The sequence below is a fragment of the Apium graveolens genome, chromosome 6 (genome assembly GCF_009905375.1).
Source record: "Apium graveolens cultivar Ventura chromosome 6, ASM990537v1, whole genome shotgun sequence".
In the NCBI taxonomy this organism is placed as follows: Eukaryota; Viridiplantae; Streptophyta; class Magnoliopsida; order Apiales; family Apiaceae; genus Apium; species Apium graveolens.
In genome coordinates this window covers 165,469,985-165,542,073 of record NC_133652.1, presented here as the reverse complement: position 1 = coordinate 165,542,073, position 72,089 = coordinate 165,469,985, and the positions used below count along the sequence as shown (strand labels likewise).

Here is a 72,089-nt window from a genome sequence, read left to right as displayed (position 1 = left end):
CAGGAGAAGGAATTACTGAAGTGTTTGAGAGGTACAATGCGTTGATCAACAATCTGAACATCAATGGAAAGTATTATTCAATCAGGGAGGTCAACAAAAAGTTCCTTTTAACACTGCCAGCTCATCTTGAACATAGAATCACTGCCATTAGAGAAGCTAGAGATCTGAGTGAGATTTCTTTGGACAGGCTCTATGGAGTGTTAAAAACCTATGAGTTGGAGCAGATTCAACAGAAGGAAGTCTACGGGAAGGATAGAATGGTCAGCACATCTAATGCACTTGTAGCTGAAGGTCAACAACAACAACAATCTCAACAGTTAGAAAGAATGGTACAGTTTTCCAAGGGTGAGGAAAATGAGTTAGTAGCAGAATATGATCCTCCTACTACAAATCAATCAAGTGATGATTTTTATTCCTTGGAAGAGCTGGAGCAATTGGAAGATGAATCAATGGCCCAAATTTTCAAGAGATTCTCCCATGTCAGATTCAGGAGGAATCCCAAGCTTAAGTACAAGTCCAACTACAACAAATTCCAGAAAGGTGGATCTTCATCCTCTAACACCAGCAGTGGTGGGTACAAAATAGGAATGGTTGATCGGAGCACCATTAGATGCTATAACTGCAATGAGTTGGGACACTTTGCCACAGAATGTAGGAAGCCAAAACAAGTAAGAAAGAACTCTGAAAGGGCTTATCTGGCAAAGGGAAGAAGCTGGGATGATACTGATAGTGAAGATGAAGAAGAAGGAAATCTTGCTCTTATGGCTATTGATGGAAAAGCTTCATCGTCAAGAATAGAGGTAAAACTTTCTGATGCTGAAATGGTTTATCATCTAAGAGGTAACTTAGATTGTGCACGTCGTGATAATGAACTGTTAAGTTTACAGATCACAGACCTTGAGAAAGAGGTCAATGAATTAAGACTTGTGCACATTAATCAAGACAAATTAAAAGAACAGGTATCTTTTCTAGAGAATAGAGTTGACTGTTATAGAAAACTCGAAACTATTCTCAAAGACAAGATCACCGGTCTTGAGACTAAGGTTAGAGCCTACTTCAATTCTTGTTCGAATGCTAAAGAGTTCTACAGTAAGCAAGCCGTTAATCAAACATCTGGAATAGGTTATGATTACAATGTTGCTATTGGAGAATTAGGCATAAACTCTCCTCCTCATGTTTGTGCTAAAGGGAGGGAAGTACCACATGTGCTTAAGGGTGTTGATGAACCCCTCTATAAAGCATCAATTGCTGAACTATTTGATGCGACCTCTTCTGTTATTCAAGAAGAAATACGTGCTGAAGATCTTGCTAATGAGAAGGTTGTTTCCAAGTCAAGTATGTCGAAAGTTCCAGTCAAAGTTGTGAAAGCAACTGAGACTAACTCAGACACACATGAGTTGGATAACAAAAATGCCATGTCTACCATGCATAAATTGCCTGCTGTTAATCACTCTCATAAAGCATGTGGTGTTTCTAATTGTATGTCTTGTGCTTTTAATATGATGTATGCTTATTTTAATGGTAAGCATGTGTCTAATGATAAGACTACTCCTCGCCAGCATGTGAATAACAAGAAACATGATAGGTGTAAGACTGCTAGTCCTTCTAAGGCTAGAAAGGAGACATTTGTGCCTAAGCTTAAACAGAAATTTGTTAAGGCTGTTTACAAGGTCAAATGTTCAGTCATTGAGGATGTTGAGACCATTAAAATTAAAAATGTTGTTTTGCCTGACAAAGGACAGTTCTACAAGTATGTCGGGCCCAACCAAGTTTGGGTTCCGAAGAAGGTCTAATCCATTTGTAGTGCAGGGCATTAAACAAGTATAACCGGTAGTGTGGATTCTTGACAGTGGATCATCAAGACATATGACCGGAGATAGAGCCCTGCTATCAAATGAGGATTGAGAAAGCTGGCCCCCTGGTTACCTTTGGAGATAACAGCAAAGGTTTATCTGAGGGATATGGCTGTTTGCAAGCTGGGAATGTTATCATTGTAATTTTGTATATTGTGCTAGGTTATTATCAGGAAGCAGTATCCAACATATAGCACCAGTGACGAGACTTGAGAATATTACGACATATCAGGCACCTGCTGCACATTACACTTGGAATTGTACTCTAGTAAGATGTGTACAAGTGTACTCCTGATTGGTGAGTTAAAAGAGGAAGTCAGTGCATCACAGTTCATGGACTTTGCAGCTGCAGATCTATTGGACTATGCAATCTCTTCTTCACAATCTTACTTCAGGTTGGTATGAACTAGTATACTGCTCAAGCAATCGTCAAGGACATGGTATGGCACTCTAACAGAAGTTATAATTTTATATGAATAAGTAGAGTCGTCATATTAATAACTATCTTATCACTAAGCACAATCATATTGTTTTATATGTGCAGTGGTATATTGACTATGCAACATAACAATTAGTATCTAAAGTACTTAACAAGTATCGGTCAATGATATGTTGTTAACATTATGTTGCAGATATTTGTAAGCTTTTGACATGAATGAGAATTACTTAGACTTTACCCTAAGTGATCAATGTTTTATCAAAAAAAAAAACTCATTCATATTCAAAAACAAAATCAAACTTCTTTTTACATTTTCTCTCTATTACCATATGTTCTATGATACAGGTTCAGTCTCCAATGACTTTCTTTCATTGACAGTCATGAGGTTGAAAACCCACAACGTCTATCCCAGACTGTAAAGACAAACACAAAAACAGAACCAACCAACACTCTTTTACCACTAAAAGTAGTATGAATGAGCGTGAGGGAGATAGTGCCTAGTGCACCACATAAGGAAGGTTCTGTAGTCAACCCAGTAGCTCTGTCTCCTACATAGATGAGTAGTATTTAAACCGAGACAACTGCTAGCCCCCATACATCTTCTCAAAAAGATGTAATGGCTGAAAAGGCACAAAAACAGTTACTATATTCATTCTCTCAACAGGGTGAGTCTATTGAATTTTGCCTGTCGGCCAAGGTATCCGATGTAGTGTCACCACTTCAAACATAAACAATTCTTGATGCACAAGGAGAGGTTACACACACAAAGGATGAGTTGACGGAAACAAGAGTTTCGACCATTTTAAGGTCAGATTCGATTGTTCAAGGTTCGTTAGTGGACCAATTGCCTTTACAGGTGTTAGGAGAGGATACTGATCCAAAAGCCATATGTCAGTGGTCAGTGTCTACCTCCCCAGGCTTAAATCCCCTGGATGCATCTGCGGATAGTGGATCTGACATAGGTGCAGATCGGCAACTTGTTGACAATGATTCAGATATAACCTGATGAGTCACAAGGAAATGTCTTCACAGACATTAGAAGGGAACTTTGATCTTTATGCTAAATTCTTTGGATCATTGTTTACCTTCCCAGAATTCAAATCTGGAACCCTAAAAGGGAAACTAGTAACTTGTAGATTATAACTCAGATTTATCTGACGAATTTAACAAGGATGGGGATTTGTGAACTCCCATTGCACCACCTGTGACCTCCTTTAAGGATGGCTAAGGTGATTTTCCTTGCAGGTACAGCTGGATTATGGAGCTATGAGAGAAGAGTGATACACTTATGAGAATGAGTGTAAACACTAGTGGAGAGAAGAGTGAAACACATGTGAGGTACACTAAACAGAATCACACACTCACAGTGAGGTAGAAAGAGAAACTACTTGTTATTTCTTTTCCAACCAAGTAAAATATGAGAACTCCTTCAGACGACGGCATACATTCCTTCTTTAAGGGGGAGATAAAATCTTAAGAAATAGTTTGGAGGATTCCTCAACTAAGGGGGAAAAATAGCAGGGAGGAAGAAAAAGATCCTAAAAATGTACACTACATCACACCATTGTTGTTTCTAACTACGGATCCTATTGTACGGGAGAGGTGGTAGACACAAGGTGATTTCCTAGTAAGGGAAGAAGCAGTTAGGGGAGTACCATTGGTTTTTATCTGCGGATCCTATTGTACGGGAGAGGTGGTAAAACGAAGGTGATCTTCTTTAATCAGTTGATTCTCATAGGGGGAGAAGCAAGAGATATGGGCTTCTCAACAGGAAATGTGGTTGTACAAATGAAGATGCAACTACTTGAAGATATGTTCAGTCTAGAGGAACATCTACTTGGAATCTGGAAAATGTTAAATCTCATCCAGAACTTTTCTGCTATTTACTTTGCATGTATGTTTATATCTTTTTCTTATTTGTTAGTTGAGTTATATTCTAGGTATTTATGTGTTATTGTCTAACAAACAAATAGGGGGAGATTGTAAGTCATATGTCATAGCCTATTTGTATATACGAGGATTCAACTCAACTCAAATAAGAATGTAATAAGTAAATAGTGGATTGACCGTCAAAGAGATCTCGCAAAGTAATATCTGTCAAAGGATTCAGAAACAAGGTTCATCTACAGACTTGAGGAGTTATTTCACTGGAAGAAGTTCAAGAAGTTGATCATGCCTCAGTGATATAAATCAAGATCGTGGATTTAATCAAGTGACAGAGATCTCGTCAGGGTATCAATTAATTACAAGGATTTAATCTGAAGAAAATCAGAGCGTCAAAGTCAAGACATGAAGAAACGTCACGGAAGTTAGTCACTCATGAACCAGACAGTACATCGAGTGTCAACGTTGAAGTGGCGGAATTGATTCATAATTCTCAGTGATTTTCAGAAGATATTCAGAAGATTGGTTGCTGCTCAGGGTTAGTATTAATTCTCTATTAATTAATTAAGTCATATAATTTAATTAAGAAAATAAATTAAATCTGCAAAGATTAATTTATTTGATTAATTAAATTAATTGATTAATTAACTCAGAATTAATATTAAGATTTTTCAGAATTTTTAATTGGTTAAAATCTGTTTTAATTCCAAAAAGACAACTGATTGTATTAGTATGACAATCGGTATGACAATCAATAGTCATACCGAAAGTCATGCTAATTCAGTTGATTGTCTTACCAGAATTATTATTAGAATAAAATCACTTATTAATTCAGCAAAAACAATCTGTTTGAACTACTATGACAATCGGTATGACAATTGATTGTCATACCGAAAGTCTTGCTAGTTCATTCTGATTATCTTGCTAGCTCTAAGGATAGTCCTACCGATTGTCTTGCTGAGCTCAGGATTGTCTTGCCAGGTCAATTCTATTATGTTGATTAAAAAGAAGCAGACAAGCAGCAGTTAACTACAACTCAATCATCCATCCAATACACAAGTAAAAAAACAAGAACACAGCAGCCGCAGCAAATATTTCATTTTTCATCTGCTTATTTCAAAGATCAATTTCTAGATTGCAAAGTTAAATCCAATCAACTAGAAATCTTTATCTTGTTCTTGTGTAACAATCTAGCGGATCAAAATCCCTAGAACTTAATCTCAAATCGCGTTTAGCATTTGATTCTAATTATTGCAAAAATAGAAAAAGTTCATGTCGAATTTATTCTAGATTTGTGATAATTGATTTGAGATTAATACCTTGTAATCGATACAGTTGTTGTAACACCTTTCAAGTTTAATAATATTTTTATTTAACTTGAATTTTGTTTCACATTTTTTATTCCGCATTTAATTCGATTATTCGGTACTGTTTGTATTCAACCCCCCCTTCTACAAACACATTAGGACCTAACACTACGGATTACAGCCGGTGATCAGCCGCGAAGTAATCCCGAACCTCGCTGGGTTCTTCAACATTAATGGGAATACCTAGGCAACTTTTAAGCCTAATATAAGTGTGGAAAGGACTCGCGTCTCAGTCCAGATCCACTATTCAAGAAAACGTTTATCCCCCTTTGGGACTAAAAACCCACGTTTTATTTATTTCAAAAACTGATGCCAAAATATAACAAAATCTCTTTTAACAGAAACATTTTATCAAGGAATTATAGATCTACTCGAAACACGGGAAATATGGTACTAAATTTCAGGGCCATGATCCACAAAACTATACTCTATTATGGTAACTGAACGGTTTTTATATATCAAAGTTTGGAAAAGAGAATTTAGCGAGGCTATTGGATATTATGAAGGGTAATGCCAAACTGGGCTTAAAGCAATGGTTTCTCATCAAGGTTCAAGTGCTGGATCATCAAGAAGGTAAGCTTCATGAATACTAAGGGTGTTAAGGTATGAAGAAATGATCTTTAGCTCAGAATTTATCAGAATTGTCAAGCTTTAAGATAATAAAGAGGGGTAATCAATGAGGAATTACTTTGATAAATATCTGGCTTTCAGGGTTCAAGGTAAGGTTCTATAGGGTTCAAGTATCAGGATGAGATATCAATACTTAGGAATCATTAGCATGTTAATCAAGAGAATCAACCAAGAGTTGTAACTACACTTCTTTTATCATGGCATTCAAATTACTTTAAATTACTATCATGATAAGACTTTTGAACTACTTGCAATACGTACTCAAGGGTTCATGGCATTTCAAGGATAAACATAAGATACGCTTGACTTAAATATATATATCAAAATGACTCAGGATAGTTGCATCGATATAAATGAACTATTTACAGTGAATACGAAAGACAGGTTGAATCACTTGCCTTGAGAAAGGCTGGTCTGGTCTGACTGGTAGGAGCAACTGGAAGCTTCACTCGACCTTTATGGCAAGTTTTCCCTCGTCTCGAGATCCTACATAAATAATAATAATCCTCATTATAATATATCATCACCAACTTAACCTATTTACAACCCGAATTTAAACACGGATGGCACTTAGGCCTATATGCACTTAATTTATATTCACCTTTAAATTATAATTACACACACATAGCCACATAATCACATATCATATATTAATACCAAATAACATCATATACACCATAATGCAACACTTGGCTTGGATGATCTCGACTCACAACTTAAGTCACTTGGTCGCTAAACTAGACAAAGTCTTCTAATTCTTGGCTTCCTAACTCGATGTGCCTTTACTAAACTATCCAGGACCTATTGACCCTCACTTGGGCCTTTTGCTCTACTGACCTTATACTATCTTACAACTATGGTGGTCAACCTAAATCTCACTCCTAAGTGTTCTAAAACTATGTGATAAGTGTAAGTGCTCACTGGTGCAAATTTCAGAATGATATCTATGATTTCTTGAGTGTATTAGACACTCTTAAACTATAAGTTTTCCTTCAAAACTTTTACACAAGACTCTCCTGACCTAAGGGCATCTCCCAAACTTAATGTGGCTCAAGGGCCTGGCTTGGGCCTTCTTGGGCCTAAGCTCAAAGTCCATGGTTCCCCTGTTTTTCTGGGCAGAAAATGCCCTGACTTGAATTAACTTGTGACACATGGTTCTAACTCATATCCTATGATCTATAATTGGAAAAACTTCTATGACACTCCCTCTAACTAAGGCCCAACAGGGCCTAATGAGGGCCTACCCATGACATGGTCAAATCTCCCTATTTCTAAGTTGCAACAAAACTGTCCCCTGCTGGACAGATTTTGTTATTCTACTTGTGCACCTAACCAAATGACATGCAAACCTCCAACCAACACCTAAAACCTTTTATATACTCCCAATACTAACTTCTGGTGGCTTGGGCCTCAAAGTACACATCAATGACATGGTCAAAACTCACTCTAAACCTCAGGGTACTAAACTGATTTTCTGCAGAAACTATGACTCCCCTTTCTCTAAGATTTTTACTTGACAAACTCGACCACCAACAACCCAATACCCAAACTAAGACTTAGACATGGTGATCTACTGAACTAACTCCCTTATACTCAAAATAATCTTGGTGGAGATCATCCTTACCTAAGGTGCAATCATGGCAAAACAAAAGAAACCACATTTCACAACTCACAAATCATCAAGTTTTTGAAACAACAAGTTATGCATTTTTATAAAAGATATACACGAATTATTACCATGCATCAAGAAGCATTAATCAATATTAACTCTTTATTCCTACTGAAATTAAAGCTTACTAATAAAATCCTTCCTAATGATCAAAATCTTCCAACATTTCAAGAGAAATCCATATGCATGCATAACTTCTAGTTTTGCAAACCAAAACAACATATTTTCTAAATATGTACTATCATAAAATTAACATGAAAGCCTAGCATAAGCTATACCTAGATGATCACTTAGCATGCAAAGAGTTTTATCAAATTTTCTTTACAAGTTTCATGCCATTATCACATAAACATACAAAAATTGAACCAAGCAACAAGAATGATCTCTAGGACCATTCATTCGGCTCCCTTAAGGTCATGGCCGAATTAAATGGAAGGGAATGGCCATTTAATATCAAGAGTTTCTTTCTAAAGACTTGGCACTTCACCATTCCTTGTAGTCCTCTCAAAAACAACCTTAAATCCATAAAAATCAAGGCTGTACTTTGAGTTTCAACTAAAACCTTAACATGCAACTTTAAAACTTAAACTTTTTACTCAAAACTCCTTGGAATATATGTGATCATGGTATGGGAAGTAACATTTACTTGTGTAGAAGGTGGAAACTTGGTGGAGGAATGAAGAAAATGGGGAGGGGGTTGGTTTCGGCTGAAAAACCGAGAGAAGGAGGGGGAGGGCCGAGAGTGAGGGAGTGAGGAGGGTGGGAGGAGAAAGTGTGATGGTGAGTGGAGTGGATGATCATATCAATTGCTTGCTTTATGGTTTTTGATTTGGCAAATATGAGTGGGAATGAGAATTGACAAGACTATCCCTCCACTTATACTTGGTTCATTTTGAATGCAAGGGTAAAGAAGGAATTTGGCTAAAAAAATAAGAGTTAGTGGGGTTGGAATTGTCTCTTTAGCCCTTTGAATTGAATAGAGAAGAATTTGCATGCAAGGACAACCATGTAATTTGCTAATTATGACAACTAACATTTATAAAGATTTATTTTTATAAAATAAAATACAAGTTTAAAAATTATAAAATTTATACCATAAAATAACTTGGATTTTTAGAAATTTTATAAAACCACTTTTGAATTTTGTGAACAAAATAACTTTTAAAATGATATTTATTCAAGGTTTAAAATATTCCTTATAAATTAAAAATAAAAGAAATAAATAAACTTTTGCTTTGAAAAAAATCATATAGCACATAACGAAAATTTAAGACACAGAAATTCTCATTTACACAAACATACAATAGTTGAATATATAGGCATTCAGCTTTAAAAATTACACCAAATTTATAATTAATATTACACGAAAATGCCGGTTGTAACACATCACACAACAACAGATAGAAAAGATGAACAAGACCAAGCTTCCAATTCGCAAGCGGTTAGAAAACGTTCCGCAGTATTCTGGAAGCGTTGATGCCGCCGTAGCTGAGATAGGAGCTACCAATAGGCTAGGTTTTCAACTATTGATGAACCAGACTTATGTATAATATGATTTGTAATAATGGCAAGGAATATGTAAATTATTCAGAAACCCTTTTAAGGTGTAACGGTTTATAATTGTGGAATAAAATGACTTGTGTTATTTTTGGTATTCAACTCTGAGGCTATAACTTGTGGTGTGTGTGTGTATATTGTGGGGTCACAGTACTCAGTAATTGGTTGACTGTTAAGATTAAGTATTGATAAGGGAAATGGAACTCGTGACAACCCGAATCCCCGACCCCGGATTTGGGGGGTGTTACAATCCATCTTAAAATCATCACTTACTTGAGTGAGGGCAAAAGCCTTTTCCATTTCCTTAAGCCAATTTCTGGCAGCAATAGGGTCCACTTCACCCTTAAACTCTAGGGCTTAACAAACTGAAAGGACTTAAAACTAGTAGTTTGGTTTGGCTCTCGTTGCTGATGTTGTTGCTGCTGAATCTGTTGGATTAACTGCAGCTGTTGTTGTTGCTGCTGGCGCAACAAATCTAGAATTTCATTTATAGTTGGACCCTCACCAAAGCTACTACTATTTCCTTTAGACTGGGTAGCTTTCTTGGGTGGCATTTTCCTGAAATATAACATTGGATTTATTCAAAAATATAACAAGAATGTATTACAAAAAATATCTTCGTTCTGACTGTGCACCTATATCAGGAAAATGCTGCCTAATCAAAATACCAACGTCTTTAATATCAGGGTCCATTTATAAAAGAGATCTAGATTAACAATACTAGAAACAATAGCAACAATGATAGTAGCAGAATCAACAATAGTACAGGTAAACTGAAATATGAAGACACTAAACATCGTATCATGACTCCTCAATACGACAACAACTGACTAACTTCCCACCACCACTCAAATACAACAGGTAAACTAATCTGATATACAACAAAACTTGGCTGGCTATATTAGCCACAAACTATATAGAGCAAACTAGTAAACCAAATCAAACTTAAGGAATGCTGGACTCTACTAGGCACCTTAGTCCATGATTCAACCAACCATTCCTCTAAAGATGATTTCCTATCACCTACAAGTGATTCGCCGACCACTGAATTACTTTTCCGAGGCTGCAACTTGCATCATTGGATCCTAAATCCTCTCTACTGCCATTATTTTGAAATAGCGGCCTGATATAGAACCTTTATTCCACCTCACAATCAACTTTCATTTACTTTCAATAACTAAAATCGTCTAAAGGCAGAGGTTATTGAAGAAATTCATTGTCATAAAATACCAAATGAAAGTTTGAAATCAAGGTCATCCATTATGAAAGAAAAGTGAAGAAGGTGTGGATATGACTGAGAGCAACCATAAAAGTACATAAGATGGTCAATCTTAGTACCGCATAGTGGTGTCCCACCAGACCCTTTGTCACACAGACAAATAGTCAAATCATGTGCATTGTCAGACCCAATCCACCGATAGAATTACTGAGGTAAGAAATAATGTTTAAATAGAAAATTAATGGATAGGGAGGGGAATTCTGATTTATGATGAAATCAACAAAACCTTAAGTTACTTACTTCGAGCTTTGAATTTCTTACGGGAAAACAAGAAACTTATTAAATGGTAAACAATTACTTTGGAAACAAAATATGTTTCAAGAAAAGCGTGTGAGGGTTCAAGATATAAACAACAGTACTGATCCCCATATACTATGAGACTTGGCTGTCATAGCAACCACTGAATACTGTCATCATATATTACCTGAATTCACCGAGGTCACACACTCGGTCGAGCAACATTACTTAATATAAAAGATGCGATAATTAGGAATAATATTGGTGTTTCTTCAACCGATACATCAAGGGTTCGCTCAGAAGCTGAACTTTCACGATCTAACTTGTTTTCTCGAGAGGGGAACTAGAAACCTCCATTGACATAACCAGTAATACATATATAGGAGAGAGACATACTAAAAGCTAGGGTTGTTCCAGCCAATCCTCAATAGATGCCAGGGTTACGTCTTTGAAACCCTCGACTAAACTCTTAGACTCGCTCCTCTATTTGAGTTGCCGACTCATACCTTTATATAATTTTTCCACACTCTTTCGACTCTACTTCTAACCTAAATCAGGGACTTAAACCTATAGCTCTGATACCAACTGTGACGGCCTCAACCTCGGGGTCAGGAGTTGACGTCACTAACAATAATATCAACAAGCATAATATAATCAAACTCACTCCTAATACATAAACACGACCTCTTTCTTTCCAAAATCTTTTCCAGGTTTACGTATGATTTAGGCTACAACTTATTACAAACAAACTTATTTCAAATAATCCTGATACAACTAACTTAATACAGCAACTCAACAGACCATATTTGGTCTGACACAACAACCTCAGAGGAGCCTGGCATGGAAGGAACTGGAACTTTTCCCTGAATATGACGGAAGAGTCTCCTAGGCATCTACAATATATATATATACAAAACATTCTGCAAAGGTGAGCAATTAATTGCTCAGCACCACCACTATATGAATAACAAGTAAAATAATTTATGGTAAAATAGTTATTGGAACAGAAATCATAACTTGTTACAAAATAAGTAAAACATGTATAAACTGGATATTCAAAACTAGCATGCTCTGTAAAATAATACATCGGTCGTGTGTTGTGTGCAAATACCTGAGTCCAATTTTAGCATGCTATTTTTCATTTCCAACACCTCCATTCCATTACTGGAACCACCATTCATTTGTTCTGTTACGGGAACCACAAAACCAAAATCAGATATATATTGGATGTTATCTAGGAACGGCTAATCAGGCCTCCATACAAGTTATCTAGGATAGTTGGCCGAGCTATTACACAAATTCTCTAGGAAAGCTGATCGGGCTTTCACACAAATTAATCAGATCCGGAGAGACTAGCTAGGTCTCTGATTAACTATCCTGGACTAATTGGTGAAGATAGGGCGCGCAACCAAATTAGCCTCTTAGGCAACATTATCCAATATTTGATTCATTTATCCAGTTTTCAAATCACTTTTACCTACCTCTTATTAAAAACAATTCTATCACAACACACTATTCAAAACCCCTTTTTCATTTTAATCACATTTTAGAGATAGGTACTTTCAGAAGTTACTTCTCCCCAAAACATATTTTAAATAACATTTTCAAATACAGAGGATATGTAACGTAAAATGTTTTTGTTCCTGTTCGAAAATAAAATAACAGTTCATGCATATGTACTTAACCATAAAAGTATAGTCACGGGTACTTGCCTTGCAGAGCTTTACCGCTATTACTGATTGACCTTGGACCGACTTGGACGCTCGGGCTTTATCACCTAACTATTAGACTATCCTGGATCCGACTTCAACACTCAGGCCCTTCAATTTGGAACCTTGCTGAGCTTGTCGACTGATCACTAGGCTATCTTTAGTCTGACATCAACTTTCGGGTCTTCCGACTAGAACCTGCAGAGTCGAACTACCCTATATTAGACAACCAGTTATGCTTGACATATCCTCGCTATCAATTCTACCCAAACGATATCAAAACCCGACTCGTAGTTATATGTATTATTACATTGCATAAAACAGCTAGGGTCCACGTACTTAAAACTCGGTTCAGTATCTAATTCCGTAAAATACGTATAAGCATCATTTCGATAAATCAGGGTCCTTGATTATTTTGTAAAATATTTCACCACGACACATAATTATGATTCATAAAATATTTATAATTATGTAGCTATGCCTTCGATTGGTATTCCCGATAATATACTGGATACGTTCCCGTATTCTCGAAATCCATTTCTCGAAAATTGGACAGCGTCTCCTCTGTTTATCGGACTACCCGTCGAAACATAACGGATGTCCACAACACAACAATTACAAATTCAATTTTGAATCCCAATACGGCTTTTAAACTAAATTATTATTTACGTTTCGAAAACTAATTTTATGAACTAGTGTATTTGTTTTATAAATTTAGGACTCAAAATAATTCATCACAATCCACCGTCGACTCGCCGAAGCTCATTGTCGACGGCGGTAAAATTTGCGGGTACCCGATTAATTTCGGGTTTCCAACACAAATCCCACTGATTGATAAAATTTTCGCACAAAATTCATTTGTACATCACGAATATTAATCAAATACAATCTGTAAAATAAATAAAAATGAATTCATAATTAACAGAAATAAAACAATGACAGCAGCCATCATGGAACATCACCACCACGCACGCGCCACCGTGCGCACACACACACACCACTCACAAACTTGCACAATACACACACACACTCACACAACAAAACAATTTTAGAGACAATTAAAATATTTATGAAATTATAAAACCATAAAAAATAATTTTAGAGATAATTAAAATATTTATGAAAATAAATCTTCAATCGAATCACCTTTAAAAGTGATAACAAAACAATACTGCTCAGCGATTAATTGTACAAATAATTCCTCGAGCACCACAGAGCCACACAGACAATTAATAATAAATATCACACACTGCTGACAGAATCATAACATACTTTATTCATTTATTTATTCAATAAACATACTTTTAATAATACATAAATATGAGTCATTATATTTAACTCTCATGGAGAAGCCAAAATCTATAGCAAGTGAGCATCATCTTCTAGATGATTTGTTGGCTCACTTGCCATTTCTTTCTGATTTTACTGAGAAATCTGTGCCAAATCTCAAATTAATCACCACAGATTCTATAGTAGTTTCTACTCCAAACTCTGTCATTTCTACTATCTCGACGGATATTGTTCATCCATTGACTAGTGATTTTATCTCGATGGATATGCTTAACAGCAGTCATCCGTTGAAACTCTCAACTACTACCTTGACAGATGTTTCTCATCCGTTGACTATCACTGCACCACTTGAAATCTCAACTATTGTTAGAAATGTAGATGATTTAGTAGTTGTATAATCACTCCTAAGATTGAGGGAAGGGAGTGAACAGAGTGAGAGGCTGAGTTGCTGTCAGGCAAAAGGAGAGGAAATGAGTGAAAATATACAAGCTATTTCTTCCAGCTTGGTAAAAGTGAGTGAGTGGAGTCCCACCTTAGTAGGTGAAGGTGAGGGTGTGAGGGTGGAAAGCCAAGGGGAGACCTTGATGCAAGAAAAGAGAGATCATGAGAGAAAAGCAGGTACTGAAGAATGGGAAGAGCCCATTGTTAGTGAGTTAGGGGATGTCAATGAGGCTGAAAAGAAACAGCTATTTCAGCAAGATTACCAAGCTGTTTTAGACTCTGTTTCCTATGAAGCTGAGGCATTTACTCACCCTGTTCCAGCTTATCAAGTTTTGGCTGAACAGGACAATATGGCTACTGAGAGAATTCTTAACTTGGTGCACACAACTGCCTTAATGCAAAGGGCCAAGGATGCAATCATTGTCATGCCTACCGCAACTGGTGATGATTTTGAATATGTTGATGAATCATTTAAGGATGATGGTGGGGATGATGAAGAAGAAGGCATAAATATAGGGGGAGATGCAGATATTCCATCATGGATGATGCACAAGGAATGCTCTTACCCACATCTCCAATCCACACTATTCAAGCTCATTCATGACACCCAAACAGCAATTCAAGCATCCACAAGTGCCTGTACCAAAAGTTTACTTAAAGCTCACCTGAAATCTCTTCAACTACACAAGATACAGGCTCTCAAACAAAGTCAGGATTTGGATGCTCTAAAGCAAGAAATTTCTGAAGTAAAATAAAACTTTGTAGCAAAGTTGGATGCTAGGATCCCTAACACCATAATGACAGAAATAACTCAAAAGTTAAGGAAGCTGATTTGAACAGGAAAGTTGAGGCCATGGATTCAAGACTGACAAATATGGAGAAATCAATGGCCAAGATACTCACAAATTAGGAAACTCGAACAAGTCTTCTACAACAGTTGGTGGCTGCATAGACCTCAAACTCTACTCAACCTGATGCTAACAAAAAGGGGGAGACAGTTTATATCATTCATGTTAGTCAAGGGGAGTCAGTTAGTGAGGGGGAGAAAATGCTCAACATAAATGTTAGCAAGGTAATAGTTCCAGAAATTTCATTCACAAAGCCACCAATGCTTGACATCATTGATTTAATCAATATAGCAGTAGCTGAATTGGAGTTGAATGAAAAATGGAAGAAGTTTGATGAGAATATCAAGAAAAAATTTGGTCCAATTGAGAAACAAGACAAAGTCTTTTGTCATTTCTCTCAATTGAGACCAATTTCAGCAAATGACATGAGCTTAGGGAACATGGAAAGGGGACAACCCTCATCAATTAAATCTCTAAAGGCCAATGTGATTTTTCAGCCAAAGAGAAATTATCCAAAGAACTCAAACAAAAATCCATTAGACCTGGCCTATGAAACTCCCGAGCCTAATGAGAAGAAGCTGCTTAGAAGGTCTATTGATTTCCTCAAAGATCCCAGAGATTCAGTGCTAAAGAAAAGAATTGCTAAAATCTACAGGAATGGCAAATTAATCTGTGTGGTGGCTGAACATCCACAGTTTGCAGATGCTAAGAAAGAAGAAAAGGTGAGGCTCAAAAAACAATAAAAGCAAGATGCTTTAGATGCCTAGAACCAAGCCAAGAAGCCTGTAATGCCCACTGTGACAATTGAGACTCATATTGAAGAAAAGCAAGTAGAACCAAAGCAGATTAAGAAAATGAGATACAAGCTCAAACCAAAGAGAAAGCTGGATTTTGATGAAGATAAGGATGAATATATGCCAACCCAATCTACTACCTCAAGTCAACCAGCCAAACCTACATTGAAGGAGGCTGAATTCAAGGTTAATCCTGATTTGAATTTCCATGGTGAACCCATAACTCCCAAGGATGAACCTATAGATTGGGATAGCCTGCCACTTCCTGATCTAAACATTCCAATCCAAACCAAGCCAAAGAAGACAAAGACAAGAGCAATCAAGAAGGCCAATCCTGTCAGACTCAATCCAGATCATTGGCCAAACCCAAACCAACTGTCAACAAGGGAGATCAACCCTTCATTTGTGACATTAAAGAATTCTCAGACATAAATCTCTATCTAGATGAGCTAGAAGAAGTTAGAGCTATTTATGCTTACAAACATCTCCCAGAAATATTAGTCTTCAGGTACAAGGGTGGAAAAGAGATGACTTGGCCTCTTCACAGGATTCTCAGTGAAGGCTATTCTGTTTTAGTAAAGATTTTCTCCTCACTAAAGAAGAATTTTGGATTCAATATTGTTGCCAAGAAGATGGTACTAAACAAAATTGAGGAGATAAGGAATAGCTGGAGAGGACCAAATGCACTCCCAAGGTTCCTAACAATTCCATACACAGGAAGTAGAGTACATTTGAGGCCTTACTGTTTGATGGAGTTCAAAGATGAAAAATACACCAAAAGATTCTTCAGGCTGGAAGATCAGCTAAAAATTTCAAGCAATGAAACTCTCATGGAGATGCAAGAAATGCTGGATCAGACAAATGAAGATGAATCTGAATTCTACAAGCAACTCCAACACCAGATTGAAGAAAACAATGTGAAATTGGGAAAGATGTTCATATAGTCAAGGAAATAAGCTAAATTTGCTCAGTCTAGAGGAGCACCTTGAAAATGACTTGTGATTCTCTATAAACCTTCATCTATAAGATTTTCAATAAATTACAGCACTTGTTGATTTTATCTACTTTAATTCAGTCTGTATTCATAGGGTGTTTTGTTATCATCAAGTTTCTCTTAATTTATGCCTACAATTCCAGTAGACATAAATTGGGGGAGATTGTTAGGAATATGTTGTGTACTTGATGATAAGTTAAACAAAACACTTATTAGATTTAACTTAGTGAATTTATAGCTTTCAACGGATGATCACATCAATATCCGTTGAAACGGTAGCTTATGTATTAATAAGTTTAGTATCACATTTATGCATATTGTAATGCCTTAGAGAACTAGATGTTGTAGAATGTTTTAATTCATGTTGACTACTAGATTGATATACAAGATAGGTTGGCTAATTGTAAATATTAGATACCTTATAATCTTTTATAAATGAAATGGAGTCAAGTACTATGAAGATAGTCTCAACAGATGTTCCACAAGGCTTCAATGGATGATCAACTAAAGTCTCAACGGATGATCAACCAGACTCTCAACGGATGACACAACAAAGTCTCAACGGATGATCCCACAGAGTTTCAACGGATGATCTAACTGAGTTTCAACGGATGAACAAATTCAAAAGAGCAGTTGATAGTGACTTGACAGTCACATGCGTTGATTGTATGCAAATGGAATGTGGCATCCTATTTACAGGTTTTAGAGAACAAATAAGCATTTCCATTTCCATGCTAAACTGAAGATATTCAAAATGCTGGATTGAGAAATGAAGGAGCATGAAATTAGACTTATTTGTTTATCTTGTTATCATGTAACTTGGTGATATATATAAACTAAGTGTAGCAAGTAGAACTTAAGGAATCCAGGTTAGTAAGCAATTACCAGAGAAATAGATAAAGCCATATCTGTAAAGAATTTCTTTGTTCTTATAAGTTCAACTTGTAAATGTGTACCTAGCTCATTTCAACTCATCAAATGCAGAATCAGTAACTTGTCTTCTCAGTAAAGCAAGTCAAGATGAAAGTTGGCTATGGCACAAGAAGCTATCCCATCTAAACTTCAAGACCATGAATGAGCTAGTGAAGAAAGAATTGGTTAGAGTTATTCCTCAAGTGTAGTTTACTAAGGATGGATTGTGTGATGCCTGCCCAAAAGGAAAGCAGATTAAAGAATCATTCAGAAAGAAGCTTGATTCAACAATTAAAGAACCTTTGCAACTGTTGCACATGGATTTATTTAGACCAGTCAATGTGCTGTCCATCTCAAGGAAAAGATATTGCCTAGTAATTCTAGATGATTTCTCAAAGTTCTCTTGGACATATTTCCTAAAGTCCAAAGATGAATCTAATGAAATCATCATCAATCACATAAGGCAAGTCAACAATCATCCTGACTTCAAAGTAAGAAGAATCAGGAGTGACAATGGAACTGAGTTCAAGAATTCTGTGATGAGATCATTTTGTGAAGAGAATGGGATTATGCATGAGTTCTCTGCAGCTAGAACTCCACAACAAAATGGAGTGGTGGAAAGGAAAAATAGATCTCTCATTGAAGCTTCAAGAATAATGCTAGAAGAATCAAAGTTACCAACATATTTTTGGGATGAAGCTGTGAATACTGCATGCTACACTCAAAATATTTTTTTGGTTAATCAAGCAAAATGCATGAAACCCTACCAATTGTTCAAGAATAGGAAGCCAACTTTTAATTTCTTACATGTTTTTGGCTGCAAATGCTATATCTTAAGGAATCAAACTAATCAATATGGAAAGTTTGATGCCAAAGCAGATGAAGGAATTTTGTTGGATATGCTGTGGGAAAAGCGTATGGAATCTACAATCTTAGAACCAACATTGTTATGGAATCTGTACATGTTGTGTTTGATGATAAAAAGATTGAAGGACTGCAAGATGGAGATTTCCATGAAAGCCTCAAATTCAATAATGTTGAGATGGTTAGTGATGATGAAAGCGATCAAGAAATAGTGGCTAAGGACAATACAGAAAAATCTACAGCTAATGAAGCACATAAATCAACATCCGTCGAGTTATATAATGCTTTATCCGTCAGTAGACAATCAGCTTCATCCGTCGAGATACAAAGTGCATCATCCGTCGAAACAATAAGAGAAGCTGAGAGTCAAAACAGATCACTTACAGAAAGAACCCCATCTGTAAGTCAAAGATCCACAAACTCAGGGGGAGTTTCTTGTAATTAAAACTCAGTCACACATCAAGACAACAATGAGGCCTCTTCATCTAGAGCTAATCTACCACAACAAAGAAAATGGACTAGAGATCACCCTTTTGAGCTTATTATTGGTGATGCAACCTCTAGAGTTCAAACAAAGAAAGCAACTCAAGAAGAATGTCGATATAGTAGCTTTCTTTCTAAGGAAGAACCAAAGAAGGTAGAAGAAGCTCTGTTGGATACTGATTGGGTTTTAGCTATGCAGGAAGAGCTAAACCAATTTGAAAGGAACAAGGTATGGAAGCTGGTACCCAAACCCAAAGGAAAGAATTCAGTTGACACCAAGTGGGTATTCAGAAAAAAGATGGATGAAAATGGCATAGTTGTCAGGAACAAAGCTAGATTAGTTACTAAAGGCTATTGTCAACAAGAAGGAATAGATTTTGATGAAATTTTTGCTCCTGTTGCAAGACTTGAAGCCATCGGAATTTTTTTAGCCTATGCAGCACATGCCAATTTCAAAGTCTATCAAATGGTTGTCAAAAGTGCCTTTCTGAATCGAGATTTGGAGGAGGAAGTCTATGTCAGTCAGCCTCCTGGTTTTGAAGATCCAAATTTTCCAGAATATGTCTACTATCTTTTAAAAGCACTTTATGGATTGAAGCAAGCACCTAGAGCCTGGTATGATACTTTGTCAAAGTTTCTCTTAAAAATCACTTCACAAGAGGTACTGTTGACAAAAATTTATTCTTTAGAAATGTTAATGGCTCTAGTATACTTATTCAAATTTATGTTGATGATATTATATTTGGCTCTACAGATGACAAACTTTGCAAAAAGTTTGTCAAGTTGATGCAAAGTAAGTATGAAATGAGCATGATGAGAGAACTAACTTACTTTCTTGGTTTACAAGTTAAGCAAGTTAGTGATGGAATATTTATTATTCAAACCAAATATATTTATGATCTTTTAAAGAAGTTTGATCTAATGGATTGCACATCTGCAAAAACTCCCATGGCCACTGCAACTAAGCTTGAATTAAACACTACTGAAAAGTCTGTGGATATTTTAAGCTATAAAGGCTTGGTTGGCTCACTTTTGTACTTAACAGCTATTAGGCCATATATAATGTTTGCTACTTATTTTTATGCTAGATTTCAGGCTGATCCTAGAGATTCTGGTTTTGATCTAACTGGTTATTCATATTCATATGCAGATTATGCAGGTTGTAAAATAGATAGAAAAAGTAAAATAGGAACCTGTCAATTTCTAGAAAACAAGCTTGTATCCGGGTTTAGTAAAAAGCAAAATTCAGTTTCTACTTCTATAGCTGAAGCTGAATATATTGCTGCTGGTAGTTGTTGTGTACAGATTTTATGGATGAAAAACCAATTGTTGGACTATGGTCTACAAGTGGACAGAATTCCAATTTTCTGTGATAACACAAGTACAATTGCCATCACTGAAAATCCAGTACAACATTCAAGAAAAAAGCACATAGACATCAAGTACCACTTCATTAGGGAACATGTGATGAATGGTACTGTGGAACTTTATTTTGTTCCAAGTGAAAAGCAGCTTGCAGATATATTTACCAAGCCACTTGATGAATCCACCTTTTCTAGGTTGGTAAGTGAGTTAGGTATGCTTAATTATTCTTGAATCCTTTCTGATAATTTTGCAAGCTATGATGCAGCCAGAAACTTAATTGATTTTTCCGTTTTAGATAAAATTTTGCCTAAGTCAAAATTTACATCTTGACGGATGCTCATTATCCATCGAGTTTGATCATCCGTCGAAATAGAAATCTTAATAAAAATCAATTACTTTTCTGGATTATTTTATATCTGACGGATAACTATTTTATCCTCATCCGTCAAATTGTCTACATCTTAGCCATTAAAAGTACTGAACACTATCCATCGGATATACTTATAGTCTGTAAGCATATCACGACGGATAATTGACAGAATTTTGACAGTTTATTTTATTTTAAACAGCTATTTTAGGCAATTTTGATTGCTTAATTTATTTTACTTTATTACTTTTGACAGTTTATTTCTGAGATAGTATAAAAGCTAATTTCATTTTCATTCCTTTCTTTTATCTTTTTCTACTGCAATTAACTACTATCTTCTTCTTCAAAGCAAAACCCTCTCTCTTTCCGCAACTTATCTTGCTCTAACAATGGCACCAGTAGTCAAAATCATATCTCAGTCAGGATATATCTATGAGAAGAACAATTTTGTGGCACTTGTGAACAAAGGGATTCTAGCATCTGAAGATTATCACAAAATGATGGATTTTGTGAAGGGATGTAAGGTTAATTATGCCATGCTGGAATCACCCACAATCTACTACGAAGTTGTGGAGGAGATGTGGACAACTGCTATTTACCAGGCTAGTGACAAAACCATCACGCTCTCTATCAAAGGTAAGGAACACTGCATTAACTGTGACATTATCAAAGCATGCTTTAAGATTCCAGATAATGCCACTACTAATCCATACACAGATGCTGATATAGTTAATTTGCTTAACTCCATGGGCTATGTACTCCCTACTACTAAATTAAGTGATATTAGGAGGCTAGGTCTTAGAAAAGAGCGGAGTTTCTTGTGTGATGTAGTTACCAAAGTGTTTTCTGGTAAGATAAGTAACTTTGATTCTATCAATACTACTATGCTTAACATGCTTTACATGCTTCTTACTGATAATTACTTCAATTTCAGTGATGTTGTTATGTTTGAGTTAGGATATAAGTTAGGAGAGGTTAATAAGAGATCTAAACATATCTATTATGCTATATTCCTTATTTTTTTATTGCTAACCATATTTGTGAAGATCTTGTAATTGAGAACCCAACCAACAAATTAGATTGTTGGGTTCAAGAAAAAAGGGTAATTGCAGACTTGAATAGAGCTGATCACCACAAGGAGGTGCCCTTGGTTTATTTTCCAATCATGGGGGGCCCTCAGGTAAGTGAGGTAAGCACCATTGTCCCTACTATTCCAACCTCTCAAATTTCTTTACCTTTGAGTGTGGCCAAAGCATCTGTGTCAATAACCAAACTGATGCCTACCCAAGTCACCAAAACAAAAATTTCAAAAACCAAATCAAAGAAAACTTCCTCTGGTCTCTCTCAAAAGAAACCAGTTACAAAATCTACCAAACACCAAGAGGGGAGTGTGAAGGTGAGTGAGTTAGGTGAGGGACAGGGTGAACATCAAAGAAGCCCTAAGGATAAGGTTGGAGAGGTGAGTGTTTCCCATCCTAGCCAAACTACAGTTTCCTAACAAACTGTAGTGCTTAAAAAGGACTTAAGCTCATTACTAGTTACATCATTCCAAAAGGATGTAGCTAATGAATAAAGCTCTCAGCCAAGAGCACATGCCAAGAGGGTAAGGGACACTAGCTCACCCCAATCATATGCCAGAAAGAAGAAATCCAAAGAAATTGGGGATACACAGGGTGTACACACAGTGCCTACTGCAGTCAAAGACTCAGTACATGCACCATCACAAATTCAGTTTGATGTGACTCCAATAAATGTGGAGTCACAGCCAAAATCCTTAATCAAAGAAGCACCACAAACACCAAACTATCCCACAAATTCTCTGGATGTGGATATGATCAACACATCAATTCCTGATTCCCCTTCTTTAACTCTGTTGGGGAAGCCAAAATCTAGTGCAAGTGAGCATTATCTTTTGGATGATTTGTTGGATCACTTGCCAATTCTTTCAGGAACTATTGAGACATCCGTGCCCAAATTTTCATCAATCTACACAGAGTCTACAATAGACTCCACTCCAAACTCATTCATTTCTTCTATTCCGGTGGTTATTGTTCATCCGTCGGTTAGTGATTGTCTCCTGACGGATGTGCCTAACAGTAGTCATCCGTCGGCTAGCCTAACTACTACCCCGATGGATGTTCCTCATCCGTCGATACTCACTACACACACTGAAATTTTAACAATTATTACAAGTGTAGATGAGTTGGTAGTTGTACAATCACTCTTAGGACTGAGGGAAGGGAGTGAATTGAGTGAGAGGCTGAGTTGCTCTCAGGCAAAAGGAGAGGAAAGGAGTGAACAAATGCAGGCTATTTCTTCTAGCCTGGCAAAAGAGAGTGAGAGGAGTTCCACTTTAGTAGGTGAAGGTGAGGGTGGTGAACCAAGGGGAGCCCTTGATGCAACAAAAGAGAGAAAATGAGAGAAATGCAGGTACAAGAGTTATAAGGGTGGAAACCATTGATAGTGAGTTAATGGATGTCAGTGAAGCAGAAAAAGAGAGACTATTTCAGCAAGAATATCAAGTTGTTATAGATTATATCTCTTTGGATATTGAGACATTTACTCAACTTGTTCCAGCTTATCAAACTCTAGCTGGACAGGGCAATGAGGATGCTGAGGCTGAACCTGGTGCATACAACTGCCTCAATGCAAAGGGCAAAGGATGTCATCACTGCTATACCATCCACAACTGGTAGTGAGTTTGAATTGGCTGAAGACTCTTTTGGGGATGATGGTGAGGATGATGAGATTGACAGCATGAGCATAGGGGGAGATGCATATGTTCCTTCTTGGATGCTAACCAAAGAATGTTCATATTCATAACTCCAATCCACTCCATTCAAGCTTATTCATGACACCCAAACAGCCATTCAAGCATCCACAAGTTCCAGCACAAGAAGGTTACTCACAGCACATCTTGAAGTTCTACAACTACACAAAATTAAGGCTCTCCAACACAGTCAGAATGTGGATGAACTTAAGCAAGAAATTTTAGATGTCAAACAGGATTTTATTGCAAGGTTGGATGCTAGACTACCTAGAACCACCATGACTGAGATAGCTCAGAAATTGAGAAAAGAAGCTGATTTGAACAGAAAAGTTGAGGCCATGGACTCTAGACTGACAAATGTGAAGAAGTCAGTGGCCAAAATACTTGCCAATCAGGAAGCTCAGACTGCTTTGCTTCAACAGTTGGTGGCTGCACAACTCCCTCCTTCTCATCAACTTGATGCTAACAAAAAGGGGGAGAAAGACTCACTCATCCCAGTTAGTCAAGGGGACTCATCAAGTGAGGGGGAGAAACTGCTCAACATTCAAGTCAGTAAAATAATTATGCCAGCAATTACTTTCACTAAGCCACCAGCTATGGATAGCATTGATCTCATCAATCTAGCAGCGGAAAAATTGACAAAGATTGATGTAGCAGCTGAGAATGAACTAGATGATAAATGGAAGAAGATTGATGCAGATATTCAGAAGAAATTTGGTCAGATACAGAAACCAGACAAGACTTTTCATCACCACTCAAAAGTCAAACAAATATCAGTGAATGAAATGAGTCTAGGTAGCTTGGAAAAAGGCCAAACTTCATGCATCAAATCTCCAAAAGCCAGTCTAATTCTGAAGCCTAAAAGGAACTATTCAAATTTCTCAGACAAAGATCTTGTGGACTTTGTGTTTGAGACTCCTAGGCCAGATGAAAAGAAGCTGTTGGCAAGATCAATTACATTCTTCAAAGATCCAACTAATTCAGTACTTAAAAGAAGAATTGCCAAGATCTACAGGAATGATAAGGAAATCTGTGTGGTGGCTGGACATCCTCATTTGTGGAAGCTAAGAAGGAAGAAAAAGAAAGGATCAAGCAAGAAAAGAAGCAGGTTGCTTTAGATGCTAAGAAGCTCAAACAAAAGAAGAAGTAAGCTGCTATCTTGGCCAAACTTCAAGCTAATCAAATCTATAACTGATATTTCTGAAAAACCACCTGTGATTACTGAAGCTCAAGATCAAAAAATGCAAAATGAACCTCAACAAAAAAGGAAATTCAGATACAAGCTTCACTCTAAAAGAAAATTGGACTTCAGTGAGGAAATGAAAGAATACATTCCCAAACAGTCTACAACTTCAACTGAAACATCCAAGCCCTCAGTGGTACATGAGGAATTCAAGGTGGATCCAACAAAGAACTTTTATGGTGAGCCTATAATTCCCAAGGATGAGCCAATAGACTGGGAAAGTTTGCCAATTCCTGAACTCAATTTACCAATCTTTAACAAGCCAAAGATGACAAAGATAAGAGCAACCAAGAAGGTCAAGCCTGTGACTCTCAGAACCAAAACCTTAGCCAAAACTCAACCAACAGCCAAAAAGGGAGATCTTTTATATATCTGTGACATCAAGGAGTTTTCAGATTTAGACCTCTACTTGGATGAATTGGAAGAAGTAAGAGGGATTGATGCTCACAGACATCTTCCTGAAAGACTAGTGTTTAAGTACAAGGGAGGGAGAGAAATCACATGGCCTCTTCACAGGATTCTTCAAGAAAGCCAATTTGTACTTAAAGGTCTTCTCATCCTTCAAGAAAAACTTTGGTTTCAATATAACTGCAAGAAAATTGGTTCTAAAGAAGATAGAAGATCAAAGGAGTGATAAAGCCAAGAATGCACTTCCAAGAACTCTAACAATTCCCTTTACAGGAAGTAGAGTGCATTTGAGGCCTTATTGGCTGATGGAATTCATGGATGATAAGGGAGTTAGAAGATTCTTCAGACTGGATGACCAATTGAGTATCTCTAGCAATGAGACTCTATTAGAAATGCAAGAAAAGTTGGATATATCTGAAGCTGATGAACTTAAATTCCACAGACAACTCCATAATCAAATAGAAGAAAACAACAGGAAGCTTGGGAAGAAATCCAGACAATCAAGGAAATAGAATCATCTGCTCAGTCTAGAGGAGCACCTTGATAATGATTGTGAGAACTCTTTGAAAACTTTATTTTGTTCAATTTTTAATAAATTTATAGCACTTATCAATTTTATCTACTATATTTTAATCTGCAATTTTGGGGTGTTTCATTATCATCATGTTTCTCTTAATTTATGGCTATAATTCCAGTAAACATAAATTGGGGGAGATTGTTAGGAATATGTTGTGAACTTGATGATAAGTTAAACAAAACACCTTAGTAGATTTAACTTAGTGAATTTTGTAGATCTTGACGGATGTTCTTATGTAGTCCCGACGGATGAACTTTATAGTCCCGACGGATGACAATTTGACATCCATCGAGAGTGTAGCTTATGTATCAAATAAGTCTGTAGTACATTCCTGCAAACAACATGTTTTAGTCTAGTAGATTCTGTAGGATTCTCTAAATCATGTTGACTATTAGATAGATATGCAGAATAGGTTGGCTAATTGTAAATATGGGATGTCTTGTAATTTTGTATAAGTGAAATAGAGTCAAGTGACCGATAGACTCCCGACGGATGATCATATTCAAAATAGTTGTTAATAGTGACAACATAGTCATATGCGTAGGCTGTTTGCAAAAAGAATGTGGTAGCCTGTTAAGCAGGATTTTTAGAACAAAGAAGCATTACCATTTTCATGCAACTAAGAAGATGTTCAAAGATGCTGGAATAAAGTAATGAGATAGCATGGAGTTAGAATAGATATAGTTTTGTTTTATTATCTTGTCTTACTGTCATGTAAACTTGATGATAAATAAACCAAGTGTAGCAAGTAGAACAATAACTAAGCAAGCTTATTTTCAGAGAAATATATCAAGCTGTATTATGTAAGAATTTATCTGTAGTTTTGTTTGTTCAACTTGTAAAGTAATTGTGAGCTATTCAAAGCTTCACAGAGTTCTCAATCTGATATATATATATATATATATATATATATATATATATATATATATATATATATATCTGGTGGAAACTTTCAAATCCACCAGCAAGTTTTAAAGCTTGTGTTTTATTACTTAGTGTTTTGATTTCTATTACTATTCCATTCCGCACTATTACAAATCAAACACTGTTATATATATTAAGTTAGAACAATTTTAAAATCTCAAAAAGTAGCCAAAATTACATTCAACCCCCCCCCCACTTCTGTAATTCTTGTTGTATTGTTTAGGGAGTAACACAGAGTTCTCAAATTAATATATATCTCTGGTGGAAAAGTTTAATCCACCAGAAAGTTTTTAAATACTTGTGTTTGATTACTTTGTGTTTGATTTCTTCAATACTTTCATTACGCACTTTATCTAAATCAAACATTATTATGTATTCATAGTAGAACAATTCTTAAAATTAAAAAAGTAGCCATAATTAAATTCAACCCCCATATGTAATTCTTTGTTAGATTGTTTGGGAATAACAGTTTTCAGTTATTTTTAGTCTGGCTTATTTACCAATATGACTTATGTAAGATAATAAATAAGAAACGTATATTTGGCCGCTGGTCTAACCTTACTTAAAGGATACTTCTACGGTAAGACTTAATAACTTTGGGATTGTAATAGTTATCATTTTATGGATTGATACACTCTAGTAATGCATGGTTCATTTCCAAGACAATAACCTGTAAGTGTGTGTATGTGTTGATAAGTGTGGGGTCATAAAGGTGCGAGTATTACATTGTTGTATGAGATAAGTGTTATACAGGATTCAAGATGGCATGGCCTCCTAGATCCCTGACCCCGGATTTTGGGGCGCCAAAACCCTGGCCGCATCCAGGCCTTTTTGTGTCCATCCCTCTCAGGTACACACTTCATGTATATCCCACTCAATACACGATTTTGCGTCCATCCCTCTTAGGTACGCATACTCCACATGTTCATCGGTATATAAGGTACCTTCTCATACAGTAGTAAATTGGTAATCCCCCCAGTCCACGAAATACTGGAGTCTACCCCTCCTTGTCCTAAGAATCCCATCATATATCTGGAACTTATTTTGTTCCCCAAGTATATTGTTTGTTGATAGGTACACATTGATATATATATATATACACTTCCGAGAATTTTCGAAGGAAGTATTATGATAGTGTGAGCTGACCGTTGTCAACGGATAAATAATTAAGGGGTGTTTCCTTTGACATTATAATCAATATATTTAAAATATATCGAGATAACATTTTCGATGATCCGAAAGGATTAGAATGATTTTTAAAAACTTAAAAAATATTTTAAAATAGGTTTTATGATTTTTAAAATTATATTAAATCATTTAGTAAATGTTTCATAATTAAATAATTATTAAATATTTAAATCTCTAATAATTTTATTGTAAAAAACATTTGAAATAATATTCCTCTACTAATTTATGTTTAACTAATTAAATGAATCTTTAATATATATAAAATAATTGGTTTTAAAATAAAATAACCGTTGGAGAATACTTCTCCCTTTTTAAATGAATATTTGAAATAATATTCATTGCTCGGGTAATTAAATAGAGTTGAGGGAATACGATCTTTAGAAATCATCTTTAAACATAATTCGAGGTAATTAATAAATCGTAAGAGGACATCGAGTCCCTTGAAATAAAATAGATATGGACTTTACTCGTCCAAAACATCTCCTGAATGCTTCCGAGTTTTTAAATAAATTATACCGACCGACTCTCGGTCCATAATATATAATACCACGCTACTCGCTAACGTAAATATTCTCAAATATAAACAACTTTGGAATACTTCCTAGTTTTTATAAATTTACGCCGACTGACTCTCGGTCTAAATATATATATATATATATATATATATATATATATATCATTTCAAATCTGGTGTTTTATTATATAAATATTATTAACAATTTCTCGCAACGATGTATCTTGTTCGGTAAAACAGATTAAACAGTATCATGCATATATTACAGTTATTCGAAAACAAACACAACATAACAGTTTTGAAAGTTTAGTGTTTGTTAACTGTCCTGGAGTTCAAGATACGTTTTTTGACTTCCTCTCGTTCCGGGTTTCCTAATCAACAAATATCATAATCATAATCAGTATTCCTAATATGACGCCCTCAAATCTGGGGTCTAGATTTGGGAGTTACTGACCGGTAAACCATAATATAATAGGCACAACGGAATAAAATAATAAATATGACCCCTTGCATGCAACTGGATCGATCACAGGTTATAGTATGAAACATGCACTACTACAAACCAAATGTTATTACAACCCATAAGTCTATTTAGTTTTACAAACTATTCAGATTTTATAACAAACCTATAGACTAGTCAAGTGTCCCAAAATAGTCTACCTGGAAGACATACCAAACTATTTACAAGAACAAGACTCCTGATTAAACCGGGAACTCAGACCGGCTCTAGCATACTAAAAGATCATAATAATAAACAAGTATGAGCGAAAGAGATGCTCAGCAAGCAGTATATAGCTTATGATTGAAACAACAACAATAATATATCCCAAGAATAAAACTTAACAACAATATCCAAACAAAATCAAAAGCTAATATAAGCTTTGATGATAAACAACACTTTTATATATTTTGGATTGGAATCCTCGAACGACGGTGTGTTGCGGCCGGTGATCAGCCGCGGAGCAACACCGGTATGCGGAAGCAAATCCAACTAAACAAAGGGGTACTGTGACGCCCTCCAAACCCGGGGTCTAGATTTGGGGGTCACTAGCCAATAAAATAAATTAAAAAAATCACAGCAGAATTATATAATAAATATGACCCCTTGCACGCAACTGGATCGATCACAGGTTATAGTATGAAACAGACACTAATACAAACCAACTGTTATTACAAACCATAAGTCTAATTAGTTTTACAATTTATTCAAATTTTATTACAATCCTCTAGACTATTCAAGCGTCCCAAACTGCCTACTTGGAAACACACCAAACTATTTACATGCACTCGAATTCTGATCAACTTGGAACTCAAGCCTGCTCTGGCTTAGTTAAAAGATTAGAATAATAAACAAGTATAAGTGAAGAGATGCTCAGCTAATGATATAAAGTTTGTAAGTGAACAACAATAACAATATCTGAGTAAAATCAAAAGTTGATATAAACTTTAAAGTTTAAGCGACATTTTAATCAAACACAATTATGCACTATGTTGTTCCTGATGATTAGTCATGAAACAGCCCCGGTATCCCGCAGCCATACCGTAAATATAGGTATCGATATCCCGCATCCATATCGTACCTATTGGATATCCATGAAAAGGCATATACTCGCCTAGAAAGATATTACACTTTCGTTTAATAACTCACGTGGACTGGTGCCTCGGCCTCTTACGCTAACCAATAATCAATTCACAAAACAATTTTTGATCAAAGGAGTCGGATCAATGACATCCTTATCTATTCAACTCCCCATGTCACATGGTCCGGAGTTATCTCAACAATTGATGGAGAAATAGCCAGAACAATTAGTTATTCGCTAATCTCAATTCAATGTTCCACTGTATAGAGTAACTTATAGCGAAATATAAAACCTTTAACTCTTCTGAACTTAGAATAGTATGGAAATTGAAAGAATAAAGTTCAGAGTCAACATCACTTGAATGATAAATGAAGATATAAATACTTGCATAATATGATTCAAAATAGACGTCACTTGAACGATAAGTGAAGTTAGGGGTACTTGCCTGGTATGCTCAATAACCTCTTACTATAACTCTGCTTATAGCTGCTGGCTACAATCTCCGTCTAACACTTGACCACACTCCTTGCTACTCGATTCTATAAACAAAACGACTATCTTAACTAACAAAACCAAACTCAATCGACGTAACTATACGTCTTGACATCTACCCGATCATTTATAACTAATCATGGAATTTTAAAACTGTAAACAGATAGCATGCATATCACGTAACACGTAATTATGTTATTTATATATCACGTAATCACATATTTCATGTAACATATAAGTCAGGTTGTCAAAACATAGGTTTCTGTACGTTCAGAATCAAAATCAGGTCAATAATAATGTTTACCGATCAGATACTAACTCAAAAGGACTAACAATTCAATTGACATTGCAATACAAAAGAAATTAGGTGTCAAAAGTATTTTTATTGAAAGCATAATGTTTTTCTGAGTCTATACGCGTTCGTTTCGTATTAAACGGACGAACGATTTAATTATTATGAATAAAATAAGAATTAAATAGAATTAAATCAATTAATAATAATATTAATTGATTTATAAATACCAAAATATAATTTTTTAAAATCTTAAAAATAATTTTTTTAGGAATTATTTGAATTAATTATAAATAATTTACATTTATTTAACTATTTATAAATAAAATTAATTGATTAAATGATTTAATCAATTAATTAAATTCATAAATAATTAACTAAAATAAATTATAAATAATTAAATCAAATTGGATTTTTGAAAATAATAAAAGAAAATAAATTTTGGAATTTTAAAAAATAATTAAGAAAATAATTTTTAGAATTTAAAATAATTTGTAAATGATTTTTGAAAATAAACTAAATAATTTTTAGAATTTAAAAAAAGCATTTAAACATAAAAGTAAAAAGAAATTACTACAAACAGATTTTTGTGTATCAGTTTCTCCGGATGAGGATCAAACAGTGGCGTGGCTGGTGGCATGTGGCCTGGACCTGAAGAACAGGCTGCCGGATTCTGGGTTTCCCAGAATACGGCCAGCTCCGTTCGTCGGTCCGGCGAACCATTACGGCCCCAAAACCCCGCCAACCCACCCGTTTTCGAAGCTGCAACATCCCTTGTAACTCACAGAACCCGAAATCAACAACACTACCACCATAATCCCTCCTAAACCGCATCTCCGTCCAAACTCCATTAAAACCGGCCACTTAGCTCAAGAACCCCGGCGAACAACCCAAAACATTCAATCCTCGGCCAAAAATAACGATTTACATCACAAATCAAAGCTAGGAATCATACGAATACAGTTATATGCTCAAAATCAACAACAAAACACGAATCATTCCCCAAAATCGAAATATAAAAACCGAAAACCCAAATACTCGGGTTCGACAATCCGGGACTAAAATGACGCAACCAAATACATGAATCGATCCTAAATATCATTCTAAAGCTATTGGTAACATCAAAATCAACCAAAAATCATCACGAATTAAAAACGATTTCAAGAACAAAAGCTTAAAAATCGATTTTAATCATCAGCTCACCTCAGTTTGTGATTTTGGTACCCAAAGATCCGTCTCTTCGAGAGGATTGTATTGATTACAAGAGCGTTAACAGAGGTTCAGTAAATCTCTCAAAATCACAGGATTTGTGTCAAGAACGAAATTACACTGCCAAAGTTTGTTCTTAGTTTTGTGAATTTTCTGAAAAAATGAATAAAACAACTAATTGGCTGGTATTTATATTTTTACAAAAATTATACCCCAAAATAAATTAAGGGTGTTTTATCCCCTAATTATAATAATTAGATCCAAAATTAATAATTACGAGGAATAATTTTATACCGATAAAATATAAAATTAATGTCAAAATTCCCCAAAAATTGCGAACAATCCAAAATATGGAAACACGAGGTATTTGAAATACAAATTTTTTTATAAAGATAAAAATATATGTTTTGTGGGGTTTGATGTCCCGGTGGGGTCCCGGTCTGTTCATTTTCGAAAAACAAAATGATACTTAAATTAACTAAAAAACCCGAATACGCTTAAAATACATTCAATTGCACATAAACGAGATAAAACAGGTACATTGATAAAGACGTAATTAAATACGAGTCCAAATTACATATCGTTTCATATAATTGCAGTTTAACACATAATAATTTATCGAAAAATTTTCTAGTTCGCACGGAAACACAAATAACATTTTAAAACACGTAATATCATGACAGTAAACATTTTAACTTATATGAACATATAATATTTATTTATTTAACATAAAATATTCACGAAATTTTCCCAGATATTACATCCTTCCTACCTTAACAGGATTCTGTCCTCAGAATCAGCCTAAGAAAACAAGTGAGGATACTTGGATCGCATTTCGCTTTCCAATTCCCAGGTTGACTCCTCTACCTTAGGATTCCTCCAAAAGACTCGCACTAGAGATACAGACTTATTCCTAAGCACTCTTTCTTTCTTATCTAAAATCTGCGCTGGTCGCTCTACAATAGACAAATCTGGCTGAATCTCGATTGGCTCATATTCTATCACATGATTCGAATCAGGCAAATAACGCTTGAACATCGACACATGGAACACATTGTGAATATGCTGTATGTGAGGTGGTAACACTAACTCGTAAGCAACCTTTCCCACACGCTTCAAAATCTCAAAAGGGCCAACATAATGTGGACTCAGCTTTCCTTTCTTCCCAAATCTTGATAAACCTTTCCAAGGTGAAACCTTCAATAACACTGCTTCACCAACTTCAAATTCCATATCCTTTCTGGTAGGATCAGCATATTTACGTTGCCGATCTTGTGTTGCCACTAATCGTTTCCGAATGGGTTCTATTTCTCTTTCGTCTGCTAGATAAATTTTGGACCCAAAATATTTCTCTCACCAACTTCTTCCCAACATATTGGAGATCTGCATCTTCTCCCGTACAAAGCTTCATAAGGCGGCATTCCAATACTGGCATGATAACTATTATTGTAGGAGAATTCAACCAATGGCAAATGTTCATCCCAACTTCCTTCAAAATCTAACGCACATACCCTTAGCATATCTTCGATAGTCTGAATCGTCCTTTCACTTTGACCGTCTGTCTGCGGATGATACACGGTACTCATGTTCAGCTTCGTTCCGAGACAATCTTGAAAACTTCTCCAAAATCTTGAATTAAATCGAGGATCTCTGTCTGAAACTATTGATATTGGAACTCCAGATCGAACCACAATTTCCTTCAAATATAGCTGAACCAATTTATCCAATGAGAATTTCTCGTTGATTGGAAGAAAATGCGCTGACTTCATCAATCTGTCAATAATAACCCAAATAACGTCATGGTTTGTTCTGGTTCTCAGTAATCTAACTAAAAAATCCATCGCAATATGTTCCCACTTCCATTCTGGAATGTCCAATGGCTGTATCAATCCACTGGGCCTTTGAAGTTCCGTTTTGACTCGCTGGCAAGTGTAATACTTACTTACCCATTCTGCAATTTCCTTCATCATACTTGGCCACCAAAAGTTTTCTCTTAAGTCTCTGTACATTTTCGTACTCCCGGGATGAATTGAATATATGGAGTTGTGAGCGTCTCGAAGAATTTCATCTTTCAGCTCGGCTACATTGGGTATCCATATTCTGGAAGAAAATCTTAAGATTCCTTTGTCATCCTTTTGACTCCCTATCTCTTCTCCTGTCAAACTGTCTCGTTCATGGCTCATGACTTCTTCCTGACATCTTCTTATCTTCTCTAATAATTCTGGTTGAAAAGATATTGCACACAATACCTCTGTAGACATACTTGGGATACCGACCTCTACTTCAAGCTTTTTAAATTCCTTGATCAATTCCTCGGATGAAGTGATCATATTTAACCTTTCTTTTCTGCTCAGAGCGTCGGCCACCATATTTGCTTTGCCTGGATGATAGTTGATGGTACAGTCGTAGTCCTTGATCGGTTCTAGCCATCTTCTTTGCCTCATATTCAATTCCTTCTGGGTAAAGATATACTTCAAACTCTTGTGGTTCGTGTATATCTTGCACTTTTCTCCGTAAAGGTAGTGCCTCCATATCTTTAATGCAAATATTATAGCTGCCAATTCAAGATCATGCGTCGGATACTTCTCTTCATGTGGTTTCAGTTGTCTTGAAGCGTAGGCTATCACCTTGTCGTGCTGCATCAAAACACATCCCAATCCTTTGTAAGAAGCGTCACTATAGATTACGAAATGTCCTTGATCATCTGGCAAGACTAATATTGGTGAAGATACTAATCTATTCTTTAATTCTTGGAAACTCTCCTCACACTTCTCATCCCATTCAAACTTCTGGTTCTTTCTGGTAAGCTTTGTCAATGGCGTAGCTATCTTTGCAAAATCTTGCACGAATCTTCTATAGTAACCTGCCAATCCCATGAAACTTCTTACTTCCGTTGGTGTTTTTGGCCTCTCCCAGTTGATTATGGCTTCAATCTTTGCTGGATCCACTTCCACTCCTTTATTGCTAATCACGTGCCCCAAAAATCATACTTCTTTTAACCAAAATTCACACTTGGAAAATTTTGCGTACAATTTCTTCTGTCGCGGTATCTCCAGAACTATCCTCAAATGCTCTGCATGCTCTTCTTCTGTCTTGGAAATATCAAAATGTCATTTATGAACACGATCACGAATTTATCCAAATACTTTTTGAATACTCGATTCATCAGATCCATGAAAGCTGCTGGTGCATTGGTTAATCCAAATGCCATCACTAGAAACTCATAATGCCCATATCTGGTTCTGAATGCGATCTTGGGAATGTCTTATGGCTTGATCTTCAATTGATGAGATCCGGATCTCAAATCAATCTTAGAAAACCATACAACACCTCTTAGTTGATCAAATAAATCATCGATCCTTGGCAATGGATACTTGTTCTTAATGGTCAGATTATTCAGTTCTCGATAGTCAATACACAGTCGCATACTCCCATCTTTCTTCTTAAAAAACAGCACTGGTGCGCCTCATGGGGATACACTGGGTCTTATAACTCCTTTCTCCAGAAGATCTTGCAGTTGAGTTGCCAATTCTTTCATCTCCACTGGTTTCATCTCGTACGGAGCTTTAGAAACTGGTTCTGTTCCAGGTGATAAGTCAATCACAAATTCAATTTCTCTGTCGGGAGGTAATCCTGGAAGATCGTCTGGAAAGACATTTGGAAACTCATTGACAACTGGAATTGCTTCTAGTGCTGGAACTTCCTTGCTAGTGTCTATCACATGGGCCAAATACGCCTCGCAATTCTGACGCGATAACTTCTTCGCTTGAGCTATCGTTAAGAACTTCTTCTCTTGCTTACTCCCTCGAAATATTATCTTTTTCTTGCTATCCAAAGTCTGAAGTCTCACTTCCATATTCATACAATTAATCTGAGCATTATTCTCTAACAACCAATCCATTCCTAAGATAACATCAAATTCTCCCAACATAAAAGGTATTAAGTTGGCATAGAAATGATGTCTCGCTATCTCAATATCACACCTCGGAAACACTCAGTCGACGAGCACTTGGTCCTTATTAGCTAGCTCTATCATTAATTCTTGTTCTAACAACTTAACTTCGCAATACAGCTTATCGACAAAAATTTGAGAAATAAATGACCTTGTAGCTCCAGAATCAAATAAAACTTTAGCATCTACGGAGTTGACTGGAAGCATACCTGCAACCACGTCAGAACTCTGAACAGCATCCCGCATAGTCATATTGAATGTTCTGGGTTTTGGTTCGTTCTTGACTGGTGCCCCCTCAATCCTTGGCACACCCTAAGAGGATGGTCATGTGATCTGTGGTACATTTGCACCTTGAGCTTGCTATTTACAGTTGTTGGCGTAATGTCCTGTCTTCCCGCATCGGAAACATGTAACTTCTAGAATCTGATTGCAGCACTCATATGCATGATGTCCCTTCATATTGCACTTGTAGCACACAGAATTAGCTTTGCAAACCCCAAAGTGTTTTCTGCCAAAAAACTTATAATCTAGCATTGGTGGACGATTAGGCCTCTACTGAATTAAATTCTGAAAATGGCTGCCTTGTCCTCCATTTCCTGGTTATGGTCTTCTGAATCCCACATTCCTATTACCTTGAAACTCTGGCCTATAATTAAAACGGCCCTGGAAATTACCTTGCTGTTGGCCTCCCCCTGAGGTTTCTATTTTCCTTGTCCTCCCATTCTTTCCCTTCTGAGACATATCACTTCGACTTTCAATCACCATCGCTTTCTAAACCACTGCCACATATAAAGTCAACTCAAACATGGCTACTCTATTCTGAATCCAAAACTTTAATCCTTGCTCAAATCTTCTTACTTTCTTTTCATCTGTATTAACCTGGTCTGGCACAAACCTTGCTAACTCATTAAACTTAGCTTCATACTCAGCGATAATAAGATCTCCCTGAGTAAGGTTCAAGAACTTGATCTCCATTTGATTCTTCATATACCTCGGGAAATACTTCTCCAAAAATAGTTCAGTAAACCTCTCCCAAGTTATAAACTCACCTCCTTCCAATGCTCGCGTGGATTCCCACCAATAATTCGCCTCGCCCTTCAGGAAGTAGCTTGCAAACTTGGTTTTCTGTTCAGCTCGTGCTCCGACTAAGTCAAAAGCCTTCTCAATCTCTTTGAGCCATACATTGGCTTCCACAGGGTCAGCACTTCCCTTGAACTCAGGTGGCTTCATAGCCTGAACTGCTTAAAAGTCACTGCGAGTGGTGCTGCTGCTGTTGCTTTTGCTGCTGTTGCTTTTGCTGCTGTGTAAGATGCAATACCTGTTGCTGCATTAGTCCCAACATTTAAACAATCGTTGGATCCGTCCGACTCTCGGTACGATCCTCTCCTGAATTATTTCTTCTCTTTGGTGCCATTATTCAGATAAGAAAACAAGCAACATATATAATAGTCTGTCAAGCATTGTGTCAAATATATAGCAATTCTTTAGCATATCAAAATTCTCAAGCATTATCTCTTCTTAAAATATCATAAACTTGCTACCATATTAACACAAGCGACATGATTATCACATAATCCTGCTTATTATCTCGAGAATAATAACACAAAGAAAATTGACAAAAAATTATCCAAACCTTTTAAACCCTTGCTCAAAATCTCAAATAAACCAACAACAGTGGATAGGGTTGCAACACAACCTTCCAATCTCTTTTTCAACACTTCTTACCATCCTCAAAACCAACAAAATAGCAAAGCAATAGCACAAAGGCCTAAGGCTAAACGCAAAACAGGGAACCTAAACAACTTAACTATAACCCAGCCCAATAACCTAAATTTAACCCTATAAGAGCTAGACTACACGCGCCTATCTTATGTGATCTTCTTATGACTCATCTATGACAATCCTAAGCCTGTTTCAGTGACCATAACATGTTGCTCTGATACCAACCTGTGACGCCCTCCAAACCCGGGGTCTAGATTTGGGGGTCACTAGCCAATAAAATAAATTAAAATAATCACAGTGGAATTATATAATAAATATGACCCCTTACATGCAACTGGATCGATTACATGTTATAGTATGAAACAAACACTAATACAAATCAACTGTTATTACAAACCAAAAGTCTAATTAGTTTTACAATTTATTCAAATTTTATTACAATCCTTTAGACTATTTAAGCGTCCCAAACTGCCTACCTGGAGAACACACCAAACTATTTCGAGCACTCGAATTCTGATCAACTTGGAACTCAAGCCTGCTCTGGCTTAGCTGAAAGATTAGAATAATAAATAAGTATGAGCGAAGAGATTCTTAACAAGTGATATGAAGTTTGTAAGTGAACAACAATAACAATATCTAAGTAAAATCAAGAGCTGATATAAACTTTAAAGTTTAAGCGACATTTTAATCAAACACAAATATGCACTATGATGTTCCTGATGATCAGTCATGAAACAACACCGGTATCCCGCAGCCATACCGTAAATATAGGTATCGATATCCTACAGCCATATCGTACCTATTGGATATCCATGAAAAGGCATATACTTGCCTAGCAAGATATTACACTTTCGTATAATAACTCACGTGGACCGGTGCATCGGCCTCTTACGCTAACTAATAATTAATTCACAAAACATTTTTTTATCAAAGAAGTCGGATCAATGACATCCTTATCTATTCAACTCCCCATGTCACATGGTCCGGAGTTATCTCAATAATTGATGGCGAAATAGCCAGAACAATTAGTTATTCACTAATCTCAATTCAATGTTCCACTGTATAGAGTAACTTATAGCGAAATATAAAACCTTTAACTCTTCTGAACTTAGAATAGTATGGAAATTGAAAGAATAAAGTTCAGAGTCAATATCACTTGAATGATAAATGAAGATATAAATACTTGCATAATATGATTCGAAATAGACGTCACTTGAACGATAAGTGAAGTTAGGGGTACTTGCCTGGTATGCTCAATAACCTCTTATTATAACTCTGCTTATAGCTGCTGGCTACTATCTCCGTCTAACACTTGACTGCACTCCATGCTACTCGATTCTATAAACAAAAGGACTATCATAACTGACAGAACCAAACTCCATCGACGTAACTATACGTCTTGACATCTACCCGATCGTTTATAACTAATCATGGCATTTTAAAACTGTAAACAGATAGCATGCATATCACGTAACACGTAATTATGTTATTTATATATCACATAATCACATATTTCTTGTAACATATAAGTCAGGTTGTCAAAACATATGTTTCAGTACGTTCAGAATCAAAATCAGGTCAATAATAATGTTTACCGATCAGATACTAACTCAAAAGGACTAACAATTCAATTGGCATTGCAATACAAAAGAAATTAGGTCTTAAAAGTATTTTTATTGAAAGCATAATGTTTTTCTGAGTCTAAACGCGTTCGTTTCGTATTAAACGGACGAACGGTTTAATTATTATTAATAAAATAAGAATTAAATAGAATTAAATCAATTAATAATAATATTAATTGATTTATAAATACCAAAATATAATTTTTAAAAGCTTAAAAATAATTTTTTTAGGAATTATTTGAATTATTTATAAATAATTTACATTTATTTAACTATTTATAAATAAAATTAATTGATTAAATGATTTAATCAATTAATTAAATTCATAAATAGTTAAATCAAATAAATTATAAATAATTAAATCAAATTGGATTTTTGAAAATAATAAAAGAAAATAAATTTTGGAATTTTAAAAAAATAATTAGGAAAATAATTTTTAGAATTTAAAATAATTAGTAAATGATTTTTGAAAATAAACTAAATGATTTTTAGAATTTAGAAAAAGAATTTAAACATAAAAGTAAAAAGAAATTACTACAAACAGATTTTTGTGTATCAGTTTCTCCGGATGGGGATCAAACGGTGGCGTGGCTGGTGGCATGTGGCCTGGACCTGAAGAATAGGCCGCCGGATTCTGGGTTTCCCAGAATACGGCCGGCTCCGTTCGTCGGTCCGGCGAACCATTACGGCCCCAAAACCCTCCAACCCACCCGTTTTCGAAGATGTAACATTTCTTGAAACTCACAGAACCCGAAATCAACAACACCACCACCATAATCCCTCCTAAACCGCATCTCCGTCCAAACTCCATTAAAAGTGGGCACTTAGCTCAAGAACTCCGGCGAACAACCCAAAACATTTAATCCTCAACCAAAAATAACGATTTACATCACAAATCAAAGCTAAGAATCATACGAATACAGTTATATGCTCAAAATCAACAGCAAAACACGAATCAATCCCCAAAATCGAAATATAAAAACCGAAAACCCAAAAACTCGGGTTCGACAATCCGGGACTAAAACGACGCAACCTAATACATGAATCGATCCTAAATATCATTCTAAAGCTATTGGTAACATCAAAATCAACCAAAAATCATCACAAATCAAAAACGATTTAAAGAACAAAAGCTTAAAAATCGATTTTAATCATCAGCTCACCTCAGTTTGTGATTTTGGTACTAAAAGTCCGTCTCCTCGAGAGGATTGTAATGATTACAAGAGCGTTAACAGAGGTTCAGTAAATCTCTCAAAATCACAGGATTTGTGTCAAGAACGAAATTACACCCCCAAAGTTTGTTCTTAGTTTTATGAATTTTCTGAAAAAATGAATAAAACAACTAATTGGCTGGTATTTATATTTTTACAAAAATTATACCCCAAAATAAATTAAGGGTGTTTTTATAATTAGATCCAAAATTAATAATTACGGGGAATAATTTTAAACCGATAAAATATAAAATTAATATCAAAATTCCTCAAAAATTGCGAATAATCCAAAAATGTGGAAACACGAGGTATTTGGAATACGAATTTTTTTATAAAAATAAAAACACAGGTTTTGTGGGGTTTGATGTCCCGGTGGGGTCTCGGTTTGTTCGTTTTTTGAAAAATAAAACGATACTTAAATTAACAAAAAAACCTGAATACACTTAAAATACATTCAATTGCACATAAAAGAGATAAAGCAGGTACATTGATAAAAACATAATTAAATACGAGTCCAAATTACATATCGTTTCATATAATTGCAGTTTAACACATAATAATTAATTGAAAAATTTTCTAGTTCGCACGGAAACACAAATAGTATTTTAAAACACGTAATATCATGACAGTAAACATTTTAACTTATATAAACACATAATATTTATTTATTTAACATAAAATATTCTCGAAATTTTCCCGGATATTACAGGTACCCAAGGCACACATTGGCCTAGCAAGGTATTATATCCAAGTATAATAAATAACTCACACTGGACCGCCGTCACGGCCACTTACGCAACCATCTAATCCATAAAAACATTTTTAATCAAAGGAGTCGAATCAAATGACATCATTAACAATATAACTCCCCGTTTCACATGGTCTGGAGTAATCTCAACAACTGATGGCAAAATAACTAGAACAATTAGTTATTCACTAATCTCATCTCAACGTTTCACTGTATAGAGTATATCTGGATAATATAGTTATTCACTATTTATCAATTTGAAGATTATTTTAGCAAAATATAAAACGTTTAACTATTCTGAACTTAGAATAGGGAAGAAATACTTGCAATATATCACAAGGAGGTTCGAGAATACTTGCATCTGGTATAAGAATAAATAAAGTAATTCACTATTCTGAATTTAGAATAGGGGAGAAAACTTGCCCGATATGCTCAATACTCTTCACTATAACCTCAGCTTATAACTGATGGCTACCAACTCAGTCTATCCTTGACTGTGATCCTTGCTACTTGATTCTATAAACAAAAGTACTATTTTAATTAACAAAACCAAATTCAATCGACGTAACTTTACGTCTCGACGTCTACTCGATTATTTATAACTAATCATGGCATTGAAAACTATAAACAGATAGCATGCGGTTCACATAGCTCGTAATCATATTATTCCTGTAACACATAAACACATAAGTCAAATCGTTAAAAGATAGGACTCGGTACTTTTTGAATTGAAATCGGGTTAAAAATAGTATTTATCGATCAATAATCGACTCAGAACGTCTCGCAAAACAAATGACCTTTCGGTACAAAAGAATTTAGGTCTCGAAAGTATTTTTCTTGGAATCGGAATATTTTTCTGAGTCTAGACGCGTTCGTTTCGTATTAAACGGATGAACGGTCTATTTATTATGAAAAAAATATGTATAAATCAATTAATAATGATATTAATTGATTATCAATTACTTAAATATAATTTTTAAAATCTAAAAATAATTTTAGGAATTATTTGAATTAATTATAAATAGTTATATTTTATTTAACTATTTATAAATAAAATTAATTGATTAAATGAATTAATCAATCAATTAAATCCATAAATAAATAATTAAAATAAATTATAAATAATTGAATCATATTTTTATTTTTGAAAATAATAAAAGAAAATAATTTTTAGAATTTAAGATAATTTAGTTAATTATTTTAAATAATTAACTAAATTAATTTTGGAATTAAAAAAATGAATTTTGAAAATAAAAATGAATTTTGAATTAATAAATGATTAAAGTTTCAGAAACATTTTTTCACGATGAGTTCATCTCCCTCGGCGGATCAAACGGAAGTTGCAGATGGAGGAGGCTCGCCGGAAAAAGAAGGAGACGACCGGCGACTCGCCGGTTTCTGGAAATCGTCCAGTTTCCGGTCGAGTTGCAGTTAAACTCCGACAAGCCCAATAACATACCAAATCGCAACTGTTTTTTCTAATTTTTACACCAAAATGTTCCTTTTATCCCTACAATCCAAAACTATCAATAACACCATCATAACCCCACCTGAACTCCATTTCTGGCCAAAAGTAGAGCTAAAATCTGGTGACTCGACTTCACTAATTTTCCAACCAAATTCAAAGTTTTTATTTCAAAACGAAGCTCTAATCCTATACAATCTAAACCCAGCATCCATAACATCAATAAATCAAAAACAAGAAGGAATAATTAATTCGAAAAACATGTCAAAATCGAGGGTTATAAAAATGTGACCAAAATCTAACAAATCACATATCAAATTGATCCTCATACTTCCTATAATCTAATACAATCGATTATATTAACAAACGATGAACCAGGATTTCTGAAATCAAAGAACAAACAAAGAACACATAAGTCGAACTCGACCTATTGCTCCTGGTGCTCTATTAATAAAAATAGGTACACAAAATCGTTCTAAATTAAACAAGAAAGCCCATGAAATCATCAAAATACTCAAACAATAACGAAATTAGAAGTCCCGATTTTCGTCGATTCCGACGAACACGGAATGAGCAAATATCGAACCTTAGTTCGTGATCTTGGTGTCAAAATGATTGGAGAATCGAAAGCTAACTATTGAGATCAAAATCAGTAAAAACAGGTGGCTGGTTCGCCTGCTAGGATTAATTCCTTGAAACGAAGCTTCGAAATTTTCAAGACAAGAAGAAAGCTGATTGATTCTTATTTGATATATTTTGATTATTTTATAAAATGTACAGATAAACATGGAGAGTATTTATACTCTTAAGAATATTCCCGATAAATCTCAATTGAGTACCTTCTCTACGCATAATTAAAATTATGAGCCCGAAAATAATAATTTACGGGGAAACGCTATTACTATAAAATTTATAAATAATTACAATATTTATGTCAAAATTTTCCCGAAAATATGTATATCTCAAAAATACGAAAAAATGAACTATTTGAAAAGTCTTTGATTTTATAAAAATGTAAGTACAAATTTTGTGGGCTTTTACGTTCCGGTGAGGTCCTGGTCCATTGATTTTTGAGAAACCGAGATATTTCCTAAATTAACAGAAAACCCCGAAAACACATATAATGCATGCAAACACACATAAAACGAGATAACACAAGTACCTCGATAAAAATTTTTGGTCCTTAAGAAACCACAGATAACAACTACTGCATGTCATATCATGGCAATAAACATTTTAAACTTATATAAACACATAATATTTATTTATTTATCACAAAATATTCATATAATTTTCCCGGATATTACACCTAATCCCATCACCAACTTATTTTCTAATAAGTACAATACTTCATAATTTTCAATATTCGACCGACTCGAAATAAGTATCAATCTTTGGTCGAAATGGATAGTCAAAATGGTCTTCTAGAGTTAACTTTACTGAATGTTACTATTACGCGATTCACACTCTAACATTTTAAATAAATCGAAATATTAAAATTTTAATACGAAAATACCTCAAGGAGCTTTTTGAGTGTTGTTAATATTTATCATAATAGTTTCACTTTGAAAAAATGAATTTACATAGGTAAAAAATATTTTAAAAGTTCGGTCAACTACGGAGTGTTACTATTCATATAGCTTTCACTAAAATATCGATTTCTATCAAACCGTTAACTTAATTAACGCACCATTTTCGCGTGCGCGATCTAGAAAAAATTTGGAAAAGATTATTTGAAAATGATTATCTGGGCAGAGGGTTAAAATCCCGAAGCAGCAGTTTTTACTAGTGGGTTATGTTTGATATTCTTACTCCGCGTGACCTCGGCTCTGACATTTTTATAAAATTCAAAATTCAATTTTTTCACTTGAAATTTTTATGGCAGTTTATATACTCCATCTAGTACTTACTATAAAATTTTCATGATTTTAGAATAATCTTAAGTCGATCATTTATACTTCTAAAGTTCGTAATTCATAGCAGTTTTTGTCGTGTAAATCATTTTCACTAAAACATACCTAATTTTTGAACAGTAAATCAAAATAAAATTATTCAAGCGCCTAAACGATCCTTACAATAAGATCTATCATTATAAAGTCTTATTTATCAAGAAAACACAGTTTACACTTTCTGTATCTTTGCAGAAAATTAAATGTCGTGATTTGATCGTTTTATCGTCGTCACGTTTACGATCTGTGTTTCGTTTTCACTCTAAACTCCTAATTACCAACCAAAAATCATCATAACAACATCTAACTACTTAATCATCTCAAGGAAATCAATTTTTTGAGGCCACAACATCAACCTTAGCATTTAACTAACTAATATTCAAGAAATCAATAAAACAACCATCAAAACCATACTTACATCCAAGATCCTTACTTTTCTTGAAACTTAAAGCTTAAACAAAGTTTGGATGAAGGTTTATACCTTTCTTGGTAGCTTGGGAGGTTCTCTTCTTAGTGGATGATGCTTAGTGAGTCCTTGGGGTGCTTAAGAAGCCTATATCTTTCCCAGAAAATCAAGAAAATTCTTGAAGTTACTATTTATCACTATTCATCATCATCTTTACCAATTTATTAACCTAGGAAGAACTCAAGATAATTGGATTAAAATTTAGCTTACCTTGGTTTGATGATGAGGAAGCTTGGGAATTAATTTGAGAATTGTTCGATGAGCCAAGCTTGAGATTTTGATTTCCATTTCCTTAGCTTCTTGAAAAAGCCGAGTGGGAATGAAAATGGGGTGGGGGGAGAAGTTTCTCTTGGCTTCCTTTGGAAGTGTGGTGGAATTTGTGTGCATTTTGTATATTTCTAAGGTGTATAGAACAAGCTTCTCTTTTTCCAAGTCTAGGCCTAGCTTGCACACCAATTGTCAAGCTTTATCATGATTAAAAATAAGAACACTTATTTTAAGGAAAGTTGTTTTCTACTAGCTTTTAATTTAATTAGCTAGCTTGGATAATTTGTTTCTAATTAGTTTGCATTGTATTTGCATGGAATTTGCATGGTCTTGATTCATTTATTCATTCACTTACGTAATTACTTAATCATTTCCTCATAATCTCAATCAATCCTCATAAGTGATTTGCGGGGTAAATCCTTTAATCATAATCCTTATATTTTTAAATCCTGTACTTGCACTACACCATATTTGACCTGTACCAACACTTTTTTTGGTGTTACAAGCAAAAATGTTGCCTTAAAGCACTAAAATTTGATCTGAGATAACATTTTATTTTTATGTTGCAGCAGAGGATAAGAAATGTTACCATAGACATTATAACACCGATATTGTAACACAAAATAGAGTGTTAGTATTGATATTGCAGTTAGTGTTACCAAAGGACTAATGTTTTGGGTCCATTATATTGGCGGGCCAAATTTTGGCAAAATTTCAACCAAATTTTAAGCGGCCCAAGACCTGCTCATTTTATTTTGCATAATAAAATATACAGACACTCTTACTTCTGCAAAAACACTCGGAGAACAAAAATGTAACCCTAAAAAACCGATTACTCAATCGGAGAACGACACTGCCGCCACCGCCACTAACGGAAGCTTCTCGAAGCCTCTTTCTCCTGTTCACTCCATGTCAGTTCGTTTTATTTTTATTATATTTAATATTGCTTGTATTTGTATATATGTTTGTTTAATTTTAATTATTGTGTTTTAGTTTAGTTTAATTGAATTAGTTATTAGTTTAATTAGTGGATAGAGTTTTAATTGTTATGAATTGTTTTGGTGTTTTTGTGTTGGTAGTGAGAGGACCATGAAGAAACTGAGATTATCGAAGGCTCTTACGATTCCAGAGGGGACTACGGTCTATGATGCTTATCGGAGGATGGCTGCTAGGCGGATTGACGCTTTACTTTTGACTGATGCTAATGCCTTGCTTTCCGGAATTATTACTGACAAGGTCTGGTTTTACTAATCCGAGGATAGATATTTTGTTTTGTTTCATTTACTAACTTTTTTAAAGAATCAATATTTAGTTCTGCTTACGAACTTGAGGAATTAGCTTTTAGTTTCATTTATTAACTTGAGAAACTAGTTTTTAGTTTCGTTTACTATCTTGAGATATAGATTTTTTGATTTTGTTACTAACTTGAGGAATTAATATTCAGGTCGTTAAAAATCCGTTAGTAGGAAGGAGAAATGAGAAGCCGATAGAAAATCAGAGTTTGATAAACATGTTGATGAGCTCTTCAAAGAGATGAACATGTGCTTCGCTTTTGACGAGATTGGTTCCACGCCACTGGTACGTATTCACTCGAGTAACATACACAATTAACAATTGAAGATAACAAGAGTTTCTGTAGTGTAGCTCGAGAGTGTATGAATTATGATGTTGTTATTGTGGGAGCAGGACCTGCTGGACTTTCTGCTACGATTCCACTTAAGCAGTTGTATAGTGAGAATGATGTTGATTACTCTGTTTGTGTTGTTGAGAAAGGCACTCAACTTGGTACCTATGTATCTGAAACTAAAGTAGTTTTTATTGCGTGTTATGTGTTTGTTGTATTGTCTTTTAATGATCATGGACTAGAATGTAACGTATTACGAAGTTTGGAGATTGGTTGTATTTTGAAATCAAGATTACCTAGTATCAACTTATTAAAAATCGAAGAAATGGAAATTAGTTTGGAGCGAATTAGTGTTGTTATGTGAAATTGCGGAGTTTAGAGATTGATTGTATGTTTTAATTTAGATTACATTGTATTAACTTATTGTGAGTTAAAATAAACACTAAAGAAATGAAAAAAATTTGGGAGCGAATTTATGCAATAAGGTTGTTAAGCTTTTGTAATCATGCTAGTGGAAACCAAGAGAAGGTGGATTTAGAGCCACCCTTTTCGTCTTTGGTATGTAAACAAATTGCACCTTGCACTTGTAATTAATGGCTTAAAAACTTATTTCTATTAATATCAGAACATTAAATAGAGCTTCATTGCTAATACTTTATGTATGTTACAGGACTGATGGGGTTCAATAATATAGGCTTTATGGCTAACATGGTGAGCCTGGTGTTGTATTTCATGAATTTCATGCACTTAAGTATATCTGGCTCTGCAAACACCAGTACCAACTTTTTGGGCACTGTTTTGCTTAGATTACGAGGAAAATATTAGCCATTTGATGAAAATATTAGCCATTGCAGATTTGCTTGCCCTTCCAGAAAGAGAAACATAAGAATATGCGTGCAATTACAAGCCCCGCTCAAGAAACGGCTCTGGGGATTGATTTCACATAAATGTACAGAAATTCTGATTTGTACAGGTAGGCTCATTAGCAGCATATGACTGCATATATCACAATTCACAGGCACATTAATTTATTGTTCTTTAATTATAGAAGGGAGCTTCATTGTACCACTCTAGCTTTTTTTGCATGTTCTCTGGAATTTTTTGCATTGGAATATGTCCAGCCCCTTCATTCATCACCTGAAGTAGTAACATAGTCTTCCCAATTACTTAGATAAAATGATAAATTAACAACAAATATAGCCTTAACCCATTTCCTTGTTGAAAAATTAATAATAATGAGTAATGTGACAACAAAATTGGAGTTTCACAAGGTGTCAGGTCTATACATTTCTATACATCAAATTGACCAAATTCTGCAACAGTTTTAAAACCATTCTTAAACATAAGACCAAACAGAGCAGTTATCAGTTTTTTGACATTTTAACAAGTGCATCCCCACCATACTGTGTTCTAGTTTAGTCTTTGTTGCTTTTAATATCGAAAAGTGAAAAAGCACTTGTGAAGCTTTTTTGTTGACAAATATTGTCAAGGCATTGCTTTGAAATGAAATAATTCAAGATTGGTATCTTTTATTTTATTTTTTTCTAAATTACTGCAGCAGTTGGCTAATAGTAATATAGTATTAATCATTGCTCTGATTGTAGTGTGGTGATGGAGGTCCACTTATCAACCATTCTGGAGAAATTATTGGCATTGCATATAAAGGTGATTACTACGATGTCAGTTCACTACCTTTTATGCCGATAAACATAGCTTACAAATAGTGGGAGCACTACAAGAAATATAGGTAGGTAATGATTATGATTTGATATTCTTTGTCAATGCTTTAACCCTGGCCAGATTACGAGGAAAATATAACCACCGCCAACTACTTGGGCACTTTAGTATACTGTTTTGGTGTTGTATTTCAGATTTTTTTACTATTTAAGAGTAACATTTTCCTCCTTTTCTATTGTAATTAGTTTTTGCTTTTTTTTTCAGGTATATTAATCTTGGGTTGTTTGACAGTGAGATAGAAGCAGCAATGTTCAGATTTTCATAACCTTTACTAGTTTACCTTTATATTCACTTGCATTTATACACTGATATATCCATATAGACCTTCTGGCCTAATTCTGTTTTGGTCATTTTAATCAGAGCTTATGACAAAGCGACAATAAAATGTAATGGCAGGGATGCAGTAACCGATTTCGAACCAAGTACATATGAGAGCGATTTATGTTCTGAAGCTGAACCTGAAGGTAAAACTTCCTTGGCACTATGTTTTATTAGTAACTAGTGTGTGTAGTTCATGCTTGACAGATCTAACATTTTCTTTTTTATGATCATGTGCTTATGTTTATCATGTAATTTTGGTCTGATTTTTTTTCTACAGGAATTTCCCAAGAGCAGTAGTATTTTTGTGGTGTTTTCTTTTCTTCTGTTCAAATTTGAGTGGATCAGGGAAGGCTTTTTCTTTTGGTTGTTGTTGGGCCATATGGGACAAGGATGTCTTTGGGCTCTCTTTTTTGGAGATGGTGTGCTGGTGTTTGTTTTTAGATTGCTAGTGGGCTTTTTGGTTAAGTCTTTTAGCTTTACCTTCCTTATTTTAAGTTAGGTTTGATTTTTGATGTAATTTATTTTTGTTTTTTCTTCTTGTTTTTCTTAGAGCCTGTTCTAAGAGAAATTTTGAGAAGTGACTCGTGTAAATTCTTTCTCTTTTATATATTTTACGAGGCTTAGACCTCATTTACCTAAAAAAAATACCAGATTGTTAAAAAAAATGTTACAATAAGATATAAAATGTTACCAAAAGATTGAATTGAGTGTTACAATAACAAATATGGTGTTACAAAAGAGTCTATTCCAACATATTTTTGATGTTACTAAAGGGTAAGATGTGTTGCAACAGACCTGTGGTTACACCTTCAACTTGTTACCATAGAATTAGAAAATGTAACTATAGGTACTCTATTGTAACACATTGAGAGGTGTTACCAAAATTTCAAAAAGTGTAACCGTAGACATCTATTGTAGCAGGGGCAAATCCAACACCCCCAAATTTAAAAAAAATGTAACCATAACCCATTTTTTTCTTTAGGTAACACTTTTTGGCCATTTTAACACTTTTTTTTGGTGTTGCTACAGGTCAAATATGGTGTAGTGTTGAGTTTTTATTTGTAGGATTTTAAATCTTTGGCCGTAATGAAATTCTCGTATTTCTCGATAGCTCGTAAAATAGGGTCATTTTGAAATATTGGTTTTCTCCGAATACTAACGACTTTTATATACACTCATTTATCACGTATAATCATAATATCAAATCGGAAACTTAAATTAAATACTCGTATATGGTATGGTCGCAAATTTTTTATTAAACCGCAAGATTACTATTCATAAAAGTCTTTTACCGATGTCAAAAATTTTGGTTTTTACAACAGATTTACAAAGGGGGTTATAAAAATCCTGAAGGTCAGTTTAATAAACTCACTTAAAAGGGGAAGGTGGATGATTATATAACACATTTAAAGAGTTGAAAAAGCATATACTTATGTAGAACCCCAATTTAAGTGAGCTATACTTTGTCAATAGCTTTCTGAGTGGACTGAAAGATGAAACTGCTAGTACCTTGTATTTGCATAAGCTAGTTAATTTGAAGGATGCAAGAGACAAGGGTAGGGCTCAAAAGTCTGTCATTGAAGCAATAGAAAAAGGAGAAGGGTTAGTCAAATGGTGGTGACTAGTAACAATACCTTCAGTAATTTCAGTAAGGGAAATAGTAGTGATGTCACTGAGAATAAGAGTAGTTTCAACAACACTGACGGAACCAGAAATAACCCTGTGAAAAGTTGTCTTATAGTGACTTTAGGGAGAGAATGAACAGAGGATTATTCATACATTATGATGAGAAATTTGTGCATAGCCACAAATGCAAGAACAAACAATTGTCTATTGATGATAGAGGAACTAGAGAAGGAAAATAGTGATAAAAGGGAGTTAATTGTAATTTGGGAAGTAGTGAAGGCATCAGTGATGAAGAGGTTGGGGACTTTGAGGTTTCAATTCATGCAATCGCAGGAACCCAATGCATTCATACATTGGATGTTGATGGCAAGAAAGGCACATGTTCCTTAAGAATATTGGTAAACAGTGGTTCTACCCACAACTTTATGTCTCTAGTGGTGGTGAAAAGTTTAAGACTGAAAATAAGTCAATGGTCTTTTGTTAATGGTGCTCAACTGATTTGTAATCAGCAAGTCAAGGATTTCTCATGGCAAATGTCAGGAAAGGAATTTATAGCTGATATGTTGGTATTACCCATTGAGGGATATGAAGAGGGCTAGTGGGCCAGTCCAGTTGTTTTTTTACTTCAACAACAACATTAGTGTCTTTTAGCAAGGGCACATGACTGAACTCACCAGCAAGCAAGCACCAACCACAACGAAGGTTATTCCTGAAGCTCAGGAATATAGTGGTATATTACACGTGACAATTGTTTTATTTTTTTGAAATAAACTATTTTTTAAACCTATTTACAGCTAAACTATTTCATTTATGACTTTTACAAAAATAATGATTTGATTATATCTAAATATATACATTTTTATACGATTTTGTTATATATTTTGATTTGTGATTAATATTTTAATATAAATATTAAGAACATATTGTGTTCTAAAATTTATAATATAAAAATTTAATGTCTAATCTTCATACTGTAATAAATTTAATTTCATATTAATAATTAATACATTGTAAAATAAATATTAACATGTCATGCAATATGTAATGACGCGTATGTATGTAAATAATATAAAACTTTGATATATTTATTTTTTATTTATTTATTTGGTGCTATAGCTTTTTGATATTTGCGTAAGTTTTTTATGTAAAACAATTAAATATTATAAATGATTAGAATGAGTTTAATTTAACAAACTATATTTTTATTATATGAGTTCATTACGAAAACTATTTAAAAAAATTTGAGTAATTTTGTACTTTGAAAACCCAAGTTTGGGTGAAATGGATAAGTAACTTTAGACTTTACCATTTTAAGTGCCTTGCACTATATATATATGATACAATTATATATATCAGTTCTTTTAATAATTTTTTTAATAAATAATTTTTAAATTTCGTGTGATACTAATTTTAAAATTATGAATTTATAATTTTGCTTTATTTCTCAATATTATATGTGGTATGAACAACAATATATATTTTAAATTAAAATATTTTAAAAATAAATTTTTATATAACAATTATAAAATAGCTCAGGATACCTTGAACTAATCTCGTTTTAAAAGTTTTAAACTAATAATCTCGCGTAAATCCCAGTTACAACTTAAAGAACAAAAATAAATAATATAATTAAACATGCTCAAACTTTTAACTAATTGAAATATGTTATCAAATTTAAATCTAAATTTAATTTAAATTTAAATTTTAAATAAATAATAATTTAAATTTGGTAAAAAATTAAATATTTAAAAAACAAAAAAGAAACATAGAATCATTATTTAATTTTTAGTATACGTAAAATCTTATTAAGATAAAATAAAACAGAATAATGTGAGTTTAGTATTACAAATATTTTTTTTCAGTTTGTTTCCTAAATTTTGTATATTTAACTTTTTTTGAATAATATATAAAATATAGCTGAATAATGTATATATTTAAATAATATAGAGATAGGAGAGTGGGTTGCTGCTACGGTGGCGCCGATATGGAGCTGTTATCGCGGGCTGCAAGTAACCATCGTGCAGGAGTGGTGAATAAGGAGGATGATGGTGACATCATGTTAATGTCACGGTGGTTGAGTAATTTGATTGTTTATTTGACATATACTTTTAATTATTGTTTTGATTAAAGATGGAGTTATTGTGATTTAGGCAATTATTTGATTAATTATCTGACCAAATAATTTTAATTATTACCGAAGGTTTTTATTTGAATCTTTTATGATTGACGTATTTGATGGCATAATTTTTGGCCTTTTATAAATAACCCTCTGTTAATTTGTTTGGCTTGCTTGTGTCTAACTAAAAATTTTGTTTGGTTATATTTTATTTTATTTTTATTAATTATATGTACATTTATTTTCTTATAATAAATTTTTAATAATTAGATATAATTTTTTGTTATTATTTTTGATATATTCTACTTATTTTTTTTAAGGAGGTTTTGTAGGGTTTATCATATTAGAATGTAAAACACAATTATTAATTAGAGATCTCGAATTATAAGATAATTTTGAAGATACTATGACTTCCAACAATTATGAGACACTAGTTTTATTATTAAGTTTTTGTAGAAATATATTTGTTAGATGATACTCTCTTTCTTATGGAGTCTTTTATTCTCATAATGTATTATTATTGCGGGTTTTTAACGAGTCTTTTTTTGTTGGGTTATATATTAAAGTCATATTTTTCAAAATTTTGAGAGTACTTGCTTACTTATTTATATTTTGATGAATAAAAGAAATTCCCGGCCCAGATTATATTCTTCATTTTTTATCGATAAAAAATATTTGGTAGCAAAAAAAAGAAGAAAACATGACCCGAAAACTCTCGGAGCTTTTGGTGAAAAAATAGGACCACAGGGACCTGGATGAAATTATCCAAACATCAAAACGCTCTCCTTATAAACCAAAAAATACCCCCCGCCCCCTTACACTTTCGTTCTTGGACGCAGTTTTACAGCCTCCACACTTCTCCCGCTCACTCCTTACTCAATTCAATTCTGTATGCATCTGTATCTATTTACATCTTTAATTCTGCGTTTAAATTCACATGATATCATGTTTGATCAAAACTTTGCCCTTTCAAATTTGTGTTTTTGGTAGTTTATTAAAATTTCTAGGGTTTCTCAGCTCCTTGTATTATTCTTACATGTTTGTAAATGTATATCGATTTCTTACAGTGCTTATGTTATTAGCCTCAATTAGAGCTTTTATTATGTGTTCGTTCTAATAATTTGGATCTTTCTATGATTTGTTCTATATGTATGTGTATGTATACTATGTGTATATTGTATATGACTTTACTATTTTTGGGGGTTTATACGTGTTGGGTTCAATTAGCTTTAGTTATTTTATTCAAAGTGTGCGTCGAGGATTACAAATTATTTGCTAATTACAAATTATTCTGGAAATATTGAATACATTTAGTCTCAAGGTAATATAAACTGTTGTGTTGTAATTGTGTTGAAGTCTGTTCTATGCAATCAGTTACAAATAAGATTATATTCTGATACGCCTGTCTCTTCTTTTTTTGATAGCCGTAACTATTTGAACTTCCAGATATCTTACTGATCCTGTCTAAAATTAAATAAAAATTCTAATCTGGTTCTATTTTGTATTCGGCAGATAATGGCTGAAGAAAATTTCGGAGAACAGGAAATTAGTGGTATCCCTGAGGTGGTCGGTGTGCCTGAAGCTGGCGGTGTACCTGAAGCTGGTGGCATGCCTGAAGTTGGTGGCGTACCTGAAGCTGCTGGAGTACCTGAAATTGTCGGCATGCCTGAAAAGGATACTGTGCCTGATATGGGTAGTGTTCCCAACATAGAGGGTGTGCCTGAGTCGGGCGGTATGCCTGACATGGGGGGTGTAACTGAATTGAGTGGTGAGCCTGAGATGGGTGGCATGACTGAGATGGGTGGCATCACTAATGATTCAAATCCACCTGAAGTTCATGAGTCTGGAAATGATCAAAAAAGTGATGGTGCCGTAAACGATAGTGAAAAGAAATGGCCTGGATGGCCCGGAGAGAATGTTTTTAGACTGTTAGTTCCTGTACAAAAGGTTGGAAGCATCATTGGACGAAAGGGAGAGTACATTAAGAAAACTTGCGAGGAAACTAAAGCCCGTATCAAAGTTCTTGATGGTCCTCCGGGGACCACGGAAAGAACAGTAAGTCCTCTGTGAAGATTTTTTTTTTTTGGCAAATGTCTATAATGATGTCGTCTTAAATAAATTAGTATCATTTGCGGACATGTATTATTTTTTTAATTACATAGGCTCTATAGTCAAATTTGGTCATGGGTATTGTTGTGAGAATCAGTTAAAACAATGTTGTTTGCCGACTTATTTGGTTCAGTCGGTTCAGCTACAGATTTTCTATCCAGTCAGTATTCCTTTCACTTTTTTTGCTATATGTTAGGTCTATTATCTATGTGCATATCTGCTATCTCCGCCTGTTACATGTATTCTATTTCAAAGAGTGTATAATTTGTGTTCGTTGCCCACCTTTTCACTCTCCCAGTCCCCTTGCTTGTAGTAGGCATGAAGTTATCAGAAACGAACCGAAATGAAAAACCGAACTGAATCGTTTAAATTCGGTTTTATTAGAAAATCGGTTCAAAAACCAAAATTATTTTAGTCTTTTTAATTAAATTTAAAACCGAAAAAATAGAAATGCACTTTGTATATTGATGTGTAAAATAACTGCAAGTGCACAGCGGTTAATTGTAGCAAATACAGTTCGATCCACAGAGACTATGAATTTTCAAAACCCTAACAATTTAAATCAGGCGAACTAGACAATAAGATTTGAGAGGAGTTTGAATTAATCTAATTAGCAAATAGATCAAATAATATGGAAAGCCTAGGAATCCGAACCTGTTAATGAATCACATTTAAAATCACCTCGCCCTAAAATCAATTCTCTTTTCTTCACAAATAAATTTTAATTAACGAGACAAGCATATACTATGAAACTTGTTATCTAACAATAACCCATCAAAATTTCATGGAGCAAGCATAGGCTCTAAACAATAAATCCGGTAATAATAATATATCAAAATCACTTTGTCAATTAAACAATTAAGCACCAAGAAAAATCATGAGAATCAAATAATAGGAACGAGAAGATATCAAAACAATTAAATTAACTTCATCTTCATCCTAGGGAACAAATTTAGCTACACATGATAAAAAGATGAACAAAACAAATAACTAATTGGGTGTCTTGGGTGTTGGAATGTTGAATATGTAAAATACAAGAGGGGAGACCCATATATATAGGGAAAATATGAGGGTTGGGTTCTTGGAATACAAGTATTCTTAAAGTAAATTCTTTTTCTTCTCCAATAAGGATTCTATTTATCTTCCAATTTCCTTGACTTCTAGAATAGTCCACCTCCTTCCTTATTTGCTCCTTTTCCAACTCAAATTCTGATTTTATTTATTTTTCTACAAAACAAAGTAAAACAATTTATTTATTAATAAAATTACGAAAACAGACATAAACTAGGTATTAATAATATGCAATAATATGGACCTATCAAATGCCCCCTACCTATCTTTTGCTCGTCCTCGAGAAAAATCAAAAAGAAAAATGCTAACTAAGAAAAATCCTATGCTCCTTATAGTAAAGTCTCCATACTTTTTTCAATGAAATTCAATTTCTTATCAGATTTACTAAAACCAGGAGGGTGTATGGGGACTGAGTTAGGATAATGACCAAGATTTTGAGTTGGGTATGGACCAGGATTGGGCTTTTGAAAAGCAGGTTGAGAATTTTGATTAAACTGATTGTATTGACCTTGGTTCCATGAGAAATTTGGGTGATTCTTCCAACCAGGATTGTATGTGGGTGCATATGGATCATTCTCAACTCTAGGTTGAAACATAACATTGACTTGTTCATTTTCAGGGAAATTGTCTATTACATGATTAGGAGAACTACAATTTGCACAGATAGAAAATTGAGAAGACACATTGTTGGTTTCTAAAACTTCTAGACATTTAGTGAGTGTAGCTAACTTAACTTCGGTTGCAATGGAATTACCAACTATGTGTAAGCCCTTAGATCTTTCAGGTTCTGGATTAGGTTCCCTAGTTGACTCCCACAACATTGTTTTTTCAGCTAACTCCTCAAAAAATTGCCAAGCTTCTTCCTCATTTTTTTCCATACATTTACCTTGGCACATAGACTCTAACAAAGCAGTGGTTTGACTATCTAAGGCTTCATAAAGAATTTTACAAAGTCTCCATTTTCCTATACCATGTTGAGGACACTTAGACAAAAGTTTTCTAAATCTATCAAAATACTTCCAAAAAGACTCATTTCGATTTTGTTGAAATTGGTTAATTTCATTCCTAAGTCTGTTTGCCTTATGGTTTGGAAAATATTTTTTAAGAAAGATAGACACAAATCCATCCCACGTGGAAATAGAATTAACGGGTAGACTATACAACCATTGTTTAGCCTCTTCTTTTAAAGCAAAATTAATAAGTCTGAGCCTAATGGAGTCTGAGCTAAGTTGTTGGAGTTTTTGTAAAGCACAAACTTCCTCAAATTCTCGAATGAATAGATATGGATCATCTCCCTCTACCCCGGAAAACCTAGGTAACATGCTAATGTGGTGATGTTTAATTTCAAAATTATTCGCGGTTACTTCAGGTAGGACTATGCATGAGGGTTCAGCGGAACGAGCGGGATATCAACGGTCTTTGAGTAAGACAGCCATGATTACAGGTAGAATTTCTACTTCTTCTTTTGACTCAATTTTAGTGGGTGAAGAAAAGTCGAGTTGCCTTACTACTTTAGGAGATGAAAGGTTAGAGTGTCTTATTAATCTAGATGAATGGTCTCGAACCCAATTATTTTGCATATAAGAAAAGTAATCACGTAGCAGACAAAAGCTACAAGTAAACACCCAAAAAAAATTGGAAAATCAAAAAGAAAATCTTAGATCTATGGGTAATCCTAAAAATAATCTAGACAGCTCTTAACTTTTGGACCACCAAAAAGTCTATAAATCTAGATTTATTCAAACCGATTGGCCATGTAAGCGGGGGCACTTCCTTGTAAACAAGGCGCCGAATTAGAGAACCGCTAGTCTAGTCACCAATCCAAATTGGCCAAGTAAGTGATACACTTGCCTTGTCATCAAAAGTTCGAATAATTCCAAATTTACTTCCTCTTTTAGGTACCTTCCTAATTGAGCTCGAAATCCTAGGGGCCAACGTCTACTTAATTTTATTGAGGTGGGTTAATGCAAGATGAAGGAATTAGTGATTTGTGGGCCAAGGAAAGGGTGATGAAATCCCTCACCTTATCTTGTAATGGGGTGGCGCCCTTAAGATTGATTAGATGATGCAGCACACAAAGAACAAGATAATACACACTTATGGATGCACTACACTACGTGTATTATTCTAAATAGTACGTACCTCTTTCCTCCAGCAATCACCACAATTGTATAAGATGGAAAGCAATAAATACAAAAAGAAAATCTAGATGATGTGATTCTACGTGAGAGAATGAATGATGCAACAAATTGGTTATTAACAATTAACTAATATTTTTTGGATTTTTCAAATATTTATTTATTTTTTGGATTTTTCAATAATAAAAGTGAGAAAAAAAAATAGAGAGGTGATACGGAATACCAAAAAGCGCTTTCAAAAATTCCAAAAGAGACGGCGAGGCCTCCTAGCAATCTTCTTGTCCAAACTTTCCTCCGCTTCACGATTCCCTAAAAAAACAAAGAGAAAACAAAAAAAACTAGTCCGAAGAATTAAATATCAAGGAGTGAAAATTAACAATAGTCCCCGGCAGTGGCGCCAAAAACTTGATGTGTAAAATAACTGCAAGTACATAGCGGTTAATTGTTGCAAATACAGGTCGATCCACAGAGACTATGAATTTTCAAAACCCTAACAATTTAAATCAGGCGAACTAGACAATAAGATTTGAGAGGAGTTTGAATTAACCTAATTAGCAAATAGATCAAATAATATGGAAAACCTAGGAATCCGAATCCGTTAATGAATCACAATTAAAATCAACTTGCCCTAAAATCAATTCTCTTTTCTTCACAAATAAATTTTAATTAACGAGACAAGCATATATTATGAAACTTGTTATCTAACAATAACCCATCAAAACTTCATGGAGCAAGCATAGGCTATGAAAAATAAATCCGGTAACAATAATATATCAAAATCACTTTGTCAATTAAACAGTTAAGCACCAAGAAAAATCATGAGAATCAAATAATAGGAACGAGAAGATATCAAAACAATTAAATTAACTTCATCTTCATCCTAGAGAACAAATTTAGCTACACATGATAAAAAGATGAACAAAACAAATAACTAATTGGGTGTCTTGGGTGTTGGAATGTTGAATGTGTAAAATACAAGAGGGAAGACCCATATATATAGGGAAAATATGAGGGTTGGGTTCTTGGAATACAAGTAGGATTCTTAAAGTAAATTCTTCTTCTTCTCCAATAAGGATTCTATTTATCTTCCAATTCCCTTGACGTCTAAAATAGTCCACCTCCTTCCTTATTTGCTCCTTTTCCAACTCAAATTCTGATTTTATTTATATTCCTACAAAACAAAGTAAAACAATTTATTTATTAATAAAATTACGAAAACGGACATAAAATAGGTATTAATAATATGCAATAATATGGACCTATCATATACATTACAGTTCATAACATGTGCCTAAGTCTACGGTCTCTTAGTCACTTCAGAGCCCAAAACATGTTAATTGAGTATTATACATGCACACTATTTCTTGCTCCTATATATGATTATTGTTCTGTGCATGCCTGCATGTTATGTACAATATATACAGTGCCAAGATTAAATTCTGTGCATGCATTTATGGGTGTTCAATAGGTTTTTTTTGCTTGCAAATCCAATACAAATGATAAGTAAACATCAATGGTGCAACTCAAATCTGTAATATGAGATTTTGCCAAAATTCGGTCAATTGAGTAAACGGAACCAACTGAAAATTTCTGGCTCAGTTTGGCTTTTAGTACATATCCGGGTCAATTCGGCTGAAATTTTGTTGAAAATTCGGTTTTCCAGTCCAGATGAAAACCAAATCGCCCGTGGAGGGGTATCCATATTAGACTCTTCAGATGATTAATAGTTAAGAACTTAGCTAGTTGTTAAAGGAAGAATATGCTTGATCTTATTTGGACAATGATGTATATTTCAATATTCTCTTGGTCAATAAGTGTTATCTATAACTGCATCGACTTACCCATACTTTCTACAGTAAACAAATTTTAGCTTAGTTCATATGTTTTTGAGATGTGGTCTAAGTCATTTCACATGTAGACACATACTTTAAGCTAAGACCTGCACCTGGTTCCATTACCCATGGCTTATACTATATATTGACGCTGTATATTATATTTAGTCCTTCACTTGATAGTTTTTTTGATAGTAATGCAGGAATTTCCTATCCTTGTCAGTATCTTACATCTGTAGTAGAGAAGTTGGCAATGTATGAGAAAGACGAAACAAATTCTACCTGCAGGACCAACAATTTATTTTGACCTTATTTTGATATTAATCTACTCATCGTTAGAATGGATTTTTGTTTTTGGATATTAATATATAATCTAATTATTGTCCTTCAACATGTCAAAATAGTTGAAATTTTTGAACCAATAAAGCTTACTTCTTAAGTCATGTACACATTACCAACATATAGACTACCGTCCATAAAAATGGATTCCACTTATGCTGCATATTCGTATATAGGCTTATAAGTAGTTCATAATTTCCTATTTGCATCCCTCTCCTTGACAATTTCCTATTTGTAAATTTTATAAAATTCTATTTATAAATTTAATATTAGATAATTTAATAAGAGAAACTATTGAGTATCCTACTTAAGTTTTAAAATTTATGAAAGAATTCAATAAAAATATATAGTATCAGAGAACTTGTTGCTGGAAGTTGTAGTCATAACTCATAATATATGTCTAGATATTTGTTCTAAAGGCTATTTAAGAAAGAAGCAGAGCTGCACCTCGTAGAATAGTGCTTGCTACCTGATATGACAGAAACGACTTGGATTAAGTGATAAATGTCAAAAGAAATGATGGAATTCTCACAATTAACGAGATGTGTAAACCTTTAAGATAAAAGACATTTACAGAGCTAAACTACTGGAATTGTTGTGAAGAAGTCATCATTGACCAAAAGACTGAACATGAATAAAGTCTAGTCATCGTCAGTAACCTAGATGAATATTTGCAGGTTCTTGCAAATTTAAAACATACTGCCATCACCAAAGTTGCATCACATTAGAAGAACCAAAGATGAAGATTGCAGTGACAGCAATCGACCGTTACGAGTGCTGAAAAGTTCTTGTGACAAAAGTGTAAGTAGTATCTTGTGTGGATATTTATGCCAAGTATAATGAAGCTTAGCGGTCTGGTTATTTTGGTGTTGGTATCTTGGCGGACATCATTAAATTGGGTTGAAGAACAAAAGTCATGACTCAATGAGTATTATCATAAGAGGCTGTAGCTCAAATAATCTTATTAAGAGCTGAAAAGTTATAAATTATTAATTAAAGTTTAATTTATCATTGTTGTCCAACTTAATTGGTGGAGACATCAGACATATCTTTTATTCCAATAAAATTGATGAACAATAAAGATAAACCAATAATTTTTTAAGGGCCCTAGTTAAAAAAAAATTCCCAGTTTCAATATATATCCTAAGATTGGGTATATTCTAGTAGCAGGGTTTACTTAATCCACTTGGAAGGGGACAAAAGTTGCTGATGACAATGTTAGTAGTAGTTTAGTGTAATCAGTAATGCTGAGGGAAGTACAACATCATAGCTATTTGGAATCCATGCATTTATGGTGCCATCAAGAAGAGAAAAGTTGTGGGAAAATCAAAGAAAACTAGACACTCCAACTGTAGCAGCATCATTCTTTCTTTTAAGATTTATCTTTTTAATAGTAATTTGTACTCTAGGCATTGTTCTAAAAGTCGGCGATTAATCGGGATTAATTGGTGATTAATCGTTGTTTGGTAGGAAATCGAACTGATTAAGCGAAAATCGGATAAAAAATCATTTTTTACGAAAATCGGTCAACAATGGGGAAAAATCGGATTAATCGGTCAAAAATTGGGTTAATCGGTAAAAAATCGGTGGTAAAATTTTGAAAAAATATTTAGAAAAATATAGAAATTTGTAAAAAAGTTAAGAAAATTAATAATCTCGTATACATATTTACTATTTTTAATGGTTAAATAATAAACTTTCTTAATTTTTCATCTCAAATTGATATTAGTTCATAAGTTAAATTTTAAGAATTATATTTACTTTAATAATATTTCATATTTTAAATTTATTTGTATAAATATTTATAAAAATTATATATGTATAATCAAAATAGTAAAACAATTGCATGTATTATTAATTATAAATAAAAATAATATTAAATTAGTTTCGATTAATGACCCGATTAATCATTCCGATTAATCCCCGATTACCCGATTAATCCCTGGACGGTGCCTCCATCGACTAAGTCCGATTCCGGCATTTTACAACACTGATTCTAGGTCATTAACTCATTATCTTCCACCAGGCAATCCCAAAAAATGTTTTTGCTAAACTTTTAGCAAATTCTATATTTGGGAATACAAAGAGCGAAGATCTGAAGTTGCAAGTGCAAATAAAGCGAGTGACTAGCCTAAACCTGACGCTTGTTTTCTTCCTTGGTTAGATATATTAGGATATAATTGTTAACTGACGCTTGTTTTCTGCGTTGGGGATACGAAGGGCGAAAATTTGAAGTTGCAAGTACAAATAAAGTGGCTGACTAACCTAAAACCTGACGCTTGTTTTCTGCCTTGGTTAGATATATGCCTTGGTTAGATATATTAGGATATAATCGTTAACTGACAGCATATACAGGATAATATAATTTTCTGCAACTAGATAGTCAATGTTTGGTAAGATCCTTTAAAACAAGTAATGTTATTGGATACATGTATAGGTAAATGCTAGGATTGTGTAATTGATTGACGTATGGTTATGCTTATGTTTGCAACTGAATAGATAATTCATACGACATTAATGCTAATGAAAACTTGTATACTTCTGTTATCTGTTAGGTTATGATTTCTGCCAAAGAACTACCAGATGTTGCTATTCCTCCTGCTGTAGATGGTTTGCTGAAAGTTCATAAACGTATCGTCGATGTTGATGCTGATCCAGCTCATGCTCCACCTGGTGCAGGTGGGACAGTGTGCACAAGAATGCTTGTTGCAGCCACACAGGGTGGAAGCCTAATTGGGAAGCAAGGTGCCACCATAAAGTCTATACAAGATGCATCGAATTGTATTATTCGAGTTCTTGGAAGAGGTACTCTAGAATTTCCCCCTTCTGATTTTGTTCAATAAAAAAATAGTTGTAATTTCAGCCTATTGAAGATACTCCCCTCTCTCAGCATCCTTTTTCTTTTCTCTCCCCTAAAAAAGCTGCTTTCTGAAAATGTTTGTTAATTTTGTACAAATGTTAAACTGCAGTGTATAATATGTGTATATGTATTATATATCTAGTCTTTGCTTTATGTATGACTATTTCCCAAACCACCTAATGACAACTGAGTGCTGTTGAAATAGTGAACTATCTTCTAATTGCTAAGTTGTCCTTGAACAAATTTTCTACAGAAAATCTGCCAGTTTTTGCTCTTCCAGACGATGGTGTCGTTGAGGTACAGGGAGAGGCTGCAGGAGTACACAAGGCTATTGAACTGATTGCAAACCACCTTAGGAAATTTTTAGTTGACCGCAGTGTGATTGGAATATTTGAAATGCAAGTATGATCCTCTTCTCATAATTACTAACAATACATGGTTATATTACACACACACACACGCACAAATTTATACATACGTAGAGGTGGAAGCCATGGAGATGTGAAGCCATCTGAGCTACCCTTTTTTTAGAGAACATGTAAATTTAGTTTCTGCTTAAAATCTTATAATTAAATGTTCCGTTAGTCGTTTTCCAGAAGAAATATGTAATTAACTTTTGGATCTGAATATTGGTATTGTGGATTTGCACTTGGTGGGCAGATGCAATCACCCAATACTCATGGAAATCAGGACGCACCCCCTCCACAATCTTGGGGGCCTCAAGGTTTTGGTATGAACACCGGTGGTGGACATGGATTTGCTCCAAATCATCAATATGCCCCACCTCCGCGTCAATTTGACAACTACTATCCACCAGCAGACATGCCTCCTATTGAAAAGCAACCACGGTCAGGTCCACCAGCATATGGCAGGGATATGTCCATGGGAACTCAGCCAAATATGCAACCACATCAATCAATGGTCACAAAGGTATGTTACATTGAACTATTATCTTCTATCATATATCACTGATTAATCTTAAGCTCACAATCATTTTTACCATATATGTGAATTGATCGTTCCCTCCCCACATTGAAACGTTTGGTGTACTTTGCTGACGATATTAGCTTAAGTCCCACTAGTTTGCTCACTGTCAAGTTAATTATATTTTTTTGGGGGGAGGGGGTTATTGTGTTTGATATTGTAGATTACCGAAGTTGCATTCGGGACACTGGACCAAGTTTTTTAAAATTTTGATTGGGGACGGAGCTGAAATTTTGATTTGAGATACGAATTTGACTTGGGTTGTTAAATTAAGTGTATATGGCATTCCAGTAACCCTTTCCATTCACAGTTCTTTTCCTTGTGCAATGCATTTCTTGGTAATTTTTCTTTTAGTATAATCAAATTACAGCCTAAGTGGACATGTTATATGCTATATTTATTGAAAATTTAATGAGTCCTCTTTAAAGTTAGTTTCTAACTTGTGCACAAAAGTTTTTTTATGTGGTGTGTTGTGTATCGGATATTAAATATATTCATACTGGGTTTCATTTCAGGTCTCCCGGAACATGCAAATTCCACTTACATATGCAGATGCTGTTATTGGAACCTCTGGGACAAATATTAGTTATATTAGACGTGCCAGTGGTGCAACTATTGCAATTCAGGAAACAAGAGGCGTTCCTGATGAGATGACTGTCGAGATAAATGGATCGGCATCAGAAGTTCAAACTGCTCAGCAATTAATACAGGTATCCTATTCCTTTAATATGCGGGGTTAGATATAAAAGTGAAGATAGATGTGTTAGGATTCCGGCTCTCTATTTTTTTCCAATTTAATAACTATTCCTGACAAAAATGTGTTTGGATCACTGTATTATGGATTAACAGCAACTAACTGTTTAAAAACTATTATTGTGTGATGTCCCATGTTTTGAAATGCTTACATTTCCTGAAGAGATACATCTGCAAATTCCAGTGTCAAAAAATTATGAGAAATCGGCACAAGTGAAATCTGAAACTTAGGTTCAATTCACATACTTGTGCAATTTGGTATCTCATTATTAATTTGAGTATTTATGAATATATTAAATGGAATATGTCTATATAATAACTAAGTAACCATATATGTAAATATACACACCAATATACGTTATTGATATTAATAGGCCATATAATAATTTATTTTCATGAAAGGGTAATAGTAACATCACTTTATTCAATGCTCTTCTCGTTTTTTGCATGATGCAGAACTCTATTGCTGATGCTGCAAATGCTGCACAAAACGCTCCAGCTGCCCCTGGTCAAGGATACAATCCTTATCCCAATCATGGAGCTGCCTATCTACCCCATCAACAAGATGGTACTGGTCATGCACCTGCCGGAGACTATGGCTCTGTCTATGGGAACTATGGATATTGAAGTTAGCACTTTATCAGTTTACCATGAGAAGAATTGTTGGCAGTTTTAGGGAATGTTGTATCGAGACGTTATGGCTAGGAATACTTCTATCTGATCCTTCTAGATACCCTGAATGTATTTTTTTTATTTCTGAACTTCATTTTCAATTTAAAACTTTGAGTTTGTTCTAGATTTGGAAACTGCACTGCTTTGATTCTCTAGTCTAATATCCAGTATTCTGTTTGAACCCCAGTCCAGTTGTTGCCTGTGTGATTAATTAGTGAAATAGTATCCTTTACAGTTAAAGCCTTTCTACTAGATTCTCTTCAATCTGCTAACATTCCCTTTAGGCCAACTTCACCCGAATAACACCTCATAGTTGGTTTTGATCAAGTTTATCCCAAGTTGATCGGTAAATAACTTTTTCAGTCGACTGTCCTGTAGGCTGCACTGCTTTTAAAGTAGAGAGTAGTGCTAATTTCGGCCCAACTCTAAATATTCAATTTTACACCATTTTGGTGTAAAAACTCTCCTCCAACCAACTCTTAAAATTACACCATTTTGGTGTCATACCAAAACTCACACTAGAGTTTTTATATATTTCGATGTTGTCCTTATACTCTTTTAATAAAATAAATTTGTTCAATTTGTATCTCATCACTTTATTATTTTTAACTTTATTTTTATACTTCAGGAAAAAAATAATCCATATAATATAAAAGTGGTGTAAAATTTGGTGTTGGTGGGTTATAGTAGAATTTGAGGATAGTGTAGTTTTAATACTATTTTGGTGTAAAAGTTACTTGAAAAAATTACGTCAAAATAGTGTAATGGGTTGTAGATGCTATTAAGGGAGTGTATGAGTCGGTTTTACTTTGTTTTTGGTTAAATCCACAATTGAAATCATACATCTTCATTTTTTTTAAAAAATAGTGAAACAGTTGCCTCAATTTGGTTTTAAAATTATTTGTTCATTTTGGTTACAGAATTGAATAAAATTAATAATCTTTTAGGGGGATGGTTTTAAAAATTGACGTTTATTCCGAAAAATCGGCCGACTTATTGTGCAAGACATGTCTGTACAATAACAATAAAGAGAGGAAAACTAACCTCTTGGTCACAGGTTCGAATCCCACGGGAGGAGAATTTATGATTATGCCTCCTGAGTCAGAGCCTGTCGCTTAAATGCGGTTTACCTTGGTTCACGTGGTTTGCAGGCTATTACGTGAACCCGTAGGGTTTACCCAGTGCGCACCCGAAGGGTAGCGACTGCGGGTTACCTACGATAAAAAAAAAATTGAAAACCCTAAGTAAGTTGCATTGTAATTGTAATAACCCCAAAAATTTTGAACTTTTTGTAACCCTTATGAATAGTGTTTTAGCTGAATGAGAAAACTTTTCACGCCACACTATGTAGGGGTTCTGTTATGGATATTCTGAGATTTTATTAGTACTCTATATGGTATATAAGTGTATGTAAAGATCGTCATAATCCAATTCCGAACACTTTGGTTTTTCCCGGAAATCCACTATATACGGAAAGAATTGAGTATAAGGTAACATGATAAAAAAGATTTAAATTAAAGGATTATAAGAGAGGATCATAAAAGGAATACAATATATTGAGAAAGGTTAAGGGAACCTAAGTAATAAGATCCCGGGTATGATCCCTCAAATGATAAACGAAAACGAAAGTTAAGCGAACCGTATAACAGATCAGCGGTCATTAGGCAAACAATTAGGAAGTTAATCAAAGAGATTAGAGGGGATGATGTCATCCAACCAATGGAAAGAGGACAAAGAGGGAAGGATGACACCACATGATGACATAAGCATGACATAGGGATAAAGGAGATGTGGTTGGTTTATAACCACACAAAGACAAGGTTATTAAGGTAACTAACCAAAAACAAAACAAATCAATAATCAACCAACCAAGCCAAACATTACATTTTCACCAAACAAAACACAAAACCCTCCATTTCTTCATGAAACTCTCGGCTTCTTTCTTAGCAAAATGAAGATCCAAGCTCCACCACTTACTATTTAGCAAGGTATTTATCTAAGCTTCCCCATAGATAGTTACATACTTCCTATAAGTTTAAGCTTCTAATTCCAAGCCAATCTTTTTCTATAAATCATGGAAGAAGATGGTGAATAGTACTTTCTTGAAATTAATTTTTGTGTTCTTGATTTCTTTGAAAGAACAAGCTTGTAGGAGGTTAGATTAAGGCTTTCATGGGCATTTCAAGGATCTTTCATGGATTAAAAGCTCCAAGGAAGGTATAAACTCCAAACCCTAGCTTTGGTTTTGAGTAATTAGGAATGAATATGATTGATATAGTATATGTGAAGCATGAGGCTTGTTTATTTAAAGTTTGGTTGAGTTTGTAGAGATTAGTTGGTTTTGTGGTGTTTTTGGAGTTGTAAATCTTGTTAATTAGTTAAAGAACTTAAGTAAAGCTTTTAGTTCATGTGGGGAATAAGTATAAATTGTTAATGTTGAGTTGTTGGGGCTGTTATGATGTAGTATGGATGGAGTTTTGATTTGGTTGTGATTGTGGATTGAATTGTGATGGTTTTGGAATGGTTTAAATTTGGGAAATCGCGTAAACATAGCCGTCGTAATGTCCGATCTACTTTAGACTGCTTTTGTTCATAACATTAGGACCCGAGAACCCCCTGCTAGGTTTTGACCATTGCCATTTTTAGATAGTTCATGTTACGAGCTTCGTTTTGATATGTGGTTCGTTTATTCCGATGAACGGTTTAGGAGAAACGGCCGTTTTAAGTAAGGACGTTTCGCGAACGAACCCTTACCCCTCGCCTTACTTTGAAACATAGGTTAAAGACCTTAAAGGACTAATTGAAGTATGAAACATTTATGTAAGGTGTAATAGGCAGTTGTTAAGACACCCGCGAAGGAATCGCCTTAAAACTCGTAATGGTTAAATTATTAAAAATGGTGGAGCCGAGGGTACTCGAGTGACTTAAGAGAATCAGTAAGCGCGAAAGCGAACGTTAGGACTCTAAATGGTTAAAGTCTAGTTTCTTAAGCGACCGGGGTTTAATTCCGACTTATGTTGTTGTTCATAGGTTATCGGACCCACTCTAAGCTTAAGCCTATCCGGGAGCACTCAGGCAAGTTTTCTACCCGTATAACTGTTGTTGTGATGTATATGTGTATATGCATGATCTTGCGATAAATGCATAATTGTTATTAGCAAATTCTTGCGATATATTGGAGCATGCTGATATGGTATATATGCATGTCTGTTTCGTAATCTTGATATATATCTGTTGATTCAAATGCTTATTAGTTGCATAATACCTATGCTAGAGATAAGCAGTAGTTGCGTATACCCCGAGTATAGGGGACCCAAAGGTGAACTCTTTTCTAAAACCGGGAGTAGATGTTCCCGAGTATATGATATATATATATATATATATTTATATATATATTGATATGGTTTTTAAAAACTATTAATCGAATAAGGTTTATTCGATAACTTTATATTATTTAATGAATATTATTTCGAATATTCATTCGAGGGCTTATGACTCAGCTTATTTTATTTATTGAATATTATTTCGAATATTCATTCGAGGGCTTATGACTCAGCTTATTTTATTTATTGAATATTATTTCGAATATTCATTCGAGGGCTTATGACTCAGCTTATTTTATTTATTGAATATTATTTCGAATATTTTTATTCGAGGGCTTATGACTCAGCTTATTTTATTTATTGAATATTATTTCGAATATTCATTCGAGAGCTTATGACTCAACTTATTTTATTAATTGAATATTATTTTAATATTCATTTGAGGACCTATGACTCCGATTATTTATTGAAATATATTCTTTATTTTATTAAAGAATAAGGTGTCGATAATCAAACTTATTTTTGATTATTCAAATAAAGATAGTACTTTCGTATAAGTATATCTTTGGTTATTTAATACTCATTTCAAGTATAAGTTTTACAACTTCTACTTCAATTATTTTTATAAGGATTATCATTATGGGAATATTATTTAAATAATAATATTCAGATATTTTCTAATATATTGGGGCTGATTTACTTCATTAAATCAGCATTACTCCAAACACTCTTTAAAGTGTTTTCGAGTCTTCAAAATGATTTTTAAAAGTTAGAGCGGATCCCAAAACTCATTTTTATAATTAAGATCTTCCTTTTAAAGGGGATTTAAATACTCGCTCAAAACCTGAGGGATCCGGCTCTGTGGTGTGTTTTATATTCGCAATGAGGTTGCTGTTTTGGTAAATGAATTGATTACTTACCCAACGTTCGGGAAGTAAGTCCATCTATCGAGTCGGCATAAGCAACATGGGCTCAGTGGGCGTCCATGATAGTATAAGTGGCTCAGTGGGAGTCCATCAAATGCATAAGTGGCTGAGTGGCAGTCCAGCATAAGGTCCTATTGCGACCAGGGTGATGACCAGTGGGGAATTCGTCCATCTACTAGTAGAAAAGGTTACTTATTGGTATCTTTGCCTGATCAACAAGATATCAGGTTTATGCCAATATTTTCTCCTTTCCAAATTCATTGGATATTGCAACTCTGTTTATAATTTTCATAACAGAGGTTTTCAAGGAGTGTATGAAATGTATATATATATAGGTGTATATATATATCGGGACTTAATGAAGTATCTCGTAACTTCATTTTTTATAATGATGTTCAAAGATTGAATCTATTCATATCTTGTCTTGTAGTCTCATCTATGTGATGAACTTTTGAAACTAATTATAACTTGAACGGTGGTAGTTCAAGTAGTATTTGGAAAAGATATAAGTATATTGGAGTATCTTGTAACTTCATCTTTTAAAAACTTATATCTAGTAAATGATTATCTTATGCATGTCAATGATTTTAAGAAAAACGTTGAGTCAAGGTTAGATATATGAGATCACCTTGCAACGATAGTTTTATACAGTTATAAATTGGAACTCTGTGTATATTATGTATGGAAGAGGACTTCCAAGATTTTGAAAAGTATATATGTATATATACTGAATATTTTGCGACTTCATCACATTAAGATATCAAACTTGGTTCATTTCTTTTGACCAAAACTTTCATGAGTACTATGAGAAGGCTCATATATTGTTAATCATTATACATATTATTTTGGTGGGCTTGCTGCTCACCCTTGCTTTCTTCTTTCATCACACAACAACAGATAGAAAAGATGAACATGACCAAGCTCCCGATTCGCAAGCGATTAGGAAACGTTCCGCAGTTTCCTATAGGCATTGATGTCGCTGTAGCTAAGGTAGGAACTACCAATAGGATAGGCTTTCAACTTATGATGTACCAGACTTATGTATAATTATGAATTGTAATAATGGCAAAGAAATGTAAATTTATTCAGAAACCTTTTTAAGGTGTATTGACATATAATTGTGGAATAAAACGACTTGTGATTATTTTTGGATATTCATCTCTGAGACTATAACTTGTGGTGTGTGTGTTTATTGTGGGGTCACAGTACAGAGTAGTTGATTGTGTATTAAGATTGGGTGTTATTAAGGGAAATGGAACTCGTGACAACCCGGATCCCCGACCCCGGATTTGGGGGTGTTATCAGAGCTAAGCGTTATAAACCTCAGAGATGAAGTGACGTTAAGATAATAAGTACACTAAGATAAATAAGAACTCTTGCCAAGTTCATAGTCGGACTACCTAATGTAGTACTGACAGTTAAAACCCTTATGGGAACCCTTATAAATATCGTGATAGAAGCGTAGTTCGTTATCGTATATGGTAGCGGGACTCCAAACCCTGAGGTTGAGGAGTAACAGTGCGATGATGTTTTATTACTAATTGGAGATCGGATTGTGGATCCGATAGAGCGTCCTAACGCAGGACCGGATGATGTTGATATTGAGGATGTAGCGGTTGAGGATGTTATCCTAGAAGGGATAGTTGCTGAGGAGGATCCCATGGAGGATCCTGACAAGAATGAATAAAGGACCACTGATGAATTGATGACCATGGTTAGGTCGACTACCAGAGGTAGGATTGGCCGGTCACTACCAGAGGTTCGTTCAAGTTTGTAAAGATAGTAGCCCCTTTAACGCGGCTTACTCGTAAGACTGAGAAGTTCGAATGGACAGAGAAATGCGAGAACAACTTTTAAGAACCGAAGCAAAGGTTGGTGACGTTCCCTATGTTGGCGTTGCCGGATGGAAAATGAGATTTTGTGAAGTGTAGTGACGCTTCGCATAAGGAATTAGGGTGCTTCTCATACAGCACAGCAAGGTAATCGCGTACGCGTTAAGACAATTAAGGGAATATAAAATTCGATATCCCCACCCATGAGCTTGGGCTCGTGGCAATAGTTTTGCCATAAAGATTGG

The 72,089-nt window shown here is 34.5% G+C and overlaps 1 protein-coding gene across 1 annotated transcript; it reads left to right on the top strand.

Moving 5' to 3' along the window:
* The first annotated feature begins 53,738 nt into the window (after positions 1–53,738).
* Positions 53,739–65,949, top strand: LOC141666878 (flowering locus K homology domain-like). The gene is made up of 7 exons (XM_074473114.1): positions 53,739–53,894; positions 54,518–55,060; positions 63,050–63,299; positions 63,608–63,756; positions 64,015–64,284; positions 64,854–65,048; positions 65,548–65,949. The coding sequence occupies exons 2-7, from the start codon at positions 54,521–54,523 to the stop codon at positions 65,716–65,718; spliced, it is 1,575 nt and encodes a 524-aa protein (XP_074329215.1). The 5' UTR covers positions 53,739–53,894; positions 54,518–54,520; the 3' UTR covers positions 65,719–65,949.
* Positions 65,950–72,089: the final 6,140 nt, after the last annotated feature.

What these genes read in the sequence shown, in the direction of transcription:
- LOC141666878 (XM_074473114.1), top strand. Translation starts at nt 54,521, where the DNA reads ATGGCTGAAGAAAATTTCGGAGAACAGGAAATTAGTGGTATCCCTGAG. An exon ending in ATCAATCAATGGTCACAAAG is followed by an intron (nt 64,285 to 64,853) that starts GTATGTTACATT and finishes GTTTCATTTCAG; the next exon opens with GTCTCCCGGAACATGCAAAT. An exon ending in CTGCTCAGCAATTAATACAG is followed by an intron (nt 65,049 to 65,547) that starts GTATCCTATTCC and finishes TGCATGATGCAG; the next exon opens with AACTCTATTGCTGATGCTGC.